Here is a 72,089-nt window from a genome sequence, read left to right on the forward strand (position 1 = left end):
AAGAAATGGGAGATGTGATTCTCTCTGGCTGTAGAAGTTCTCCTACCAGATCCTGAGGCCAAACTGTTCATGTGCCATTGCCCCCAGATCCCATTCTGGACATTGTCCTCCTGGTTTGGCTATTCCATGGGTAGTATTTGAGACAGAAAACTCCAGACATATGCAAACCTGCATTTAATTCCTGCTCTTAGAATTATTTGCTGCACGACTCTAGGCAACTCATCTAACTTCTTTAATTCTTGGGTTCCTTGCCTATAAAATCAGCAAATTAGTACTAACACCAAGCTCAGAGGGTGGTTTCTAAAGATTAAACAGATGTAAGGTACTGAGTGGGGTGCCCAGGTAACATTCAGCACTTAATACTGACCCCATCATTGTTATTTATTTATTTATTTTGAGACAGAGCCTTATTCTGTTGCCCGGGCTAGAGTGCCGTGGTGTCAGCCTAGATCACAGCAACCTCAGACTCCTGGGCTCAAGCAATCCTTCTGCCTCAGCCTCCCGAGTAGCTGGGACTACAGGCATGCATATATATTTTTAGTTGTCCATCTAATTTCTTTCTATTTTTAGTAGAGATGGAGTCTTGCTCTTGTTCGGGCTGGTCTTGAACTCCTGAGCTCAAACGATCCTCCCGCCTCGGCCTCCCAGAGTGCTAGGATTACAGGCGTGAGCCACCGCTCTCAGCCCATTGTTTTTTTCTTTACCTGTTCTGGGAACTTCTGTCTCTGTGCCCTGCAGACAGGCTTCTGTGGCTGCTGACTTGAATGTTACCAAATCCCCAGCAGGACCTGGGGTTGTCTCCATTCTCGAATCAGTTATTTAGGGCAGGAGGTTGGTCCCAAAGTATTTTTCTACCTGCTGCCTCTGTGCTTGGAGATATGGCCCCACAGCTCAAGCAGATCTGGGATGTCTTTGGTTTTCAGATGTCTACTTTTCCTGTAGGAGACTTCTTCATTTATGTCCTTCAAAATATTCGTGCTGTAATCATGAGGGTCTATATTTCTCTGCCCTCCCTTCTATCCTCGCCAGTTTTCTGGGAGTGCAGAGGCAGACAGCTGCAAAGGAGAGGCATCCAAAGTTGGAGAGACTTTGTGCCAGGCTGACATCCATAGCCAAGAAAGGGCAAATGCAGTCCTGTGGGTGGGACACAAGGCAGGAGTCCTCCAACAGTGGAGCAGTTAGAATCGTGCAAGTGTACGTGTGTGCATTTGTGTGTGCGCACATGTAGTAGAGTCCTAGTGCAGGTGGGGGGAAAGGTCGACTGGTGTGGAACAAAACTTCAACAGCAACCAAGAATCCAGTTCCCAGAAAGAGGGAGGAAAAGGGTGAGGCAGGCTGTCTGGATTTTGCAGAGGCTAAGGCCTGGGCTCAGACACGGGCTCAGACACAGGGGGGAATGGAGAAATGGAGTGATGACAAGGACCTGGACAAGGACTGGGGAGGCTGTAACTTTTATGGGACACATTTTTCCTTAGCACTCTTGGAATAACATAGCAGCAGCAACAGTCATCATTTACTGAGACTGCTACGTGCCAGACCCTGAGGCAAGTATTTGCCATACACCACATCCTGCCCTTCTTATGACAATATTGGGAAGCAGGGATGGAGCCAAGACCTGGCTGATTCAAATCCTGCACATCCAGCTCCTCCTGGGAGGGTGCTGGGCTCCTGCAGCAAGACTGGGCTGGGTCTGCGGGACTGGCCCCAGAGCCAGGTGTGGCTGGGCCCCAGGCAGAAGGGGAGGATGTCCTGATGGAAACATGCAGAATAAACCTGGTGTCCACTAAGGTGTAACTGAGATTTAGACAAGATCTTATAACTTATTCCTGAGGTGACTTGGGAATTTCAACACTCGCAGACACTATCCAAAACCACTTATGTCTTTTGACAATTTCCTTGAGCAGGATTTGAGTGTGGATACTGGCTACCAATTTTGAGCACATAGCTTGGCATCGAGACTTCCTGTGCCTTCCTCTCAGGAGCCTTGTAGGCAAGTGTGATGCAGAAACTGAGGACTGAGTTACTGAGCACTGGAGCTGCACCCTGTTGGCCACAGGGCACCCAATCAGGCTCCCAGGAAGGGGGTGTGTGCCCTGAGAAAAAGAAATGGCTAGATGAGGATGCAGCTGGGGTTCCTGGTCACTCTACCCACTCCTCACTCTCCCTGCCCACCCCCAGGAGCCAGTCAGCACTTTCTTAAAGTCCTCTTCACTTGGGTCCTTAGGTGATCAGAAAATATTACCCACCCTACATAGCAAGCTTGGCTGAAAGAATGCCACACTGTATCTGAGTGTTTTCAATTCACCATCTGAGCAGAAAACTCTAACTCTAAAGAAAACCAGAGTCTCAACACCCACATTCAGGACAAGTGTCTTTGGGTTTCAGGACTCTGTAGGAGCAGTGAGTGTGGAGGTGAAGACCAAGCATTTGGTTAGGAACTCCCTCTTCTTTTTTCTCTTCTTGAGCAGCGTTCTGATAGATTTTGGGTTATGATGTTCAAAATTGCTTTATCTACATTTTGATTTTGTTTGTGAGTAGTGGTTTCTGGAAATTTGAGCCACCTTATCCCCTGACAAACTTTTGTTAGATCATCATGGATGTAGACACCAACGCAGAGAAATTATGTTGGAAGAATGTTCTAGGTAACTAGCCCCTATGCAAACCAAATAATCTTTTCAAAGCATTCTTAAACCTGAAATGCACATACACAAAAGGATTTGGTAAACATACATTTGGAGAGGACATGAATCCTCATGTGTATCCAGAAATAGATGCTTCATTCATTTTTTCCCATTTGAAATGTGTTTACTGAAGATTTCCTCTGAAGTGAACATAATAGATAGTACACATGATACATAAGTCAAGTATTCAGTATGTTAGAAGGTTATAAATGCCATGAGAATAAATCAAGCAGGGTAAGGAGGATTGGGAGTGCAGGGTTAGTTGGTCAACGGTAGGGGGACAATGGGCTCACTATGAAGGTGACAAGACTGGATGGGTGTGAGGGAGCCACACGGATGCCTGGAGGAAGAGAAGCGAAGATGGAGCAGACAGGTCCGAGCTCCGGGTGTTCAAGGAATAGAAAGGACAGAAGTGCACGTGCTGTGGAGTGAGGGTCGGGGGCACAGAAGGGTGAGAATCAGGATGGAGGGGCCAGACCCCAGAGGGTCTTCTTGTCCATTACAAGCAATTTGGCTTTCACTGGGTAAAAAGGGAGGTTTGAAGCGAGGAGTAACGTGAAAGTATCACCCTGGCTTCTGCTGTGAAAGTCGATTACAGGGGGCAAGGGGAAGACCAAGGACTGCTGTGTGAGGCTAGCGCAGTCAGTAATCCAGGCAAAAGATGGGGGTGGCCTGCACCGGCAGAGGTGGCCTTGAGAAGTGGTTGCATGGTTGAGTTCCGGCTATGTTTGGAAAGTAGATTCACTGGGACTCGCGGATGAATTGGAGTGATGTGCTAGAGAAAGAGGTGTTAGGCATGCCTCCAAGGATTTTGATCTGTGCAGCTGAAAAAAGATGGAGTTGCCATCAACCAAGTTGAGAAGTATTGTTGGAAGAGAAGATTTTGGTAGGAAGAACAGGTTAATTTTGAGATGTCTGGAATTCAGACAAGTGGAGGTGTCCAGTAGGCAGGTGGGTATCTGAGTCCAAACTTCAAGGGGAAAAGTCTGGATGGCAGGTTTAACCATGAGAGTGTAATCAGCACAGAGGTGGTATTTAAAACCGGCAAACTGGATGACATCATGTGGGAAGTGAGTGTGGACAAAGAAGAGAAGAGGTTCAATGACCGAACCTTGTGGTGGTGGGGAGAAGAGCAACTGCAAAGGAGTAGCCAGTGAGGTGCTGAAGAAAGATGCAGGAGAAGTTGCTCCACTGTGACAGAGGCTGCCTGGGGCTCAGGGTGAGGTGAAGACTGGGGACTGACAGTTATGTAGTAACGTGGAGGTAATTGGTGACATTGACCACAGCATAATGCCATATTCTTAACGAATTTTGTCAACAAAATTGAAATGTAAAGAAACAAGTCGTGCAATGTTCTGAAAATGGGTTCTAAAAGGTTATTTGCAAAACAAACAACCAAACAAACAAAACAAAGCAAGCAAACAAAGAAAAACAAGAAAATGAAACAAAGAAAGAGAAGATTCTTAGACAAAATAGAAATAAGTGAATATATTCAGGAAACTTAGCAAGTTATATCTTCTTAATGATTAGACATATCAGCAGATTAAAAGCTTCAGATGTATTTTGGGAATAGAACTCACTGCAATTTGTTTGGCTGTATGCTTCTTAATTTTTTTTTTTTTTAGCTGAGGAGGTAATTAAAATCTCCTGAGGTTACTGTCCATAGAGTGCACTTTGGAAACAAAGATGCTATGTAATCACGAATGCATCTCCTTCCCCTTTGCTGGTGATGGGTGTCCAACTGCCTCAGCTAGTTGTGATTCAAATATTTCTATTAACAAATATGCTTTGGTAGAACAACTTTTTTGTACAAATATGGTCAATGAGAAGAATTGTTATACAATATAGTCATGGAAAAAAATGGTTAAAAAGGGAAGAAAGGCCCAACAAAATGAAAGTGAAGAAGACTTGTCAAACTATTAGCCTTCACATTGAAATGCATTTGATGAGGGGATAAAATGGCACATATATGTATGGATTTATGGGTTAAGTTTTTCAAACAATTGACAAATATTTATTAACCACCTAAGTGTAAGCTAGTGCACTAAGGCGCTTGCTAGGTGCTCACAGTGATTCAGCAGACGATAAGGCAGGATTTCTGCCCTTGCAGAGCTTCTGGCTTTCACTTGGTGCCTTTCTTTTTTATTCTTTTTTCTTTCTTCTCTTTTTTTTTTTTAAAAAAAAAAACAAAAACTTTTCTCTCTCTGTGTTATCTTTCTTTTAATTAACTGTAAGAGGCAAGTTCCTCAAAGCAAAAGTATCTTATAAAATGTCAGTGAGTTGGGTTTTATCCAGCATTATTATTTATTTATTTTTTTTGCCCCATGGGGAAAAAATGCAACAGTGTGCCTACGGCAATGTCTTACTGCACTGCTTTGGTGAGTGTTAACTTCAGTGTCATCTTTAAGGTGGAACAGACAGTGTAGCTGGCCCTGATTGTAACCTCAGGGTGGCTTCATGCTAGATTCTCATACCTCTACAGTGCTATACATAGAGAGACCCAAATTTATTAATGTCTTTTAGGGAAGGATGAACACCTCTCCTCTGGGATGTTTTACAGTGAAAATCAGAAGTTGCTTTATTGTACCTTCACAACCTAGGTACTTCCACTTTTTTGAAGATCTCATCCAGTCCCGTGGGTTTAATTTCATTTCTATATTGACCTTTCTCAAATTTATATTTCTAGCTCAATGTACCTCCTGAATTTCAGAAGCAAATATCTATCCCGCTTATGACTTTACACTTCTAGTAGTATGTCTAATAGACATGCCAAGCTGAGTATGTCCAAAACTAATCTAGTCTCACTCTAAAACCTGCTGTCTTCCCATCTTAGTAAATAGCAACCTGTTTGTCCAGTTGCTCAGGCCAAAAACCTTGAAGTTCTTTTTTGACTGCTCTCATATCCTATCCATCAAGAAATCCTGCTAGCTCTACCCTCAAAACATATCATCAATCCAGCCATGTCTCACCATCTACACTTCCCCACCCTGGTCCAAGCCACCATCTCACTCACCTGGATAATCACAGTAGCCTCCTAACTCATTCCATCCTTCATCCCTTGCATTCCTTAAGTGGTATTTCCAGTTCCCAGAATGCTCTAAAGCCATGCCAAGTTAGAGGTCATGTCGTTCCACAGCTTGAGAGCCTCCAATAGTTTCCACCACCCTAAGTAAAAGCCAAAGTGCTCAGGACGACTCAGGCGATCTGGTCTCTAGACCTTGCCAACGTGCTCTCACTTCTCCGCCATTTCTCTCCCTCCTTGGGCCACATGGCCTCCCCTCAAACACACTGGACATGCTTCCATGGTGGGGCATCCACACTGCCTGCCTCTTTTACCTGGGCTGTGCTTCTGCCGGTTTATTAAGTGTCACCTTCCTAGTTGGCCTCCCCAGGTTATCCAGCATAGAATTGCACTCATCCAACTCTCCTGAGTTCTCCCTCCTGCTTTATTTTTCTCCATAAATGTGTCATTTTCTAAAATATTTCATAAATATTCTTTATTTGCATATGTTGCTTCTTGTCCTTCTCCAGGACATAAATTTCGTAAGGGTGGGTGTTTGTTGTTTCCCTTTGTTCTGGTTGGTGCATTGCTGTGTCCTCAATATCAGAAACAGTAATTGGCACCCAAGAGACCTTCATTTGTTGCCTGGGTTCAGCATTCAGCTCTTGCAAGCCCAGCTGATGTAGTTAGTGTGTACAACCATACTAGATGTTAGGACACTGAAATCCTCATTACTGATGAATCAACAGCCACTGCTGCAGGCCCTCCCAATACTTTCTGGTCAGAGTAATTACTTTATGCATCTACACTTAATGTTGCAAACATGAGTTAACTGGAACAAGCACAGTGGTGATGAGAGATCCCCAATCTCTCTCTCAAAACAATGAAATCACTGAGGAATCATAAATCCACCTCTCTTTGCATCTTCCAAGCAAAGAAAATCACAGAAAGCACAAGTGAGCCTATTTCACAGAAATATCAGCAATATATAGCAAATAAGTATCTATGCTTTTCAATGAGTAAAAGATTGAGATGATGGAGATTAAGAGGCAAATTAAATCACTCTTAAGTGCTCAAACTAAAAAATTATTATGTGGTCCACCATAGTTACATTAAAACAGTCTGAGGTCAAACAACTCTAGTCTGATTAGTCTAGTCATTGATATAGGCTGCACTGGTCAGAGTTCTACCAAGAAACAGAACCAAGAAGAGATTATCTATCTATCTATCTACCTATCTACCCATCTATCTACCTAAGGAGAGATTTATTTTAAGGAATTGATTCATGCAATTGTGGGGGCTTGCAATCTGAAATTTGTAAAGCAAGCTGGTAGACTGGAAATTCAGGTAAGAGTTGGTGTTGCAGTCTTCAGTCTGAATTTCACAAGGCAGCAGGTTGAAAATTCAGGCAGAATTTCTATGCTGCAGTTTTGAGACAGAATCCCTTCTTTCTGGGGAAACCTCAGTCTTTGTTCATGAAGCCTTCAACTGATCGGATGAGACTCACCCACATTACAGAGCATTGTTCTTCAGGCTGATCAGTGACTATGTGTTGCCCCCGTTAAATATTTTAAAAATGATCTTTGCTTTTGGTCAAGAAACTGGAAGTAAGCCTGGCCAATTGCCTTTAATCTGAAGTGGAGAAATGGAAATAAATTTAGAAGGGAAATTTATCCAAAAGTTTTGCAGGAAAAATGATAGTCCCCAGAATTATTTACAGGACAATTTGTTCTTAGAATAATTTTTGAAAAAGAATCAACAATTTACTCTGCATATCATTTGATATGAGAGCCTTGATGATAAAATATTGGCAAGGACTCTAGTGGAAATTTATCACAGTATGACAGATCCCAGAAATGAATATGGGTCTCTTGACTTCAGTACAGTGCCTCTCCTATTACATTAAGTGGAAGACTTTCTATTCTTTTCTTTTACTCTCCTTTTTATTGAGAAATAACTAATATTCAATTAAAAACACCAACTTTTTTTTTTTGAGACAGAGTCTCACTCTGTTGCCTGGTCTAGAGTGAGTGCCGTGACGTCAGCCTAGCTCACAGTAACCTCAAACTCCTGGGCTTAAGCGATCCTACTACCTCAGCCTCCCGAGTAGCTGGGACTACAAGCATGCGCCACCATGCCCGGCTCATTTTCCTATATATATTTTTAGCTGTCCATATGATTTCTTTCTATTTTTAGTAGAGACGGGGTCTTGTTCTTGCTCAGGCTGGTCTCGAACTCCTGAGCTCAAACAATCCTCCCGCCTCGGCCTCCCAGAGTGCTAGGATTACAGGCGTGAGCCACCGTGCCTGGCCAAAAGCACCGATCTTAAATGCTCAGTCAAATGAGATTTGACAATTATATCCACCAAGTACTAACCACCCCAAACAGTACAGAAAGCACTTCTTTCCAGAAAGTTGCCCCATCCCTTTCGAAATTTCCACATACTTCTGGTTTCTAGCACGATAGATTATGATTTGCCTATTGTTAAGCTTCATATAAGTGTAATATGTAAAATATGTATTCTTCCATGTTTGGTTTCTTTTGTTTAGAAAAATTTGGGGGGAGCAGGGCTTTATTATTTTTATTTTGAAACAAACTCAAAGTCACAGAACATGCTGTTTTTGAGATTCATCTGTTGTTATATCAGTAGTTCCTTCCTTGTTAGTGCTGAGTAGTTTGCATTCAAAAATAAAGATCCATTCTCCTGTTGATAGACATTTGGATTACTTTCAGTTTTTGGTATTATGAATATGGCATTTATAAACATTGTGTTATAAGTGTTTTATGGACTTGTGTTTTTAATTCTCTTGGGTAAATATTAAGAGTGAATTATTGAGTCATATGGTGGATGTTATTTAATGTTTTGTTTTGTTTATTATCTTACTGCTAGGTAATTTAATACCCTAAAATACACACTTTTTAAAGTATAAATTTCAATAAGTTTTGACAGATGTATACTCTATTGTCTTAATTCTTTTTGTGTTGCTATAAAGGAATACCTGAGGGCTGTATAATTTATTAAAAAGGCTTATTCAGCTCAGGTTTCTGATGGCTAGAAAATTCAAGATTGAAAATCTGCATCTGGTGAGGGCCCCAGGTGGCTTCCACTTATGGCAGGAGGTGAAGCAGAGCCAGCATGTGCAGAGATCACATGGCGAGAGAGAAAGCAGGAGATGGTGGAGGAGGTGACAGGTTCTTTTTAACAATCAGCTCTTACAGGAACAAATAGAGTGAGAACTCGCTCACCCTCAGTAGACGACATTAATCTATTCATGAGAAATCTTCCTCTAAGACCCAAACACTCCCCTTAACGCCCATTTCCAAATTGATCAAATTTCAACATGAGGTTTGGAGGGTATAAACATCCAAATTATAGCATGTATGAAAATATCATCTCAATTAAGATATCGGTCTATAAATTTCTCTCATACTCCCTATGGTTAATTGACACTCCTCATCTTGCATCCCAGGTAATCACTATTAGCTTTGCAGTTTTAGAACATTGTATAAATGGGATCACATAGTATGTACTCTTTTAAATCTAGCTTCTTTCATTTAGTATGTTTCTGAGATTCGTTTGTATTTTGTGAATCAGAAGTTCATTCTTTTTTATTGGTGAGTAATGTTCCTTTGTATGAATATAGAACAGTTTAGCCATTTACATGTTGATGGATGTTGTTGTTGTTTCCAGTATTTGGCTATTACGAATCAAACTGCTGTGAACATTTGTATACAAGTCTTTTTCCAGCATAATTTTTTATTTCTTTTAGAAAAATCTCTAGGAGAAGAATTTCTGGGTCATATGATCAGTGTTTAATCAGAAATTGCCAAACTATTTTCCAAAGTTATTGCATCACTTTACAATGTTATCAGCAATGTATGAGAGTTCTCGTTGCGACTCATCCTAGCCAACATTTGGTATTGTCAGTGTTTTTAATATTAGCTATGAAGTAGAATCTCATTGTGGTTTTAATTGTTTACATCTCTCTAATGGATAATATTTTTGAGCATCTTTTTCATGTGTTTGTTGGCCATTGTTATTTTTCTTTTGTGAATTCTCAGTTCAAGTCTTTTCCTCAGTTTTTAATTGGGCTATTTTGTCTTTTTTCATATCATCTTGTCAGAATTATTTATGAATTATAGACACAAGTCTTTCATCTGATTTACAGATTGTGAGTATTTTTCCTGAGTCTGTGGTTTGGCTTATTTAAATTTTAATGATGTCTTTTAAAGAAGGAAAGTTCTTGATTTTAATAAAGTGCAAGCTATGTTTTATTTTTCTTCCATGATTTATGATTTTGTATCCATTTCAAAAATATTTTTCCTACTTCAAGTTGAAAATTTTCTACTATGTAATATGATTCATTTTTATCTTTGAATATAATGTGAGATAGAGATTTTTTCGTACAAATAGCCAATTTTTCCATTATCATGTGTTGAAAACACTATGTTTTTGCCATAGACTTATGTTGGTGCTTTTATTAAACACCAGCTTACTGTATATATTTGAGTCTATTTCTGGACTCTCTCTTCTAATTGTTTGATTGATATGTCTGTCTTTACATTGATATCATACTATTTTCATTGTTGTAGCTTTATATTAAGTCTTAAGGTCGAGTTGTGTAAGTTCTTCAGCTTTGTTCTTGTTCTTTAACCATGTTTTGGATATGATCGGTACTTTAACTTTCCATGTGAATTTTAGAATTCCCATAAAACTGTAGAAGCTGATTCTGATGCTGGGAAAATAAGACCACGCTGACCTCAAGACAAAGGAAGACGTAGATGATCTAAATAAAGAATGACAAATGACAATCATAGCAATAGATTCCAGAACTAGTATATGGGAATTTATACAATGGTCTAAATAGTAGTCTTGAATGACTCTTAGTTATGGTTCAGTCATTTCACATATGCAAACACTTAAGACTGTGGCTGTTTTTCACATGGCTGCCCCTCCTGTTCCTCTCTCTCCTGTCTGTCCTCAGTCCACAGATTTCCTTCTGGCTTGCTCTCTACTCACTTTCAGGAGTTCCCATGGGACCTTCCAGTAGTGACTTGGGTCTCACCTTAAATTATGAGATAAAAGAAAAAAGAGATTCAAAGGAAAGAAGTAAGAGCATAGTAGAATATAACACTGCTCTTGTTCAAATCTATATATAAAAGCTTTATTTTTCAGACCCCAAACCCAACCCCCTAGCTAGTGGTACTGGCTCATTCTACAAGCATTTCTGAGCACCTTCTTTGTTCTGGGCACTGTTCCAGGCACATGAGCTATATCAGTGGACAAAATCAACAAAAATATCTTGCCTCATGGAGCCCATTTTCTATTGGTGGAAAATAGAAATAAACAATAAGCATCATGCACAGATAGAAAATTGGACAGTGATGAATGCCTTAGAAAAAGGTTAGTTCAGGATAAGGAGATAGAGAACGAGAGAGGAGACATTGCAATTTGAACTTGATTGGTCAGGGACTCAAACAAATATTTGGACACCAATGTCCCTAACAACATTTTTCAAAATAGTCAAAAGCTAGAAGCAATCCAAATGTCCATAATGTGATGAATGGATAAACAAAATGTGTATACACACAGTGGAATATTATTCAATCATTATAAGAAATGAAGTGCTGACAAATGCTACAACATGAATGAAACTTGGAAACATTATGTTAAGTGAAATAATCCAATCACAAAAGGGCACTTACTGTGTGATTCCATATGTGTGAATTGTTCAGAATAGGCAGATACATAGAGACAGAAAACAGATTAGTGGTTGCCAGGGCCTGGGAAGAGGGAGGAAAAGGGTGTGACTGCTAATGAGTACAGGGTTATATTTGGGGATGATGAAAATGTTTTGGATCTAGGTAGAGGTAGTGGTTGTACCACACTGTGAATGTACTCAATGCCAGTGAACTGTGCACATTAAAATTGTTAATGTTGCATGAAATTCACCTCAATTTTTAAAAATCAGGAGAAAAAGAAAAGAAAATTGAGAAGTCAGGCTAAGTCTCATTGCAAAGGTACAATCTAAGCACTGACTTGGGGGTGTTGCTTAAACTGGGAGACGTAGAAAGACACTGGAGGGTCCCCTTGAGCTGACCTAGGTTCTAACAGAATCTCTGAAGCGAGATCAGGAATAGACTGAAGAACAGTACAGGTAGAAATAGGGGCAGCAAATTAGAAGCCATTGTTAAAGTCCAGGTAAAAGGCGATGGTGGCTCAGATGAGGGTGGTAGCTGCTAAGGGGGAAGAAGTAGTTGCAGGTAGGATGTCATTTGAAGGTGAAACTCATAGGTGGTCCCGATGGATTGCAGCTCAGATTGTGGGCAAGAGAAGAACCCATCAAACATGGGGAATCTTGATCTGAGCCAACACTCAGGATGGAGTTGCTGTCATTGAGATAAGAAGACAATGGAAGACTCTGGCTCTTCTTGGGGGTCGGGGAGGTAGAGCTGCAAGAGATTAGGAGCTCCATTCTGGAAATAAGAAGTCTTGGTTAGTTCTAGTGGCCATTGAATATATACCAGATTCTTCTGTTTTTTGGAGGGGAGAATTGCATGAGGCAGGAAGGAGTTTGGAAGGAAGGAATGGAGGCTTGAGCAGCCCTAGAGTTTGGAGTGTGGCAAAGAAGGGATCCCAGAGACAAGCACTTTTTCCAAGGTGACACAGTTGATGGCGCTGGGTGAGCCCGGTGCACTCTGGATGCCCAGGCCAGACCATCCAGTGCCATGCACGGTCTCCATCCATAGCAGGCCCTACAGACATTTTCATCAAGAAAACAAAACAAAACAAAACAAAACAAAAAACAAGAAAAATGACACTTAGGATGCTCTCTAAAGGAAATGAGGGAAAAAATTCTACCTCCCTGCTTATTGTGAGAATTAGTGAATGAAAGCCTGACTCACTGAAATTCACACAAGTTTAATGTGATGAAAATTTCCTGGCTTTTCACATGGGTTTACAGTAAGACCAGGCCATTCACAGCCAGCTCTGGAGTTTATTAAGATATTTATATCTTGCATTTAGCTGTGACATTGACCAAGTCCAAGTTAGGAAATATTTGAGTGCCACATTTCTTATGCAAGCAGCTAGCTGTTTAGCTGTTATTCTTGAAATAGAAGTTTTGTGTTTGTTGTTGTTTGCCTGTTTGTTTTAGTGGTAATGTCAGAGAAGTAGATTATAAATAAGCACATGTAAGATTTCAACACTGTAATCCAAAATCAAGGAAAAATGGTTAAATTAGGTTGGATGATATTAGATGAATTTGAATGAAGAGTAGGTATGACAAGTCTTAAAAACAAGGTGTTTGCCAAAGAAACCAGCAGATACTGGAAGAGTTCTGATTAACTTGGCAGAAGTTCATAGTTGATTAAAATTTCTTGCTTTATTTATTTATTGGAAGCCATTGCCTTTTTGCAGTTTATCTTAAGTTGCTATAAACTACTGTATTCTATGGTGGATGTGTCAGAATAGTTAGAAGACAAAATGATTTAGTTCTTTTTAAAGAAGAAATTAGACTAGCTTATTTTAGTAACCCAGTCCCAATTATAAAAAGAATAGCTTTACCATTAAAATTTCTATTTTTTAGTTGACATTAAGAAAAAAAAAAGCTTGGTTTTGAGGTTCAACAAGTCTGGTTTCAAACTCAGCCACAACTGGGTGAGCTTGGTTTAAATTAGTTAAGCAGTCTTAGTCTTGGGTTTTTATTTTTATCTGTAAAATTTGAGTGATGTTGATAAGTACTACACAGTATTATACTTTGAGCAAAAGGACTTAGTTGTTGAATGAATGACTTTATTAAATGCTTCTGCAAAATTTCATGATTATGATGTTAAAATTTTGACTGAAACTTTAATTTTAAGACTAAGAAACCAATGCACATGTAGCCTAGTTTAAGGAATAAATGTCCAAACTTTTTGTTTGTTTGTTTGTTTGTTTGTTTGTTTGTTTTTTATTTCAGCTCATCATGGGGGTACATAAGTTCAGGTCATATACATTGTCCATGTCCCGCCCATCCCCCCGAGTCAGAGTCCCAAGCGCGTGCGTCCGTTCTCATTCTCCAGACAGTGTGCCTGGCACTCATCATGTAGTCATACCTCCATCCCCTCCCCCCCCACCTCCCCGGGTCTGCACCTTCAAGCATGACCATTCCCCAGAGGGTGTGCAACGCACTCGTCATGTAGGCATACACCCATCCCCTCCCCCCAGCCCCCATCCCAGTCTGATATCCAATTGGTATCCTTCCCTGATGTACATTTAGGTGATGATCAGGGAAACCAGTTTTCTGGTGAGTACATGTGATGCTTGTTTTTGTTTGTTTGTTTGTTTTTTTGTTGTTTTTTTTTTTTTGAGACAGAGTCTCACTCTGTTACCTGGGCTAGAGTGCTGTGGCGTCAGTCTAGCTCACAGCAACCTCAAACTCCTGGGCTTAAGCGATCCTACTGCCTCAGCCTCCCGAGTAGCTGGGACTACAGGCATGCGCCACCACGCCTGGCTAATTTTTTCTATATATATTTTAGCTGTCCATATAATTTCTTTCTATTTTTAGTAGAGACGGGGTCTCATTCTTGCTCAGGCTGGTCTCGAACTCCTGAGCTCAAACAATCCGCCCACCTCGGCCTCCCAGAGGGCTAGGATTACAGGCGTGAGCCACCACGCCCGGCCTGTTTGTTTGTTTTTAACACAGGGTCTCTCTCTGTTGCCCAGGCTAGCATGCAGTGACATCATCATAGCTCACTGCAACCTCAAACTCCTGGGCTCAAGTGATCCTCCTGCCTCAGCGTCCCAAGTGGCTGGGACTGCAGGCACATAGCACCACAACCAGCTATTTTTTTTTTTTTTTTGAAGAATAGATAAGAAGAGGACGAACTTTATTCTGCAGGGCCAGACTCACCAAAGTGATAATATAGTTATAACAGCACAGTGGGAGTCTCAGTAATTTTTCCTTTTAATGGATTCCTATCTCCATTCCCAGCTAATTTTTAATTTTTTTTATAGAGATGGGGTCTCACTGTATTGCCCAGGCTGGTCTCAAACTTCTGCCCTTAAGTGATCTTCCTACCTCTGCCTCCCAGAATGCTGGGATTATAGATGTGAGCCACTGTGCCAGCCGTCCCAAACTTCATAAATGTTTTAAAAAGATCTTTTAGGTTACAAAATATGAAACAATTCCAAGTTTGAATTATTTCATTGAACAAACCCTTATCTGGTGCTTAGCAAACCCCAGGCAGCACTCCAAACTTGCTGGCTCCTAACTCTGAGGTCTCAAGCCCAAACTCATAACATTATCTTGATAATAAGAACTTCCAAAGTAGGTCAAGAGTAACAATGAGCAGACCTCATTCCTCGAATTTATACCAGCATCTCATGGTCAATCCCCCCAGTGGTCAACCCAGCCACTGTGGGGAACACAGATGCTATAATAAACTGGCTCAAAAAAAAAAAAAAAAAGATGTATACAGACCTTCCCTTTCTTAACCTTCCACAAGTGGCAGCAGTATGATTCAGTGGTTAGTCCAGTCTTCATAGCCAGCCTGCTTGGGTTCAAATTCTGGCTCCACCTCTTCATGTTAGGTGACTTGTGCAAATTGCTTAACCTCTCTGTGCCTCAGTGTCTTTGTCTATAAAATGGAAATAATAATAGTAGTGCCCATCTCATTGGGTGATTGTGAGAATGAAGGAATTAATACACATAAGTCGCTTAGAACTGCATCTGGCATACAGGAAGTTCTAGGGAAAGATTAGCCTTTATTATAATATATTAGTGTACTGGTCTGGAGTTAGGCCCTGAATCTTTCTGAGAAGCGATGACTTTTAAAAATAAATTGAGTTTAGGCATAATAAGATCATAACAACTATGCACAGATAAAAATCAAATTTTGCTATTAACATTTGTTTTACTTGGAACCCAAGAGTTGAGGGTAATGGTTTTCTTTGTCATTACCCTTGAGGTAAACTTCTAAGTCACAGCCTCCTTCTATTTCCCTGAACTCATGAGAAAAATTTTCTTTTTTTTTTTTTTCCATTTGAGGGCCCTACTGGGTCTTAAGACTGCAGAGCTGGAACCTATTTGGGAATGAGACTGAATCACATTAGGACTGCAGACTTGCATTTCCAAGCACTTTCTTTGCTTTTGAAACTCTCCACAAAAATGCTGCCAAAACCAACTAGTGTCTGTCAAATGGAGTGTCAAGGAACAGCTGGAAGGGCAGCCTCAAGGCTCCCCCCAGATGTCAAGATCATTTGGAACTAAAAGTATAGTGATATCAGGGACATAAATAGCACAAGTTATTCATCATTCAGGTTGGGAAACTGATGCTAAAACAGGGGGAAATGATTTGATTACTTCTTCTGAAAAGATTATTCAATGTTTTCCTTAGGTCTAAATATTTATTTACCAATGCCAAGAATTTGTAGTACATGACACATCAGCATTTTTTGGACAAGACATGGATTTGCCTAAACATAAAATTTCAGGGTGAGTGGAGTGGCAAATTACAGGATGTCTTTGAGTGGCTTCCCTTTAAAATAAAAGAGAGAATGCATCCTTGTGAGTAGTCGACAGGAAGTAACCTACAGGGCTGGACACTCTTCTTAGCTCCATCGTTCTCTTTGGGTAAGCATCAATTACTTATGTAAAGTTTGGAATAAGAAAAGTATCTATAATTCATGTTTAGAGGAAATGTACTTTCTTGAAATATATTAAGAATTACTGTGGTTCTTCTTAAGCTTATAAATTTCTACATTGGTTCCATCCCCCCCGACTTTTTAAGATAAGAATTAATATAGTAAATGGTTCTTTTGCTGCAAGAAAAAAGAAAAATATTTAGTTATTACAGACCTTCAACTATTCTTGCAAAACCGTTGGTGATTCTTGGGGACATACTGAGGCAGAGACACATTTTTGAGGGTTTGGAGTAAAGTTTAGGGCAATTACCTGACTAATGCTTTAGTTCTCACTTTCCTTTACTTCTTAGTTGCTTTGTGATGACTATTTGCAAGTGCATCTGTTTGTGAATTAGGTATGTGAGCACACTGCCACCAGCCTGTGTGGCTTTATAGTATATTGTGTTTTCTAGAAACTACTGAATTTTGTGCTTTTAATTTTTTTTCAAAAATAAAACCTCATTTTCTTTCTTCTTAATTTAGCTTCTTTCAGGAAATTCCTATGAAACTGGTAAAATATAACTGTGAAATAGCTTGATCACTGTGAGGGTTATATGACCCAAAGATTCAGTAGGAATAAATGCAATGATGCATGTCTGAAACCTGCTGTTATACATATTTGTACTTAATAAACACATGTTGATTGATTAATTATCCTGGGTGGTGTTCAGCAAGTAAAAATCGTGGATGATCGATATTTTATTTCTGGTTTTGTATGATTTATTTCTCAGTAGAGACACTGACTACTCTTCCCAACTGTGAGTCTTAAGGAGCACAATCAATCGCCTAGTGGCAACCTTCAGCATCACGTGTTACTGATTCATTTGGCATAACCTCAGCAATCAGTTATCAACATTTGGCTTTGGATTGATAAACAGAGAATGGGGCTTTGGATCTTGGCAATTCTAACAGTTCTCATACATTTCACAGCAGCTAAGTATAGTAAGTATTGCTTTTCACCTAAAATGTAAATGTTTTAAAATTAAGTAATTCTAAGAATATTTTCCTTGTTTTCAATGGCTTGCTTCCAATTGTTCCAGTTGAATTGTAAACTAGGAAATTCATTACGCTCTCTGTACTCATTCTTCCATCAATAATCAGAAGAAATTATTCATAACAAATATATCATAATTTTAGTTTTACATATTCAGATACATCAGAATTTAACATGGTGCCTGTACACAGGAGGTTGTTGTAGGCATTTGTTGACTGACACATAATTTGTTTTGCTAGACGTGGCTGCTTTACCATGGGAGCACTGAGAGGGATGTAGCTCCAAATTAATTCATTAATCTGTGATACCCAGCAGAACATTTCATAAAATATCTTAATTGTTTACTTATTCTTTCCAAAAGTATCATCATATATTAATATGACCCATTTCTAGAAGGAAATACTAAGAACATAGGAATTACAATCTTTTCATATGGTCATTTCAAGATCTTATTTATATTTTTTATTTGCAGGTCAACTGTCCTGGGGCCTGGAAAATGAGGCTTTAATTGTGAGATGTCCTAAAAAAGAGGCATCCCGTTACCCTGTGGATTGGTATTACTCAAAATCAAACAAAAGTATTTCTGCCCAGGAAAGAAATCGTGTGTTTTCCTCAGGCAAGCATCTTAAGTTTCTGCCAGCCAAAGTGGACGATTCTGGCATTTATACTTGCATCATCAGAAGGTATTGTTCAGAAAGCCACACAATCTTTGGGCCTGTTCCCATTCTTTCATGGCGGATAGTCTGAGCTGCCTTCCCTTTCATTCCTTTCCTAGTCCTTTCTGGAACAGTTGAATTTATAAAGTCATCTTAAGAAAAGAGTACTTCTAGGGATACCTTCCTGTTGGGGTTTAGGTGATTACGAGCTAACTATGTGGATTTGTAATTACAGGAATTAATTTGTAGCCTAATTAGAGAAAGACCTAGCTTTCCTAGTGACCAAGGGAACTGTGATCAGTTGCTCACTTTTGGCTGGAATTAAGAACAAACCAGCACAAAACCCAGTAACCTGGATGTTTGGCATCATGGAAGCCTCTGGTGGGTGAAAAGGGCAGTTGCCAGTGTCTTAAAACTTAATTAAGCTGCAGAGGGTTACATGAGATTGCTTACTCTGTATGTAAATTGCTAAATGTTTTGATTTTGTACTCATATTTGGCACAAAATATCAGATGAATTCCATCAAAAAGCAGGATGTGTTATTTAAGTGCCTGGATTCTGAGGCTAGACAAGTGTCAGTTTCAAATTCATGCTTTGCCACTAGTTAGCTGTGTGATGCTGGCAAATCCTTCTCCACCTCTCAGTTTCCTTATCTATAAAATACATATGCTGTAGTAATATAATTCACCTCAAAGTAGTATTGTGGCCGGGCATGGTGGCTCATGCCTGTAGTCCCCAATTACTCGGGAGGCTGAGGCAGGAGGATCACTTGAGACCAGGAGTTCGGGGCTGCAGTGAGCTATGATCACACCATTGCATTCCAGCCTAGGCAACAAAGTGAGACCCTATTAAAAAAAAAATGTGAGAATAAAACGAGGTAATGTATGAAAAGGGCTCAACATCATGACTGGTGCATAGTAAACTCTCATTAAATACTAATTACCTTTATTACACTGGAATCATGGCATTACAGCAGATACAGTGATGTAATACATGAAGAAATAGTAAAGGAGTCATTCTTAGGGCTACTGTGGCGGTTATATTTTATCTTAAGGGTAACAAAAAAGAATTTGAAACTCTATGTTTTAATGATTATTTTTAAATAAAAAATAGCCACTATATATCAATTGTTTTAAGAAAAACAGCAATACCAAGTAAAGGCAAGAGTTGGGTTAAGTTATTGTACAATGTTAAGTGACTCTTTAATTGTCTGACTTATTTTCATAGTCCCACCTTCAATAAGACTGGATACACGAATGTTACCATATACAAAAAACAACCAAATTGCAACATTCCAGATTATTTGATGTATTCCACAGTATCTGGATCAGAAAAAAATTCCAAAATATATTGTCCTACAATTGACCTCTATAACTGGACTGCACCTCTTGAGTGGTTTAAGGTAAAAGGAAACGTGTGTTTTGGGAGCGGGGAGATAGATGAAAATTACACAATTAGAAGCAAGGGAAGAATTACAGAAAAGGGAATGGATTTTCTTATTTCAGAATTGTCAAGCTCTTCAAGGATCAAGGTACAAGGCACACAGGTCATTTTTGGTCATTGACAACGTAATGAGTGAGGATGCAGGTGATTACACGTGTAAATTTACACACAATGAAAATGGTATTAGTTACAGTGTGTCAGCAACCAGATCATTCACAGTTCAAGGTAAGCTACTGGCTGTAACAAAATAAAATACTTGGAAAAAAAAAGGTGGGAAAAATTGGGCCCTTCTGGTTGAGTTTTGCCCTTCATACTCCTCCTTGTACTTCCTTCTGCTCCACCTTCCCTTGAATATTCTCTCCTATAATGCAGAGATTTTCTGAATGCACTATTTATTGAGACATAAGAAATTTGAGGGGGAAATTACACTCCTAATCCAAAACCACATCTATTCTTCCTTTTTTGATTTAATTTTCCAAAGACAAAGCGATTTGGATGCTAACATAATTTACTTTTTTTGAATGGCAATACAACTCTTTGGAGAGCAAGAACAACTTTCCTTTTCCCAATTTGGTCTCAGAGATTCTGTAAATAAAAGAAAAAAGAATTCAATCTTTAATATAATGCACTGGATTAGAAGTTTAACGAGAAACTTTACGATGGGGTACAATGGTGTACATAAATATTGTTGAGTGGTTTTCAATCCTGGTTTACAACTCTTCCCATGTCATCAACGACCAAGTAGGTCGCTTCATTCTAAAAATTTTTTTTCAAATTTATTTTAAATTTTATAAAGGCTTGTTTAGGGGAAAGACTTCACAATCATAGCTTAGGAAATCTACAAAGAGTTGGGTTCTCCTTAGCACAGCTTGATCTATAGTTGTATATATAAAATAGCACCTTTACGTTTAGAAGTTCTTTTATGGCAAAGCAATATTGGAGAAAAATTTTTGTTTGGAGTTTTTCAATGCTTCCTTGCTGTAAAATAACCATCACCCGATCACATTCCTATTAGTGCCTGTCACTATTTAACATCAACCCTTGCAGTGGTCCTTAATCACTGTCCTGGGAGCAATGAGCAGTTAAGGGTAGAGGATTGCAGCAGTGCTCCAAAAAACACTCCCTTCTCTGATTCTAGGCTCAGTGGCCACAGGAATTAGAATTCCCTAAGAGAAAGGGGCGTCTTCACTGAGGATGGGCCACAATGGTGCAGAACTTTGAGAAGAACTGTGGACTCATGCGTTTATCATTTTCATGGGTCTTTTGAAATCTTCTTCCCTGTAGTTTTATGCTTATTCTGTAGAATTGTGGATTTCTAATAGTTACTAGGTCATGCAATTGATGTAATGGCTTGGACCAGCAATTGTTTTAGTGATATAGAAGAGAATAGAAAGTACGTAGTAAGAAAATTTTACTTAAATGGTTTTTGTGTCATTTGTGTGTATGTTTCCATGGGTTATTGTCAGAAGAATTGGAGCAGCATTGCTATGAAATAGGATAGAATTATGAATATATAAGCTTTATATTGATGACCATCCAATGCTTTCCTAATATTTATATTCTTTTTTGTCTTTAAGATGAACAAGGGTTTTCTTTGTTTCCAGAAATTATAGCTCCTCCACACAATGAAACAAAGGAAGTAGAAATCGGTAAGAAACCTTTAAGAATGGTATACATATTTCCTGAAAAAATCCTTCCTTCTGACCCCTGGTCTGAATTTCTTTAGCAGGGGTCAGGCAATTACTGTAGGGAACCTTGAGGATCAAGTGAGGGGATACCTGTGGAAGCAACTTCCCCAGGCACTAGCTAGTGCTAGAAACCCTGGGCACAGCAACGTGCAACGTTTACATTTGTATTGCACTTGATAATTCATGGCGCTTCCCTGTGTGCATCTCATTTTAGCCTCCCTTCTATCCAGGAGGTGGGATGGACAGCTGGGGGGGCTCTTTCTGGAGGACAGTAGCAGGGCTGGGTAAAACATATTTAACTCCAAAGGTAGCTTATGAGAGATGAAGAGAATCGGTAGGAGGAGAAAGGTGTGGAAGAGAGCAGTCAAAATACCTCCAATTTTGAGTAAAGGGCAATCCTCCATTACAATGTGGGGTTAGTGACACTCGAGTCATTTCCCAGAGTTAGTTTCCCCTGCGGGTGAGAGGTGGTGGGAGCTGAGCTTCAAACCAAACTGAGTGAAATGAAGATAGAGGGAGAGAGGTAGAGGCCAAGGGAGGGCACAGAAAGATGAAGGTGCCAGAAATCAGGGAGGGAAATCATTGCAGGGCACGTACCAAGTGTTCGATGAACTTTTTGCACATTAAATGAAATTAAATACTACTTGCAGAATTTAATTTTATTGGTGAATTTACTTCCCATCTAGGAAAAACAGTGAGCATAACTTGCTCTGCTTGCTTCGGGAGAGGTGCTCAGTTCTTGGCTCTTGTCCTTTGGCATGTTAATGGAAGCAAAGTTAAGGACTTTGGTGAAGCAAGAATTGAAGAGGAGGAAGGGCAAAACCAAAGGTATTTGTGTATTGAAATTAAAACGTCCCCCTCCCACACAATTTGTACTTGCAAAGTAAGCATTAAAAATAACAAGTTGCTCTCTTAGTTACAGGAGTGAGATGACTTGTCTGACCAAGGTTTTAAGGATAGCTGATGTGAAGGAAGAGGACTTGTCACTGAAGTATGACTGTCTGGCCCTGAATTTGCATGGCGTGAGAAGGCACACTATAACACTAAGTAGGAAAAATCCAAGTAAGGAGTGTCCCTGAGGCTTTGTCACCTGAGTTTGCTGTGTCAACTCTAAGCTGAAATCACTTTCTTAGAGAACAGTGTGTTGGAGTTTGGTTCTAGGGGATCCGTGAAGACAATGGGAATGGCCTATCTCATGAAATGAGCGTCCCCTCTTCAGGACACGGACTACCTGCAATCTGGTCTTCTCAAAATGTTTCTGTATGCTGAGAAGCTTCTCCACTGCTTCCCTTCCTCCTGTTCCTCTCCCTCCTCATCCTCATCAGTTCCTCTTGCAAACTCAGCTGCTTCTTTGGTCACCTTTCTCTTTTCTAACTTCTTGAGCTCCATCTTTCTCACTGTCTTTGAAAGAAAACACACCAACAGTAAACTGTGAACATGTCCTTTTATGCTCTTTTATATCTTTTATAACCTGTTATAAATATGTTCCCTTTTATACTTTTTTTGGTCATAATGAACACACGTTTGGTTAGTGAGGATGGCAAAATGAACAATTACTGACATTTCAGTAAGAAAATCTTAGATACCACTTTATAAGACATGCATTATCATTGTTAAAGTTTATAAAGTATTAAATTTAGGTCAAACTCATGGAAAAATCTGCTAGCACAGTCCATTTCTTTATTGCTTCTGTTTTTTAACATGCAATTCAGGTACCACCTTTTCAGGGGAGCTTTCCTTGACTACCAGTTTGGGGTACACACATCTTCCATGTACTCCTCTAGCATCCTGTCGCTATTGTTGCACTGGTCATTGTCTTACTGAAATCTGTTCGATGATCTGCTTAACACAATCGTAAGCTCTGTGAGGGCAGGGGTGACATCTTGCCCACCTTTGTATCCTCAATCTGTAGTGCAGTGCCTAACACCTAGCAAGTGCTCAATAAATATTTGTTGAGTGAATAAATGAATGCACAACAAAGTTATCAATAAAAAAACATTGTTTGTACATTTCTACTTTTCTAGCCATAAGGCTTAACTATACAACAAAACACTATTTTGTATTTATGCTTGGTAAACTGAATAACTTTCCCCATAAATTGGAAAGCTAAATTATTTATAGCTTCCCTGTAGTTTTATCTGAATCTAGCATGCTTTTGGTGACATCATTATAATTTGATGCAATAAAATTTGACACTATGAAACTGACTAATCTTTAATGGATTAACTTTAGATACTATATATAATCTTTTAAAATGCAACATTCTCTTTTATGGAAAATGGGTGGCATCACAAACAACGAAAGCAGGGTGAAGACAGTGATCCCTCCCAGGTGCAGGCAACAAGGGGTTATGCTGTCTACAGAGGTTTCAAAACAGTAATAGAGCTATCCACAAGTCATTGTGCTTTTTATTGTCACAATACCCAATGTTCAATAATGTCAGTGATGAACTACTCCCACAGGGGCAGACCAATCCTTCTACCGACTCCCTTGGTATGTCTGTGAATTCAAGGTTGTCTTGGAAAATAGCTTTACATGCATTTCATTCCTGAGAACCTATCAATTTTGTCACTTTGTTCTTTGCATGTCCAGACAAAGACATCCCGTTTGTTATAGGAAGTATTTGATGCTGTACAAAAGGAAGGAGAGAAAAATATATTTTTACACTCGTCACTCCTTAGTGGCTGTATAGCTACGTGGAAATTATTTGATGTGCTTATCAAATAGCCAAAGAGAGTGTTAAACTCTGAGTTCATCAGATACGGGGGGTATGGCCCAGATTCACTTGAATAAACACACAGGACACAAAAAGATGAGAAAGGATCAGGGGTGCAGGAAAGCAAGTCACCATTATGACATGGTCATGGTAGGTCTCTGCCTGTGACGGTGCAAGGGATTTTTTTGGTTTTAATTTTGACTTGAACCTTCAATGTGTAAGTTTTTACAAAATAAATAGAATCATGACTCATATAGATGATTTGAAGGGCTGTCATGTTCTGTAGGCCATCAGGATTCTGCCAGTAATAACTGTGCTCCCCCATGCTGGCTGTGCACCCTGTTGAGGAGTTATGTGAGGGCCATGCTTGGGACAGTGGTGGGCACAGTAGACCCATCTATCCATTCTCCCCACTCAAACTGCCCTTGCCTCCATATCCTCATGCTTTGCTTACGTTATTGCTAATGAATGTTCTCCGGTTATCTGTGTATTTGCATTCTTTTCAAGTTACAGGTATTTGGTGATTTTGTTCCTTTTAGTTTATTTGTATTTCACCTGTTTTTCTTCAGATTGACACAGTTGCACTCTGTTTTGACAACTGTATAAATTAAATGAAAATTGTTGCTACTGCTGTTGAATTGTCATGATAAATTCCTTCACTTCTGAAATGACAGCATTTCTTGATTTTGGAAAACAAGAACTTAAAAAGCTGATGTCTCCATATTATGAAACATTATTAAATAAATGTTTGACATTCATAATAATAACACACATTTATTCATTGTTTTCTATGTACCAGACCCTGTATAATTATTTTACATTTAAGTCTCTCATTTATTTTCTTAATACTCTATGAGGAAGATATTGTTATTATCATTTAATTTTATAGACATGAAAACAAAGGCAAAATAAGTTGAGCAACTTGCCAAATACTATAGTTATAGAGCCAAGATTCAAATGCAGGCAGCATTTTCCTATTTATAAACACCTATAGGAAGTATTTAGTGTTTTCTCATCACACGCAGGAATTACTTACACATTTATAAAATCATCACACTTAGGAAGATACTGAACTTCAACTTCCCTTAATGTCTCAGATCCAGTTCTTTCCTCAAGTTGAAAGCGGCCAGCCGCTGGCACAGTTACTTCACAATAATCCCCACAAGAAGGATGCGTTCCTAGCATGCATCCAGACAGGAGTTTTAGAGAGGGTGAACTGGAAAGGAATCCAGTTGAAATGATTTACTTATAGTTTTTATCATTTAACCTGATGATCATGTAGACTGTAAGATTTGTGCCAATTTTCAGTTTTTTTACCCCCAGCTTCCCCAGATCACCTGGATCATCCTTGATCTCATAGTGCTGGATACCCAGAGAGCTGATAAACTGTTAGAGGTAATGGAGGAACTTACAAATATGAGCCATTTTCTGAGTCAAAACTGGGGGAGTCCATGCATGGAGACTTAGGATGGAAATGAAAAAGAACCATATAACCAAATCTCAATTGGGATTCTTTTCACATTCTTCTTTAAATAGGACTATTTCTAAGATAAAATAGCTAACAATCCTAAAGAGGGAAGTAAACTTAAAATAGACAAAAATACCATGAATGGTCATAGTTCTTAAGTCCAATTTCTACATAATCTGCTACAATCCTTGAAGATGGAAGCCGTGTTGCACACGCATTTTGTGAAGCAAGGAGTGCCTGGATAAAGTTCAGTGATGGCTAAGTAGTGTCCGCCATAAGAGAAATATAGAGCATGTGTAGGACCTAGAACTTAGTAACTGGACTCCTTTTTCAAATATGCTTTAGCAACTTACATGGTTCTTGCTTCTCCTTCCTTTCCTACACCACCAAGCCTCAGATGCAACAAGTCTCTCAGACTTTCTCTTTAGTGCCCCAACACCAGGCTCGCCCATTCATTTCTTACTGCAGTTCAAACCCTCCTCATCTCCCACGCCAAGTACCACCCCCCATTCTACTCTGAGTACCTGCAGTCTCTTCCCACAGAAACAAACCTTCCACCTACCATCAGATTAGTCTTGTGTGAGAACCACCTTCACTATTAACAGCCCACTCACCACCCCTCTTGTGACTCTCACAATAAGGCAGAATGCCTTAGTTAGGGTTTCAAGTCTGGTCTGTACCTAACCCTGACCCACCTTTCTAATCATATCTTCCACTAATTCCCCAAGCTGAGTTAGTCCAGGTCTTCAGAAAACACACACTGTCTCTGTACTTAGGCTCACAGTGTCTCTTTGGCCAGGAGGGCATTTCCTTTGTTGCATCTCTCTGAATCCTACCCTTCTTCAGAGAACTCCTCCTCCTGCAGGAAGGCCCCCTTGTTCAGTCTCGCCTGGAGCGAGCTCTCTTTTTATAAGCCTCTGGTAGCAAAAATCTCACTTGTATCTCCCATCTTAGCTAAGTCTACATGTATCTCTATGTATCTTTGCCCTTAGACTCCTGTATGGTGTGTAGCCCGATGTCTTGTACAGAACAAGGTCTCAACAAATGTTAATTTACTGATTCTTAAAGCAACCATGAAAATTCCAAGTGTATGTCTTTTGAGTGAATTTCTTGTCCTCCCAATGGAGGGCAGCCCCATGTATTTGTTTATTTTATCTTGTTTTAGTAATAATAATGATCATTTTTCTCCTCTCCCTATCTTTTGAACAGTTGATCATCAAAGCACCTACCACATAGTTGCAGGATGTAGTATCTTGCTAATACTAATCAGTGCCTTGGTGATCATCCTAAAAGTGTTCTGGATTGAGGTTATTCTGCTCTGGAGAGATATAGCTAGACCTTATAAAACTAGGAATGGTAAGTGGCAAATTTCAAGTATTTCTTCCAAAGAAAAAGTCCCATAGTGACCACTGGTTACTTGTCTATTAATCTCTTAATAGCTATGCTATTAATACTAAACCCAGATTCCATTTTGCTTGCCAACATATTATCAATGACTTTTCCTTTGAGTTTTCTCAGAGGCTATTCTCCAGTCTGTGCTGTATCTCCTCATGGTCCATAGCTTCATCAGTACAGCTCAAAGTTGTCCCCAGTAGGACTACTCTTCCTGCTGAATCCCCAGTAAAAGAATCTTCCCCAAGCCCAGAAAGGTTGAAATATTTTGGGACATGTGTGTTGGTAAAACTTAATGAAATTAAAGACAGTAACAAAAGTGTTCCTGTTTTCCAGGTGTAAGCAGGTTAGAGAGGTCTATCAGGATGCAGGTGTATTTTACCTGAAACTCTATTCCTTAAAAGTCTTACCTATGCACATAAGTATGCACATGAAAGAAGACAGTTCTGCCTGCTAAATATGAACACCATTACTTCATTTGGAGGTAGACAAACGTTAGATTTTTCATGCAGTTGACTCAACTAGGAGCTAATTGTTTGGCTTGTAGAATTCAGACCCCTTAAAAAAATTCTATTTCCTTGGCACTATTAGCCTTTAATATTTTCACCTCCCCAGGGGAAGCATGGGGCAAACAAAAGATGAAACTGTGGTCAGTCCAGCACAGAAAAATCCCCTATCCATGACCATAAACACTGCCTCATAGATTATTAATCAAGCTGAATGTGATGGTTTTAACTACACTAGACAGGCTCTTGTCCATTTTCTGTCATTCAGTCTGAGACAATAAAAAGTAGGAAGACTCTGGGATGAAGACTATTATTTCCTGATCACATTTTGTGGCAGTGGATTACCATCATTTTTTGATTCTAGAATATTTTGGAGAATGAGATACATTCACCAAAAACCATAAAACTTGGCGAGGAATGTCTACTAAAAGTCCAATGAGAATTTTAGAACCAAGTAATGAAATTGTACTTCTTGCTTTCATTTACAGATGGAAAGATCTATGATGCTTATGTTATCTATCCTCGGAACTACAAACCTAATCCGGAGGGAGCCAGTCCTGTGGAATATTTTGTTCACCAGATTCTGCCTGATGTTCTTGAAAATAAATGTGGATATAACCTCTGCATTTATGGGAGAGATGTGCTACCTGGAGAAGGTAAAGCTATCAGAATACATCAGGGATAGAAATTCATGCTTATCAGAAGGCTAAGAGCTAGGTTGCCTTATTCCTGCATTAGGTAAAAAATTGCATTTACTACTCCAGGCCTTAGGAACAAAGGTTTTTAAATATTTCTCCAGAATGAGGAGACATTTATCCTTCACTCTCCCCACCCCTATCATTGCCCTAGTAATGAGATTTTCACAGTAATGTCGGTGATGTGAAGACAAAGTTAGAGTTCCTTTGCTTTGTGGATTTAGCAGGGCATTGCCACCATTTTGCTCAATCCCCTACTGGGATAACTCTTGACACATCTTATTATAATTCTCTCCATAAGATTTGCAAAGAGGACTTAAAAACTGAAGAATTTTATTCTGATATCCATAAGCATTAGCTAGAATATTTTAAATGACTCAGAGAGTCTTCATGATTTTCCTCATATTTGTGAAACATTTGAAAATTTATAGTCTCACCAGAACAAGTAGAACTTTGGCTTCTGGTTCTTAATATTTTTGGCCAATTTTATGTACTTTTGACAGTTTTATCACAATTCCAAAGATTTCAGTGGTTATTTTTCTTTTCCCTCCATATACTTATGTCCAGTACCTAACGAACCCTCCTTGTAAACTCTTTTCTAATTAGTCAGAGATCAGGAAGGGTTTGAAATGTGAATTGGGCCAGGATAACATGGGCATAAGCCTAATAAAATAAATGTTCAGTTTAACATTTTAAATTGACATTCTTACGGAGAAGAAGGATTCAAATGCCTATAGATTTAAGGTACTCATAACAGTTGAATTTGATCTATCCTGGAATGGCCTAGTAATGGCTCAAGAGACTTGTAAGATGTACAGTTTAGGAGAATGCCATCCATTCTTCTCTCAAAGCTCTCTCTTTCCCCACTTCTCCCACTGGCCACCTCTGCAGGTAGAAATAATGAGTAATGCTCTCAAATGCTCTTTTCATGTTCCAAGTGTGCCCAAGGACCGGCAGGGACTCCAGTTGTTTGTGAGTTCACACTCTGTGCCACATCTGGCCTCAAGCTTCTCATCTTTTCTTTCTCAGTCCATCAGCCTCGTTTTTGGTTGCTCTTCTCCCCAGCCAACCTCAGATGCTAGCTCTCTGATGTTCAAGTTTGTGCTGCCAGCACACTCATTTGGAATGGTTTCCCACCTCCCTCCTTCAGTGTATGTCTTCTGACTTTTCCTCAACTGAAATAAAATAAAACCCAACAAAACAACACCAAACTTCACTCTTCCCTAGAAAAGTTCATGATTGACCAATGTAGTGTGTTTATTCTCATACTAGTCATGTTGCATTTGCCCATCAAATTTACTCTGCAGCCCCACCCCCCTCCACCGCAATTTGGCAGCCCTGAGTAGGTTGATCATCACGTAACCTGTCACTACCTTGCCCTCTGCCATAGGCTGGGTCTGGCCAGTGGGAAGCACAGGTGGGAGGTCAGAGGGTGAGCACATCCCTGCCTCTCCAGATAGGGTTCCCAGGGCAGCAGTGCTCCTCCCTCTTGGAGCACCCCTGTCAGTCAGACTGCCTTCAGCATCTGCACTCTATCAGCCACCACGCTGTAATAATATCTTGAGTTGCTTTATTCTTGTGTTCCCTTAACATGCTTTTACTGCCTGCAGTGAGAACTAAGTGTGTCATGTGTTCTTTCTAAGTCCACCCAGAACTATTAATAAATGGAATCACCAAGGAGTTGATGTTCCATAAACACTGACTTGGAAAGGGCATCCCATCTTCCTTAAGATTTTTCTAGTCTGGTTCAAATCAGCTCCTACAGCAGAGCTTATTGCAGGATGAAGTGGATCCAGGACTTCCCTAGAGACTTTGGTCAGTTCAGAGGGGCAATATCACAGAGGGAAGGACCTGAAGAAGAAGAAAAGAAGATTTTCTGTTTCTTTAAAACTTCCCCAACTCTTTTTGGGAACTGCAGCCTGGCCTTCGTCCCTGAGGCAGGTTAAGTATGTATTTGTTAAAAGAAATAACTTCCAAGTGGTGCCACCCCCCAGGTGGGCAGATGGGGACTTCATAGGCTTTGTCTTTGGCAGAGTTGGCAGAGATGGGATGATTAGAGTAATTAACCACAATAGCCTAGAACTGAGGGGCCCTCCCTTTAAAAGCTCTGTATTTCTGCCTATGTTAAGGAAATTTGGATTTTGAGATGAGAGGGTCTACCATTTTTCTTCCTTTGCTGGCAAAGTAAAATCTCTTTTCTCATCCCTGAAACACTCATCCTTGTCCTTCTAATTCGGTCTCCTGGACAAGTGCCAAGTTTTCAGTAAAAGCAAGGTTTTCCTGAGCTTGTGTCTTTCATATGTGAATTACAATATTAAGTCCTTTTGAAACATGTAAGCAAATAGTCTATTAATAAAAAGATAATACGTAGCTAATGAATCTGAATTTTAAGTCTTTTAGGAAATGATAGGCTAAATGTCTCATGCCCATTGAGCTGGGAGGACTTTGTTTTAGTTAAAACTGATCAATTTGGGAAAAATGGGGGAATTGGGGCCGATATCCTCATGGTGAAAGGGATAAGAAGAACAAAACAGGTTCTCTGTCCCATTACATTTCCACTTTTCTGAATAAGTGTCAGAATCTCACACTGGATTACAACAATAAGAAGTTTTTAAATGCTCAGAACATCTATGATCAAAGCACTAGATTGAAAAAAACAATGATAAGAAATTTTAATCCATTCCTTGTGTGACTAGATGCCGCCACTGCAGTGGAAACCAACATACGAAAGAGCAGGAGGCACATCTTCATCCTGACTCCTCAGAGCACGCACAGCAAGGAGTTCGCCTATGAGCAGGAGATCGCCCTGCACAGCACCCTCATCCAGAATGACTCTAAGGCGATTCTCATTGAAATGGAGGCTCTGAGCGAGCCAGGTGGCCTGCAGGTTGGGGCACTTCAGGATTCCCTCAGGCATCTCATGAAAGTGCAGGGCACCATCAAATGGAGGGAAGACCATGTTGCCGACAAGCGGTCCCTGAATTCCAAATTCTGGAAGCATGTGAGGTACCAAATGCCTGTGCCAAGCAAACTTCCCAGAAGGACTTCTAGTTTGACTTCCCAGGGGCAACAGTGCTTGCTTGGAGGTGATAAGACCTCTGCGTTTATGGATTGCCTAACTTGTCCTAACTGGGGTGTGCACCTGGACCAGACACTGGGAGCTACTGGCAGCTGAGGCATGAGGAGTAGGACTGCCAAGGGTGCTCAGGCCTAGGTTTGGTGTAATAACTTTGCTTCCATTTCTCGGATTCTGGTGGGATGCAAAATGCCCACAAATTTTTCTCAGTCGTCCCCCTACTCAGCACTCCCACTTCTTTCCTTATCCCCCCCTCCATTGTGGGGGAGGATATCTTCACCGTGCTCTTTTTCTCTCTTCATTTTTCTTATTCTCTTTTTCCTCATTCCTTGTCCATAATTTCCATTCTGAACATCAAACTAATTGTAGAATCAGTTTTCATGTCATCTTGAAGAACATTCTGATTCTCCTCAGGTAGAACGTTGGTAGTAACACTTGTTCCCAACATGCCAGAATTTCCTTATTTATTTCTTTGAAGCAGATGCTCAGTCTTATCTTCTCAATATTGACCATTTTGTTGGAAAACCTCATCCGTTTGCCATTAGGATCAAGTTTTTTTTTCAGTTCTAATGTTCCTTTTGTATATTTTTATTCTTTTTAGAAATATTATTTTCTCACTATAAAAGTGGTGGCATATTATAGAGAAGAGAAAGCAAAAGAAGAAAATAACAAAAGTCATTCATAAGAGTATAATCATATTAAGATTATGTTGGGAAATTTTCTTCTTTTTTAAAAATTTTTTTGTTTTTACACACACCATTTTTATAGCTGAGATTACATGTGTGGAGTTTTCCATTTTTTCCATTTAACATCATAATAAAAATATTTGGTATCTCATTGAAATTGTTTTTAAACATTTAAAAATATTCATAGAGTTCCATCTCATAGTTGTGCTACAGGAATACAACTTAAATATCTATCATTATAAATAATTCTGCAATAACCTTATCAGTATATCTCATATCTCCCAATTATAAAACTCCTTTTTTAAAAAATTTGAGACAACTTTGTTTGTTGTAACATTTCTATGAAATTAGTAGGGCATTTTTGCAAAACTGCTCTGCCCAAATGGAGTGAATGTGCATAGTCAGGGCTGCTTGGGTCGGTTCCCTGAAGGTAGGCACACACTGCTGTGGACCACAGGAATGGATACAGAGCTAAGGCGAGTGTCCGTTCAGGCTAGGAGTCCTGCTGGCACTTCATATTTTGCAATTAGATGAAGATCCTACCCTCAGTGGAGCTGCTTAATAAAGTCTATGATTCGGTATTTAACTGATAAAAAAAATCTGAACTCCAGACTGTTGACAGGGATTATAATCTTGAACTCACTATCACCCAAGACCTTTTGGAATCCTAACAAAAGAGAATCATATTTCTAGAAGGTTGCCTAAAGGATCTGTGGTTACCCATCTTTGTAGGTATGCTATATTCTCAATCTATACTCCCAGATTAGGTTGCCAGATAGAATACAGGACACCAATTAAAGTTGAATTCAGAGAATGGTATTTCATCTGATGTTGATCTAAAATTCAAATTTAACTGGATGCCTTCTATCTTTATTTGCTAGATCTGGCTATCCTATGTTGTTAGATTATTGTGCTTTTATGTACTACCATTTGGTTTTATTGAATTACTAAAACATTGGCCAGTGAGAAGGTTGCTGTATAACTGACTATTTGATATCATGGAACTTGGAATCAACAAGTCACCCTCTGCGGTGGAGCCATCAGCTGTGGGACAATGAGCAGGTTACTTAACTTCTCCAAAGCTTAGTTTCCTGAGGTAAAATGAATACAATAATGTCAAACATTTTGGATTTCTGAGCTTATCAAATAAAAAAAAGAAGTATTTAGACCAGAGTAAGAATTCAATAAATGGCAACAGTTGTTATTATGAAACCTCATTGTGTTTCTTATAATGTTGTTTATAGTCTGTGACTTTTCTCAATGAGGACCTCTAAAGAATACATTCTCTCCAGTCTGACTCTCAGGAATAGATGTGCCTTTCTGTGCCTTTATTCCTCCCTCCCCACCTAGAATGACAGGTGTGTCTTCCATTTGTGGACACAGGGAATTTTGGAATTGATTTTATTTCCCTCATAGACCCAAATTTTGGATTTTTCTACAGCAAATATATAGAACATCATTACATGAAATTTGTAATGATATCTTTTTGGCTCCATAATATCTTTGTTTCTGATTTGCCCCATATTTCTTATGTTTTAATGTGTTAACTGTCTATACTGTAAGCTCCTTTGCAAGTATTCAACATTTACTTTTTCTGAATGTGTGATGAGTACCTCTTTGGGAGGGGCGGGGAGAGGAAGGGGGGCGATGATAGCTATAAAGCTGAGAAAAGGACACCCCCCCTGCATGCCCTGAGGGGGTTCAGAGCCCATCCTGGAAACATAGGGGGAAGAAGGAAGCATTTCAGAGACCTCAGATGGTGCTGGCTTCCAGGAAATGAATGTCGCTGAGCTTTTTCTCCATTACCCCTTTTCCTAATCTTAACACCACTTCCCAAGTCACCTGAGCTCTCTGGGGCACAGTTTTTGTAACTGAAAAATGGGAGGATGGAGAAGATGAGCTCTAAGATGAGCTCAGCACCAATGGCTCATGATTCAAAGCTGTACACTCATAGTGAGCTCAAGAAGTTGCCCGAAGACCTGGATTCTCACGGCAGCATTACCACTCAACTCTCTCATTTCTTCCTGTGTGTAGCGAGAGTAATAGATGCTTCACCTACCACACAAGGTAGTGTGAATAAAACAAATTAAGCCAAGATTTGTTGGGTGTCTACCACACAATCGTTGTGAAAATGTCTGTGAATTATAAAAACACAAAGAATTATTTTTAATTGAGTCAAGTTTGCCTACAGTAAAATGTGGATCCCCAGTGTTCAGTTGGATGAGTTTTGACAGTTGAACATATCTGTGTAGGTATCACCCAAAACAAGATAAAAATATTTCTATCACCCCAGAAAGTTCCATCATGCCATTTCCCAGTCAATCTCACCCCCAAGGCAAACAATGTTCTAATTTCTATCTCCATGGATTAGTTTTGACAGATCTTGATATTCATACCAATAAAGTCATGCAGCTACTTCTACACAACATAACGTTTTAAAGATTCATCTGTGTTTTGCATTAGTCAGTACTTTGTTTCTTTGTATTGTTGAGTAGTGTTCCATTGTATAGCTAGACAAGTTTGTTTAACCATTTTCCTGTTGATGAATGTAAGGGTTGTTTCCTGAGTATGGCTACTATGATTATGACTCCTATGAACATACTTGTGGACTTATGTTTTTATTTCTTTTGGGTTGATACTTAGGAGTGGTCATAAGGTAGGTAGGTGTATGTTTAACTTTTACAGAAACTGGCAAATTGTTTTTGCAAACTAATTGTACCATTTTACATTCCCACCAGTTACGTATGAGAGTTCTGTGGCTTTGCAGCCTCACCAATGATTGGTATAGTCATGTTTCTTTATATTTTAGTCATTGTAGTTTGTTTTAAATGAGTATCATTGTGGTCTTAATTTGCAGTTCTCTGATAATGATATTAAGCCTTTTCATGCTCTTACCTATTTACATATCTTCAGTAAAGGTAAAATATTTTGCCCTATTTAAATTGTATTTATTTTTATATGGTTGACGTGTAGAAATTATTTACGTATTGCAGATACAAGTTCTTTGCCAGGTATATGCAAGGTAAGAACTTTTCCAGGCTTGCCAATTCATTTTTAAATGATGTCATTGATTAGCAGACATTTTTAATTTTGATGATATCTAATTCATCAATTTGTCTCACCTGACTAGTGCTTTTCATGTCCTAAGAATTTTGTCTGCCTGCCCCAAGGGCATAAAGATAATCTCCTACGTATTTTTATGAAATATTTATGGTTGTAGCTTTTATATTTAGGTCTATAGTCCACTGTGAATTAATATTTATATATAGAATGAGGTAAGGATTAAGATTCTTTTTTTCCTTCTTCCACAGAGATACCCAGCTGTTCCAGTAACATTTGGAAAATACATTTTTTCCCCCATTGAATTGATGTGGTGCTTTGGTCACAAATCAATTGACTACACATGTGTGGGTCTATTAGTCTACTTTCTATTTATACGCTTTTGCAAATATCACACTTTCATGGCTATAATACTCTTGCCTTATTGTAAACCTGAAGTCGGTGTAAGGTGTAAGTCCTCCAATATTGTTCTTCTTGTTCAATATTGTTCTGACAATTCTAGATTGTTTGCATTTCTGTGTAAATTTTACAAAAAGCTTCTCAATTTCTTTGAAAATTTCTCCTGGGTTTTGGATTAGACTGCATTAAATATAGATTCTATAACATACACAGTCTGAAAATATACAGGCTCTATAAACTCTACAGTTTGTGGAGAACAGATACCTTAACAATAATGAGGCTTCCAATCCATAAACATAGTACATGCTTCCATTTTCTTGGATCTTTCATCTCAGCAATATTTTGTAGTTTTCATAACAGATATCTTGTACATCTTCCAAAGAAATTATACTTTCGTATTTGATTTTTTAATGCTATTGTAAATGGCATTTTTAGCAAACTTCATTTTTCAAATTTCCATCATTAATATATAGAATTACAATTGATTTTTTTGGATTCAACTTGTATTCCATTATCTTGCTAATTTCACTTACTGTTTTCAGTAGTTTTTTTCTATGTTTCAAAGAGTGATCTACATATAATTATGCCCTCTGCCAAAATCAGTAGTTTCACTTCTTTCTTTCCAATCTTTATGCCTTCTATTTTCATTTCTTCACTCATTGCAAAGCAATTGTCCCAAACCAAAATAGACATCTTTACCTTGTTACTAATCTTAGGAAAAAGCAAAATGTTTCACTATTAATTAATTATGAAGTTAACCTGTAGGTTTCTTAGAGGTGTTCTTTATCAGATTAAGAAAGATCATTCCTTTCTACTCTCCATTTTCTTTGCGTTATTAATCCAGAAAGGGTGCTGAATTTTGTTAGATGCTTTTTTGGCATGTATCGAGATAATGACATGATTTTTCTATTTATTATATAGTGAATTATTTTGATTGGGCAAAAAGAATAAAAATTACTATCTCATTAAACTGTTTTCCTGTCAGCCATGGGTTTCACTCTTCATTTTTGTTTGAAAACAGTTCTACCATACTACAAAAATTTAGAAATACATATTCTCCTTTGGCCTCTTTTTCTTTTACGCAATTTTAAACCTTAATTCAACAACTCTGCCCTCTTCTTTCATTGCTTCCCAGTAGTGGAACCTCCATCCCTCAAGGGAAGCTGAAAGCCTGGGGCAGACCCGAGGACAGGAGACTACTGGCCCCTCCTCACCTTAGGCTCACCTCGGGAGCGCAGGTGACTTTGGGACTCTCCTTGGCGGATGTCCTTCCTTTCTGCAGCCCTCCCCGCGCCCTCCCCCAGCCCTTCCCCTAAATGCAGGCGTCGCACCTCTGGGGCACCGGTGTTCTGCACCGCGGCGCCCGACGGCCTGAAGGGTGCGTGCGAGTTGCACGGGCGCAGCACCTCCGGGCACTGCAGGTTGCCCGGCCGCCGCCCGGGAGTTCCCGGGGACCAGCTGCTCCCGGTCGCCCCCGGGGGAACTCGCAGGCGGGCGCCCTGGTGGAGGAGCCAGTGCTCCCGCACGCTGCCCTACCCGAGGGCCCCCAGACCTGAACCCCTCAAGACAGGCGGCACCCCGCGATCGGGAGCACCCCTGACCGCGACACTCCCCGGCCGGGAGCAGCGCCCCACCTGCAGCCTTCACCAGCCAGGTTTCACAGCCAGGGGGGCTGCCAGACGCTTTTTCTTTCCTCCCACTTTCTGTTTCTTTTTTCTTTTTGTAACCGTCTCCGGTGGCCTTACCTCTTCAATCACACTCCCCCCCAGCCCCCGCGGAGCCTCTTTCCTTTCAGGTTTCACAGTAATCGGGATCGCTGCTTCTCACCTGCTGTCTCAGCTCGGCCTCCGCGGCGCCACCCGGAGCGAAGGAGGGGCCGGCGTCTCCGCCCCAGCCTCAGGGACGCCCCTCAGGAGGTAAGGATGGGCTCTGGGGCCACCGCACCGCGCCGCACCCTCGCTGCCCCCCGGGGCAAGGGGAAACCCAGCCTCACAGGCAGGGATTCCGAAAACAAGGCCAAGTTGTGTGTGTGTGTGTGTGTGTGTGTGTGTGTGTGTGTGTGTGTGTGTGTGTGTGTGTGTTTGAGAGAGACAGAGTCAGAGAGACAGAAGGAATGAATACTGGCGAGACAGCAGGGTCACCTTTCCCTGACAGTATAGTTTTAGGGGAACCTTCTCAGTTCCTTGCTGGAGACTGAGAACAGCTAGAATAAAGGATGACAATAGTTCACGTTTCTTGAGTGCTCACTGTGTGCCTGGCACTGTGTAGAAAACTTTTAGAGGTATTATTTTCACTTAATCCGCCTGGTGGCCCAATTAGTCCTCCTAGTGGCCCAGTGAAGTAGGAACTGTTTTTATATTATGTTTGATGAAAGCAGGGGGTGGGGCAAGCAGAGAGTTTCTGTCATTTATCCAAGAGCATCTAGCTATTAAGTAATAGATGCCAGATTCACACCTAACATTTCCTGATTTCAAAACCTTTGTCTTTAATCCCATGTGCCTCTAGAAGTTAAAAGTGTCCAGCAGGTTGCATTACGGTTATCAGACAAAGTAATGACTGGGCAATCCCAGTCAGATATGGAGATCCAAGATTCTTGTATTAATGTCTTCTAAATCCCTAGCTCCATTCTTGAGATCTCCACAAACATCCTTTCTGTGCCATGCCCAGTGCTAGGATCTGGGGTACACCTCTCAGGTAGGGGGCCTTGGATGGGCTGGGAGGGATAAATTTGGGGACTCGGGTTTGCACAGGTTGCTGGGACAGGCTGTCCCCTTCTCCTCCCCACCCTCCAGTAGAAATACACATACACAGGCTGAGAACAACTACTCCCGGGCAACACAGAATGGAAGGCAGGCTCCCTGCCCGCAGGGACCTCACCAGCTTGCAGGGGCTAGTCCAGGAGTGAGGGACATGCCCGTCGTGTGGGCTTGGACAAGAGCACACCCTGTTGGGGGCAGTAGCATGTGGAGAGCTTCCTTGAGAAGGGCCACCCTTGAGCTGAGTAGCAAGGACCGTAGGAACCTGGCGCTGGGAGAAGTGGGGAGGGTGGTCCAAGTGCAGAGTAGCACAGGCATAGGCGGAGTGGGGAGCATAAGGATAATAATAGACACTTGTGTGACAAGGACCATGAGGTGGCATTGATTTTCCTGGCCTTACAGATGAGAAACCAAATTCCACACAAATTCTTTGTTTCTTAGAGTGGAAGAGTATATGTGTGTGTTACATCCAAGATCATTTTTTCCTCTTTGCATTTGTTTGTTTTATCATCTGAGTAAAACACCTATGCTTGGAACACACTGGAGAAAGAATTACATTTGAAAAATCCCTGGTGTGATCTGGGTGCAGTAGCACACCCCTGCAGTCCCAACGGCTCAGGAGGCTGAGGCGGGAGGATCCCTTGAGTCCGGGAGCTCAAGACCAGCCTGGGCAACACAACAAAGTGAGACTCTGTCTCTAAAAAACCAAACCAAACCAAACTGGTGTTCTGATTTTCATCAAGGTGGTTTATCTTAGGAGCTACGCGATTCCATGTTTTGCTAATGAGTGGTTTATACTGAGGCAGTCTACGTCTATTTGTGTGTCAGTCAGTGTAACTAGCTATAAGGTGAGGTTGGCCATTTTACTTTCTCGAGTCTCAGGTTCTTCATTAGAAAGAGCTTTGAAGCAGCTCTTTCGCTATGAATTATGGGTTTCTGTGAATTATTTTTTCTAGAGAATGGTCAGTTTCTTCAGAGTGGGGTCTATAAACAAGGGCAGCTGGGCAGAAGCAGGGCCTCAGGAGATGACCGTTTGGGCACTCCGCAAGGGCTTGCGCTGCACTACCTTGGGCGACAGAGAGAGTGGTCAGCTTGGATCTGACCTTCATCCTAGGTCACACAATTTTTGGAAGAAAACCTTTTTTTCATTTAGAGAAAATTTCATGCCGTTGGATAAGTTTGTGACTATTCTTTATGGATGTATATACATATATGCACAAACATTTAATATATATATTTAAGATATATTGAATTTACTTTTATAAGTATACAAATAAGCCTCCTAGATTGGTGGCTCTCTACCCTGGCTGCATGATGGAATCACCTGGGGAGCTCTGAGGGTTCAGGATGCCCAGGCTGTACCCCAGATGGCCGGGTGGAGCCCAGACATCATTATTTGTTTCCAAGCCCTAAGTGAGAGCTAGTGTCCTAGGCTTCACATTAGTTGCTAAAACATACTTTTCAAGATGTCATGATTTAAAAGTCATTAAAGTAGATTATGGAGATGTGCCAGTGGATCAGATGATCACCTATACTCTAAACTGTGTATATTTTGTGGATTTAATTCATTCATCAATTCAGCAAATAATAACCAAGTAGATGTAAAATGAAAATATATAAGTTAGTGATAAGTGCTATGAATAGAAAAATAAAACAAGGTGGGAAAGTAGGGAGAGAGTGGTGTGTGTGTGCCTATGTGTGTGTGTGTTTGCACCTGGGCAAGCAGGCTGTGCTAGACTTTCCAGACAGCCTTCAGGAAGGACCTGCATATTATAACCTGGTATCAACAAACCATAGAGGAAATACAGGACTGTTTAATGACGGAAAAATAATTAGTAGCTGTTTGGGAAAAGCAAGTTTAGTTAGGCCCTATCTTCATGCCAAACAAGACAAGTAATTGTTGGGGGATGAAAAAAGTTAGGTATAAAAAGAAAATAAATAATAACTATGCCATAAAAAATGAAGAAAATACATAAAAGCATCTATTTGACTACTGAGAGGAAAGTAATGTTCTACACTTAAAAGTAATGGAAAAATCACAAAGCAAAATAATGATTGATATGACTGTATCAATATAAAACCTTCCATACGTTAACACAACAAAAGACAGATTAAAAGTAAACTAAAGAACAAATTTGTCAAAACACTAAATATCTGTGAACTGAACAAAAGACATGGTTCATAAACATGGAAATAAAATGGCTAATAACACAGGATTAATATTTGCCTCATTTATACCAAAAGAAATGCAGATTCAAAAAACAAGGAGATACCACTTTTCCAGTTTGACTGCTTAATTAGATTTAAAAATGGAGAATGCTCAATGCTTGCTCAAGACAGTAGATGAAGACTGTCTTGTGCTATCGAGGGAGGAAGTATGAGTTATTGCAACATTTCTGGAATACAGTTTGGCTGTATGCATTTATCATTTAAATACATTTAAAATATATTCTTTGACTCAGTCACTGTACTTCCATATGGTAGCACCAAGAAAATAATAAGAAATGTAGACAAATAATAATAGTTAATATTTAAGTGGTATGTATGATTCACCAGACACTTAGCAATAGTAACTCATGTAACCTTTGCATCAGCTCTCGGAGATAGTATTGTTATCCCATTCTGTGGGTAAAGAAATTGTGGCACAGAGAGGGTAAGTGACTTGCCCAAGGTTGTTCAGCTGGTAAAGGGGAGAATGGAGATTCAAATCCAGCCAGGCTGACATCAGAGCTCATGCTCCCCAAAACTGAGTTATACTTCTTTGCACGTGAAGATGGCTTTGGATTATTTCGTAACATAAAACATCTTATAAATGATAATATATCCATATAAAGCAATATTAGGTGGAAATTAAAATGATGTTAACAACAAGAGTTTTGTAACACAGTAAAGTGTTCATCATATAATATTCCATGGAAGTGTAGTATATGAAATTATTTAAACATCATCTTAATTATTGAGAATATATAGAAAACATGCTAAAGTATTATGCACATTGAAATTATTTTCTTCTTTCAGTCTTTATTTTGTAAATGCCCTACATTGGGTGTAAATTGCTTTGGAAACAAGAAAAATTTTAAAATAGAAAGAAAAGAAGAAAGAAACTTTAAAGTTATGAAAAAGCAAAATAAATTATATCAACAATAAACATAACACTAAAAAATACTGTAAAATTCCTACATGAAAGAAATTGAATATTTATATCCTCCTTCATCTATTTTATTAATACTTGCTAAGGTATCTAAGACATTTCTCAGAATAGCTCTTTTTGTGGAAATGAATTCATTATATAATAAAATCTTAATCTCTTAAATTCACACATAAAACTTAACAAGTATGTTAAAAAATTTTATATGCACACATCCACACACAGAGCTGTGTGAATATCAGCTACTTTTTTGTATACTGGGATCCTAACATGTTTCGTATCAGAATGCTGAATCATCCATAATAAGTTTATCTCTTGGCAGACCTTGAAAATTAAAAAAAAAAAAAAAGGAAGTGTTGCTCTTTACAAAGCTATGTCAGTCTTAACAAGAGGAGTGACACAAAGGAAGTAACACTTTTCATTCTACCCAAAATAAAAGAATAGACAGAGCTAATGATAAAATGTAGTATGTGGGGGCGGCAGGGAGGTTTCAAACCATAGAACTGTTCTAATTTGATTATGAACGGTTGGTACTTTCCATACACACTTATCCCTTTTGTCTTTACATTATTGATTATTATCTCTTGGAAATTCCACCAAATATTTGGTGATGTTATTCATAAGGTTGGATATAAATGGTCTGGCAGCTTAACCTTTAAACTTTATCCTGGATTTGGGTATTAACGGTCCTATTATTAGGATGGGAAGTGAGGGGCAGTTGTTGAGAGGGGAATTATTCTGGGCTGGGAGGAAGACTGCTTAAACATTAGATGACTTCATCACTGAGTAATTCTGGAGGCAGGCTTTCTCATCATCTCCGTGTTGGAAATGGGCAAACAGGCTCTGAGAACTTTCGTAACTTGCCCAAGGCTGCACAGCTTGTCGGGGCTCAAACTGGAATGCCAGCCATGTTTGTGTGTTCCTGAAACCAGACTCTTCCGTCATACTGAGTTCCCTCCTCCCAGTAAACAAGGAACGTGGGTTTACTTACGAAATATTCAGACCCAGTGAAGATCTCCACTGAGGAGAAGCCTTCTTCCATTCTGCTCTCTGAAGTTGTAGAAGGGTGAAGGTTATGTTGTAACAGGATCGAAGTTAATGCAGATCTTAGTTACAGGGGGCACAGTCTATGTAAAGGAGGGGTCTGGAGTGTAGGAAACTGCTACTTTCTTTCTCCAGTTCCCTAAAATAAACACATAGATGTGAGTGCAGGCACACTCACACATACACACACCTACTCTTCAGTGACAAATGAGAGGGAGTGCTTACCATGTGCCAGGCATCGTGCTGGATTTTAGTGATATAGTGATGAACAAAATGGACTTAGTTCCTAGATCTATGACACTTATGCTCTTAAGAAGGAAGGTGGACTTTTAAAAATTCAACACACAAATGAGAATCTAATTACAAATCATGATGAGATTTTGGTATGAAAACACACACACACACACACACACATTCCTACATGTGCAGAATTGCTGTCATATGTTGGCATGTCACAGACTGTTTATTCATAGAATGATAGATTTTCTAGAGATACTGTTGTCCTCAATTTGGGCCTTGGAGACAGGATTTAGCAGACCAGGCCTAAAATTCATCAGGCCCTGTTGTATTAGAAAGATGAGTCATTTAGAACTTCTTCTGGGAGCCAAAACTCGTTGCCTTGAAATTTTATTAATTTTATATGTCTGAAGGTTCTGAGAATTGGTGACTATATTATGGAGTATGAAGATCTCTCTCTTTTTTTTTTAAAGTTTGTGTGCCAGAAGATTTTTTTTAAACCTTCTTCATAAGACAGGTATGCTTGTGTTTGAAAGCTTTGGTTGAGTCTGTCTTCTCTTTCCAGAGAAACCATTTGAATAAAGCAGAATCCTAAACATGAATCGTGGACAATTATCCTTGACACTTTGGACACTTATATTCATAAGCACCTCTGGTAAGTGATTATAAAAATTCACAAACATACTTCATTAATAATCTAGAAGGAATATTAAAGTTTTGCTTTTTTTATGTGGCGTTAGCTACTGAAGATGCTGAATTGATTGAAATGAGTGATTTGAAATTTTATTTTAGAAGGTTGCCAACCATTTGGCATTCCTGGCATAGCGAGTGAAAGATTCATAGGAAAGAGAGCAAGTAAAGGAGACGCATATGGTATTGTTGAAATAGAAAAGATCCAGCGCTCTGAGTTTACGGGGAGAGAGCAGGGTGTAAAAACTTGCATTTTGAAATAATTTATATTTGCCTGAGATGCAAATTTGTTTTGTGCTATCTGAAACCAAGGAGGTAACAGCCATCTTTATCACTGATTTTTAGAAAGTTTTACGCACACTGTCTCCTTCCAGAGAGGAAGCCAAAAATTCATCTCATTAGTTAGGTAATAATAAAGAAAATAAATGGAAAATATCTCATGGAAATTAAAAAAAAAAAGTGGAGTTACAAGGAATACACCCAAAAGATCGATTAGGCAAGGGAACTCCAGTATGCTTCACAGCAGATGTCAAATACCAATTTTAATTTATTAGCAGTGATTGCTTGGAGGTTTGGTTTTCTGGTTTTTGAGTTTTTTTTTTTATTTTTTATTTTTTTTAAAGTCTGAGGCCCCATTCTTTGGAGAAAATTCCATGATTGAGTAGCAAGGTTTTCCTTAGGTTTTATAGGAGAAAGAGGGAGCAAAAATAATACTTTGCCTTGATCTATTATCTAGGAGAGGGAAACACATGGGTCCATGTCCCCTACTTTGAGAATTACTGCTGAAGATATAGCAAATTAAGATTTGATATTTTCAAATAATACAGTTCTAAATCTTGGGGTGTATTTACTTAAGTGGATCAATTTATTGTTGAGATCCATGTAATGCAATACTTCCTAGATGTTAAAGGCATGAGGTAAATCTTCTTTTCTTGATATGGAATGATCTGTCAGAAAGTACTAAGTGAAAAAGCAAGGTGCTGGAAAAGGTGTGTACTGGGTCCCATGTTCTGTGGATATACACTGATAACTTTGCTCCCAGTCATAATGAAAGCATGTTTTAGGCACAGAAACAGTTATACAGCCTGTTGTGTAAGGTTACTGAAGTCTTGGATGTCTGTTCTGTCCTTTTAGGAACTTGGAGAGCACCTCTCATAAATAGTTCACTCTAAGCAGATGTGATAATGTTCTACATGTAGGATTGATTTAACCTAGTTAAAGCTAGGTGACGACATAATAGTCCAAACTCAAGACAATTCTAAACGTATTCCAACGGGTGTGTAGGTTCTTGGCTCTGTGGGGTTCTCATACCCTGTTTGTGGAAGAATGGGAGTGCCTATTCTGGCACTTTGAACTCCACACATTTTAAACTCTACTCATGTCTCCAGTCAAAAACAATTTCTAGCATTATATTAACCACCAAGGCCTCTAATGTTAAACATAAGATTAGATGTACTAGCTGTCTGAGGAGTGTGAACTTTCACTGCCAACCACCCACCCTGGAGAGTATGTAGTTCACATTAGTTTTCTTCATATGGTAACAATCTTCAAAGAAGAATGAGTGCATATATCCACCAAAATACAGTCCTATGTTTATAGAAGCTTTTGTAAGATTAGCCAAAACCTGGAAATAACCCAAATGTCCAATAGATATTTGTCCAATAACCCAAATCCCCAATATTTATTCATTTATGGAATGGATAAATTGTCAAGTAGTAACACAATGGGATAGTACAGAACGATGAGAAAAGAACACATCACTGATACAGGCAGCAACGTGGATGCCTGTCACAGCATCATAATGTACAAAGTAATCCAGACAGAAAAGAGCATATATTGTATGATTTGTGTACTTTATTATATATCTCTAAAACAGGAAAATAAACTAAACATTAATGACTTACCATAGTTATGAATGTCGATTAAAATTGACAGCAACATATACACATGTGTCACACTTTCCATGCTGAGGTATTGAAATGTAAAATAAAGATTGCATAACAACCACCAAACATAAAGCTGATGCTCATTAACTCTGGTGCTATAAGGTAGATTTGACATCAATGTTTTCAAAGAATGCTTCTACCCTTCGAGCCACTTTCCTCTTAATGTTGTGGTTAACAGCATTGAGTTAAAACCAGACTGTTGCTCTGAGAAATAAACCCTAGCTATAGAAAGGGTATTTCATCCAAGTCTTTAGGGAAATATTTCATTCAATGTAAAGATTCTCATTTTTAAAATGCAGTGAAAGTGCACCCTGGAGCCACTGGAGGACAGGATATCAGAAAGGCCCATTAATGCTGACTTTGGGCCAGGGGCGGTGGCTCATGCCTGTAATCCTAGCATTCTGGGAGGCCAAGGTGGGAAGATCACTCGAGGTCAGGAGTTCAAGACCAGTCTGAGCAAGAGCAAGACCCTGTCTCTACTAAAAAATAAAAAGAAATTATCTGGACAACTAAAAATATATAGAAAAAATTAGCCAGGCATAGTGGCGCATGCCTGTAGTCCCAGCTACTTGGGAGGCTGAAGCAGGAGGATTGCTTGAGCCCAGGAGTTTGAGGTTGCTGTGAGCTAGGCTGACACCACGGCACTCTAGCCAGGGTAACAGAGAGGGACTCTGCCTCAAAAAAAAAAAAAAAAAAAAAAATGCTGACTTTGAACTACCAGAAGTACAAAAGGAGGAAGAAGAGCACCTGCCTTGTGTAGATAATAGGAGCAGGTACATTTCGAAAGCCAGAGAATCTGGGTTCATTGAGAAAGAGGGAGAAAGAGAGCCAGCTCAAGGAGGGAAAGTGACAGACACCAAAATTTGGACTGATATTATATTAGGCAATTCTTGATTATCCACATGGAAACCTAGAGCAATTATCCATGCCCTAAGCTACATAAGCACACCTTCCACCATCCTACACCTGCTGGGGAGTGGTTAGGTAGACTGATTGAGCACAAGGTAGCTGAGAACTCTGATGATGCAGATGGAGAACGCCAAAGTCTCTGGGTTTGTTGTTTTCCAAGGAGACTGGGCATGTTTTGGGGTTAAGTGTGGCAACACTGTGACTTCTGTGGCTTTCCTTATGAAGAAATGGTAATGTGTAATTTTGTTTTTCTAAAAGATGACACTACACTTATCTGTCTCCTAGCAATGGTAGGTTAAGTTTGATACTTTCCTTGTTTGGAAGAAGCTGTCAGAGGTTGTGTTTTCATTTATGTTCTGAAAGCACCTCATCTCTGCTTGTGTTGAAAACATTGACCTTAAAGTAAGGGAACCCACAGGAAAGTGACTGAGATTCCTCAGAACTTTCTTACTAACCATGCTTATTCACCTAATGCGTTAGGAGAGAAAAAAATTATCTTTGTCATTTTTTTTTCTTTTATTCGCTTGTCTTTTGAAGAAACTTGTACTTTACGTACCCACATTAGTGCGGTTGAAGGGGAGCCTTTCTATCTGAAATATTGCTTATTTTCACCTGTGTCTGAGAATGAAACAACCACCATCAGATGGTACAGAAGCAATGGATCACACGAACGTGTTGAGCTAAACCCAGGCAGTTCACCCAGAATTACTTCGTGGGATTATGTTTTGGAGTTTTGGCCAGTTGAGTTAGATGACAGGGGATCTTACTTTTTCCAAATGGGGTGAGTACACCTTTTCTTTGCAATTAGAATATATTTCATAGCACTTTTGGCCTTTGTTCAGCAGCTCAAATATGCAGTTATCTGAAAGGTCAGATAATCCATGCATTTTTTTCTCTCTTACACTTCCTATAATATACTTCATTATTGAAAAAAAAAAAATCAATCTCCCCATGTTTATTTTCTTAGTGATCTTACTGATAGGATCTTATCTTAATAGGATTTCCTTTTAAGGAATACTTGCTAATGATAAGCAAAGATTGAAAGAAAGTCAGTTTTAAAACTCAGCTTTTCCTGTTGTCTAGACTCTCTGGTCAAATTAAATCAATGGCTTGGACTTTATAATAATATCAACATGTCGTGGAGTAGGGGGCAGTGTCAGTTTCCTGGGTGGCATTGCGAGGCTAGGGAGGAGGGATGGGATTGATGTCAACCCACCCTAGCCTGGTTTGCAGGGTTTCCCTGGGAGCCAGATGGCAGTGGTAGTGGTGGAGGTATGTGTCTGGCAGCCAATCACAAGCCCACAGCCAGGGGCAGTGAGAGAGGGGACACGGGAAGGGCTTTGCAGTCTGCTTATGACATAGCCCTGGATTCTGCCAGGATCTTAATAATCAAGAGGCATAACTTCTGTGAAATGAAAGCAACCACTGACAGCCTCAACCACTCTTATAGAACTTGGTTCTCTTTATATGCATCTACCTACATAGGTATTTTTACAGAGATTTGAGACTGACCTGCAGGAAATAGCTCAGGGCCAGCTGCATGGTGAAAGTGTGCTGTCAGTGCCTCTAGACTGAGTCCTGATCATTATCAACCATGCTGTTGACAGCAGAGTGAGATATCACAGTGAAACCTTGATATCGCTGCTGTGGTTTTGCACAAAATGAGGTCATCTTTGTTTGTTTTTACACATAGGAGCTCCCAGGAGTCAGAAAGAAATCAAAGAACTCTTTCTTTTAAAAAATTGATAATTTTATGTGACTTTTTGAGGGAGAATTGGGTCACAACTGGCTCTTTTCATGGCAAGCTAAAGAAGAATGAATACTTGCAAGTGGAGTAGAGGGAAAAGAACAACAAGCACACTTCCTCCTACTCCTGATTGAAAGGAGGCATGATTTAAAAGAACAAAGTATTCTGGACAGGGCAGAGACCACCAGTCTTCTGTGACCATCACTTGGAGATGTTAGAGACAGAGGGCACTGGCCATCTTTCTGATACGGAGAGTGGAGAATTCAGCCTGGGTTAGGGAGCAAAAGGGGAATCAACGGGTAGTGGTAGGGTGTCAGATAGGCATGGAGAGACAGGATAGCAGATAGGAGAGGGCAAGAAAACGAGGTGGCTCAGTGTGGCCCTGGTGATGAACCTTAAAGGATGATGGAGACTGATGAGTGTGAGAGTAAAATGATGGTGGGAGAAGCAGCTTTGACAATGGTTTTGACAGCAAACAGGATTGTACATGACAACAGGTTGTTTTGGACACCCAGGAGCACAGAAGATACAAACATCTTCAAATGTAGGATGCTTAGTAAGCAGTCTCCTGTTCATAGCAGACAGACGTGTGCATGTGTGCATGTGTGTGTGTGCATGTGTGCACCCACTCAGGCGAGAAAGACTGTAATTTGGTTTGGGTCTGTCAAAGACCAGACTCTATCCCCGGAATTCTCCCGTTAGAACTGTAATCCTTTAATTTTATAGGAATTAATTGCTAATAATCAAATGCTTCTGGGAACTGATAATTTGTCACATTAAATTTTAAGAAAGAAGTCAACTAATAAGGAAGGGGATACAGGAGAGAGAGTTTTCCATGATGGAGTTGAAGAAATGAAGGTAGAGAGAAAAGCACATGCAGAAACCTAATAATCAGATCCCAGGCTGGGGAGCAGCAAGTTTGGCTGGGTGAGGGGCCTCGGAAGAGAGAGCCAGGGGCTTTTAAAACCCCTTGTGTGCATGGCCAGAAGTGAGCAGCTCCTTTAACTGGGATGGGATGCGCCAGGCCTGTAGCAGGAAAGTGGTGGACACAGCTTTGGGTTTGAGCTCCGTGGTGGCAGGTGCAGGGCTGCTTGTGCTGCTTGTCTCGCATTCCCAGCACAGTGTCCTGTCACAGGGAGGGTGGTCAGTCCGTCAGTATTTGGTGAGTGTTAAGAATCGAGGACTGCAGAGGCAGAAAAAAATATGACCTGACAAGACGGGAATATTCATGTACTCTAGTCCTTGTAAGCAACAGCTCAACGAGATCTGGAAATATCTCTCCACCTCAGTGAGGCTGAAGTTGGGGAAACTTTACAAACACACCTGCAAAGAGGATGCTGCCAATGGGATCTTGAATCCTTTCCAAGGGCCAAGTAGCTCTATTATGTTCCATGGCCACGAACCACTGCCTTTGACTGTGATGACAGCTTTATACCCTCTCCAGGCCTGGCCAATCTTGTATAAATTCATGCCCACAGTGAAGGGGCCAGATTCACGTGGATTGTGAAAGTCTAGTATTGTGCAAAGCACTCCTGGCTTTGGGGCCAAACAGATGTGCATTTGCATCCTGGCCCCATCCTGTAACAGCTGTGTGACCTTGGGCATGTCGTTTAACCTCTCTGAGATTTGGTATTTTCATCTAAACCTAAAGAAAATAGTCATCTCCCTTACACATACGTGGTGCAACACCTGGACCTCAGTGAGTGCTAATCTTGTCTTTTTTCCATCCTATTGTAGACTTGAAGGGGGACTGGAAGAGTCTAAGGTGGGCACAAATTTGTTAGGCACACGGGAAACATTACCAACACATGTCTGCTGTATTTAGTATATGGATCTATATATCATAAATGCAGTGTAAGAGAACATCAGAGCACAAATGTTTTGTCTTTAAAAATTTCTTTCTAAAAATACTGCTAATTTTTTCATTTTTCCAAATTAATTGCTGATCAGAAGGAACAGCCATAACATTTATTCAAACTCACTTTTGTTTGGTAAAGCATTTAAAGTGCTAATACAGTTTTGCTGAGGGCAAAAACTCTAGGCTTCAGGTTACTCAACAGTAAGAGAAAGGGATTGGAATATACTGCCCTGAGAAATATAAAACCTGATACATATACACACACATTCAGAAAAAAATAACAGGAGTTTGTTTATAGGTCTTATGAAACCAAGGCCACCCTCCCATCCTGGGGCTAAGACCTTCTGCACTTGTTTAGTCACCACAGATGATTGAGGTTTTAAGCATTTGCCGTTCTGACGTCCATAATATATGGTCTGCAGTAGGTGTGTGTGTGTGTGTGTGTGTATGTGTGTAGACTGCTCAGGTTTATATCTTTTACCCTCCACCCCTCATCCCATGACAGTTGTTAAATTTCTTGCTGCACTGAACCAAGAGGAGGCAGAACAGGGTTTGGACATCAATGAATCACTCTGTTTATACAAAAATAAGGGGAAAACGTATCGGATTGGTTACTAAAGATAGATGATATTTGCAGTCTTCATAGTAATTACAAAATACTCTTATATCTTTATTCCATAGAAATCACGCTCAGGAATGGAAATTAAACATCATCAGAAGAAATAAACACAGCTGTTTTACCGAAAAACAAGTAACTAGTAAAATTGTGGAAGTTAAAAAGTTTTTGCAGATAACATGTGAAAATAGTTACTATCAAAAACTGATCAGCAGCACATCATTGTATAAGGTAACGCTTTTAAAGTATTTTAACTTAAGACTTGACTGAAAAGATGAAATTCCAAAATGAGGGACTAAAGGCTGTGGACCATTTTGGTCTCGTAACAAATACGCTGTCTGACCCCACACAGCTCAGTCGGCCTGTCTGAGCTGGTGTCCTCTGGGTTGTTGCAAAGCAATGACTCGTGATGTAGCTGCCACGGTAGCTGCCCTGGATTTGTGACCAACAAGTGGTAAGGCTTCCCCTCCCCGTCCTTCCCTCATTTTCCTTCCCTTTCAATACATTAATTTTGGGGGATGCTAGTTTAAGGATTTTCATTTTTCTCCTATCACGTACACCTAACATTTAAAACTCATATATATTTCTTCTGAATATATTAGCTCATTTTATAAAATTGGAAGATGGAAAAACAAAGAATGAAGAAAGCAAAAATCACTCATAATCCCACCAGCCAGAGATGTTGTTTATTTTTTTCCTGTGTAAACATCTATAAGTAGTATATTATAGATGTTTACAAGTATAATATACTACTATACAATATAGTAAAATATACTATACAAGTAGTATATTTTATTACTTGTGTATTTCACTTATCCAATAAAATTTATATTGTGATTATTCTCCAGATCTTTAAATATTCTTCCAAACATGGGATTCCATTTTGCATTGTGCCTGGTTTCATATAACTAATCCCCTTGTGTTTGGACATTTGTGAATCTCCTATTTTGCCATATTATTTAAAGGATAAAATCAATGTCATCTCCATAAATCTTTGGGTGTTTATATGATTTTTGCCTTAAACCAAATCTCTAAATACAGAATTACTAGATCAAAGGCTATGAGCGTATTTATATGGCTTTTGATCCACATGATCAAACTAGCCTCTCCAGGGAGCTATGCCAGATAAAACCCCACACCTGGTAACAAATAAATAAGTGAATAAATAAAAATCCTCTTTGCTCACACCTTCACCCTTCACCATACTGGGAAATAATACTTTAAGAATATTGAAAAATTAGACATGGAAAATTTCTGAAACTCTTAGTGTTTCTTTTTTGTTTGCATTTCTTTTCTTGACAGTAAATTAAATTTTTGTATGTATTTATTGTATCTTACTATTACTTCATTTGTGGATTGCCTGTTTATTTTCTCCATTTTCTTCAGTTATCTTTTACTTGTTGAGTTGTAAGAGCTCTTTTAGACAATGCTATGGAGATTGTATATATACATGTGTCTGTGCATGTATAGGGTGTGTGTACATAAAAATATACACACATTCATGCACATACACAGCACAAATTGTATAATTTCTATAGAAGAACAAATCTGAGTAGTGTGACTCTATCAGGGAAACTTTGGAGAGCTGTGAGAGAGTGGTCTGAACAGAATAACTTGGGAAAATTGAGGCAACTGATGATGATGTCTTTGAAAATGTTGTTTGTACCTTTTGCTCGAATGCTGTTTACTTGTGATTTTTCAAAGAAAGCTCTTATCTGAAATGTTTTCTAAACATCTGAGTCAGTCCTGAGTTGACTAGGCTCTATTTCCTGTCAAACGTACAAATGTTTTACAGTACATGTAAATTTGTGAGGTTTAGGGTACTGGGTTTTAAGAAATTCCAACATACAGACATTTAAATTTAGAAAATAGGTGTACCAAGGATGTTTTTAGCTCAACAGCTGACCACAGGGCTAAGTATGCTAAGCCGTTGACTGGTCATGACCTACCTGAGAGGAGAGGAGCAAGGATGCTAAATCAGTAAACAACTGATTGGAAATGAAAATGAAGAGTCTCTGATTTTTGTATATCTTGGAAAAAAATCAGTTTGGGTTTATAAAAGTTTAACTTGTATATAAACAGTGTACTGACGTGAGGTACACATGTGGGGGCCTTGCAGGCCCATTCTAGGCACTGGGTCTAGCCTCAGTGGCTACCAGCTTCGTGGGAGAAGAGGTTCTCCCTGTTTGGTGTTTGCAGGAACAGTGTCAAATGGTCAGCAACTGCCAATCAGCTCCCATTTTTCCCATCTGGTCCCTGGTTTGCTTCAGAACCTACTTATGGGTGACTGATGGGCTGGACTGAAGAAGGTGGCTTTATTTATTATTATTATTAATTTATGTGACATCCATGGAAATCTGTGTGTGAGAGAGAGAGAGATGTTACAGTGTGCCTATGGATGTGAATATTCTTGCTGCATTCCTGATCAGCCTGATCAGGCTTCTGGTGGAGAACGTCATGCCAGCCTGGCCGTCTGCTGGGTACTCAGTTCTCTTAGCAATTCCGCTCCTACCTACTACCCACCCCCCAGAGGACAAGAGATTGGACTCACAATGTTACAAAATAAGAGTTGCGATCCAGGCAGGGATTTTTGTTGTAGTGTTTCCGCGTGTGCGTGTGCGTGTATGTGTGCATGTATGTGTGTGTAAAAAAGAGGTTAAAGGAAAATGATGAAAGTAGCCCCACAGCCCCCGGGCTCTCTTTCCCTGCATGTATTAATGACAACAATAGTGACAGGGACAGGACTGCATCTCATTGATTCGGTGGAAACTGTGCCAAATCACGGGGACATTTACTCAAGCGTTGCTAGTTTCCATTTTGTTTCCCTTTTTCTCTAAAGATCTTTAACGTTAAAAAATTTGAATGATTGTAATATGAATATGGCTTTTACTTAAAGTATTTCAATTCACTGTCTTAAAAACAGAACTGTGAAAAGCTATCGGAGAACAATGAAAACCCATCTATAAAGAAGAATGCCGTGTTTGAAGATCAGGGCTTTTATTCCTGTGTGTTTTCTGTTCGTCATAATGGAAAGCTATTTAACATCACCAAAACCTTCAATATAACAGTAGTTGAAGGTAAGAGAAATCTTAGAATTGGGGAGAAACAAACATATCTTAGCAAAACAGAATTTTTTCTTTCCTCTAAAGCTGCATAGGAATTGAGAAGCCACTTAGTTGAGGTTGTAGCTACACCACTAGTTCAAATACAAGGGTCAAAATCTTCATTTTGGCACCCATCCACCTGGCTGAAAAAACAGATTTGGAGGGCAGCATATGAAAGTTTATAGGAATAAACCTCACATGAATTGGCTCTTTCTCTTATTTGGAATTTGAGTAAATTGTGGAAGCTTTTGTTGTTACTCTTTCATTTGCACTCAACAAATATTTAATGAGGATGTCTGTATTCAATAAACTGTACTTAGTACTGGGAGGCAAGGGAAGCAAGAGAGTAGGAAACGAAGTGAGTAAAGTACTATTCTCAGGAATTTGGTTATCAGGAGAGGCAATAAACCACACAGAGGTGCCCCAGTGTATGAAACAGCGTCATCTGTGAGGACTTAAGAGTGTGGTGAGAAATTGGAGGCCATCCCTTGACCTTGGTGTTGGAGGGAGAGTGTCCTGAACAGGCTGCAGGACATGCAGGGGAAAGGGCTTTCAGGTGGGAGAACGTAAAGAACACAGGTGGTGGGAGGGGAGGATTCTAATAGTCCGGTTTGTCGTGGACCCTGACTACGTATGATGGGGGAGCAGAAGCCTGGGACCTTAGAGATAATTTAATTAAGCCTCACCCAGTGAAAATATTCTTCATAACGGCACAGCCAATAATTGATCGTCTAGTCCCTTCTTGAGAATTACTGAGGAAATTACCAAATCACCCAGCAGCTTAGTCCAGAGTTTAATATCTGATTGTCGAGAAGTCTTTTTTCCCATTGAGTCCAAGTATGCCTTCTCGTAGCTTCCACCTACAGGTTTGTTTGCCTCCAGTAACTTCACAAATTAAGTCCAGCCCATTCTTAAAATGACAGCCTCTTTGAGTATTTGAAGAGAGGTGGCCTATCCACCCCAGACTTTCTCATCCATAGTCCCGGGAGACTAAACCCGGGCAGATGACTCATTCATTCAACAGAATCCGTGGGCACGCAGTTTACTGCAGCCCCTCTGCTTTGGTAACATTTATCGTCTGTACTCCAGCCATCCACGTATACAGGGATTCACCCATGCATTGCTACTGTGGCAAATTGCCCCAAATTTAGTGTCCTCCCTAAAATCAGAGTTTCGGCAGGATTGCATTACTTTTGGAGGCTCAAGGGGAGAATGTGTTACTTTGCCTTTTCCAGCTTCTAGAGGCCACCAGAACACGGCTTGTGCTCCTTCATCTTCAGAGCCAATTGCGTAGCATCTTCAAATCCTTCTCTCTCTCTCTTTCTCTCCTTTGCTTCCATCATCACATCTCCTTTCTGACTCTGACCTTTCTGTCTCCCTCTCATGGGGACCCTTGTGACAACACTGGCTCACCCAGAAATCCAAGATAATCTCCCCATCTCAAGATCCTTAATTTAATCACATTTGAAAAGCCCCTTTATCCCTCTAACATAATGTATTCCCAGGATCTGGAGACTGGGATGTGGAAAACTCTGGAGGCTCTTATTCTGCCTGCCACAGCCCAAAACCTGATAATCCCATAACTGAATTCTTAACTCCCTAAATTTAAATCTATGTATGATCACCTGCCCTAAATTCTTCAGCTTTACTTTCCTGTGTGTATATTCTTTAATCTCACATCAATCTCTGGTCCTTTGATACGTCAGTACCTACCCCTCTCTCCATGCGTCTTTGCTGTCAGCCCATCAGCCACTCTTTCCCTCCTTCTTCGAGGAAGTGGTATGAATATCCATCATTTCTTTTAGTGAAGTTACTCTGGGCCCGGAATTGTGGCAAGCACTTGAGTTAAATCATCTCATATAATCCTCACAATAGCGCTTTGCGGTTGTGACCTTGGGCGAGTTAAATTACTTATGAGTGTGTGTAAAGTTCAAGGATGGTTCCAGGGCCAGGGGAGCTGTGCTGTTAGGGCCATCTCCCACTGCCTGGTCCCCCGCTCCCCGCCCCCCACTGCTGCACAGCCAATTCTCCATCTCACTGCTCATCTGATGTCCCTTGTCTTCCCGGAGGATGCCGACTGAGTCTTTCAGGATGCCGCTCAAATGTCCCTCCTCCTCTGTGCCTCTGTGGTCTCTTAATTTGTATTTCTGATTGCTGTCAGAATCCAGTTCCATGTGTGTCTCTGTCAGCAACCTGAGAAGTTTCTGGAAAGAAGGATGGAACTGAGTTCTATTCCTCATCTTTGCACCTCGGACACCTGCAGTTGGCACTTGGTACATTGTAGGTGCTTATTACATGCCTGTTGAGTGAATCACAGAGACAGCAACGGTTCCTTCAGTGGTGCCACAAATGACAACCAGCAGCCTAGATTCCTCACCATCTTGGCCATTTTTCTTTGGATTTGATAAATGTAGAACTTGGAGCTGGAGTCAATAGTCAGGAGGTGTTCTGACTTGTGCTGAAGACAGTGGGACTCTGAGTTCCCACCTTCTCTATATTGTGTCTTTATTCCGATTCACCTGCGATCACGGATGTAGATCTCTCAGCTGCCACATGGTGAGCACTGTAGGGGCGGAAAAGTGTGATCCCTTTCCTCACACATCGTAAGGGTCATGGCCAACACTCCCGTAACAAAAGACAGGTTAACAAAAGAAAGGCATAACAAATTTATTTAATCAAAGTTATATGTGGCATGGGAGCCTTCAGAAGTGAAGACCCCAAGACCCAGGGAAAACTGTTTGTTTTTATGCTGAGGTTCTATGAAGCATGGACAGCTGTGTAGACAGGTGATTGGACAAAAGGGTATTAACCATTGGTAATGGACTGAGTGGGGAAACCCAGCAAGGCCTGACTATTCATGTTCTCCTCGGCCTCTCTGTTGTGGGATTCCTTCCTCCCAAGTATAGAGCTGGACCCTCTGGAATGAGGGTCCTTAGCACCTTCTGTCAGACAAGGTAGGGCGAGAATTTTTTTATGGGCAGCGTCTAGACAGAAAAGTGGGGGAAGTTTAGAGTAATATTTCTAGGTTTTTTGGCTTGCTTTGGAGAAAGGGGGTTCTGGTTTCTATGACCCATCTCGGGGAAGAGGAAGTCTGGTTTCTATGACTAGTTTCAGGTGAGAAGAGGGGTGAGAAATGGGAAGGAAGGAGAAGATCAAAGAGATCTGAGTTCTGAGGCTGTTTCTGAGGCCTTCCAACATCGTTTAGTTCGAAGCAACCAGCATGCCAAAGTACCACACTTTGTGGTGTCATTTTCTGAACCTCAGTAGCACCACTGCCTTCAGCTTCTGCTCAGGAATCACAGCCCTGTGGACTTCCCCCACCCCGCATCTCCCATTCTCCTCTTCTCATGCTCTGGCTGGTCTGGTGACATCTCCTCTTCCTGCTGGCACTCTCTGTGCCATTTCGACTCTGTGACGTTAGCTTCACAGGCAGACTAGTCATGCCAGGTTCACTCACTAGGGTGTTGGCTTCTTTCCATTACCTCAAATGGGGCTGTCCCCTTCCCTTTGCACCAGTTGTAGAAACCCAGTGCTGATCTGGGTTTCCAATGATGTAATCTGAAAGTTAGTAGAGAGCACCCTTTACTCAAGGTGTCCTTTACTGACGACGTCCTTCATACCCATCTTTTCCCAGGTCTCCCATGTAAGTTTCTGGGGGGAAAATGGATCCAGAGAAAGTAGTCAGTAGCAGTTTTCCCCATTACACAAAGATCACCTCCTGCCCCTTCGTCTTTGAATCAAGCCCACGTTGCTCCACATTCATAGACCTGAGAGTTAGTTCTTTCTCTGGATACATCTCGGCTCCTCCCGCCTGTCTAGCAGTGTTCCAGGTTGCCCAGACAGCCTGGACCCCAGGGGAACCCCATCCTGACTCTCCACCTGTGGATCCACTGCGCTCATTTTGTTCCCACGTCCTTGACCCCCACTGCCACCGCCACACCTCACCCGGTAGCACTGCACTTTCTGAGAGGGCTCCGGGAGGCAGGGAGGCTGCAGGAGAGCACCTGAGTCACGCTGTAATCCGCACAGCCAGGCACTCTGCTTGCTGAGCGCCCGTAGGCCCCAGGAGGGCTGCTCCGGACATGGCTCGGAAACAGCCCAGAAGCACTGAAGTTGCTAGAACGGAAGAGTCTGGGTCATGAGGAAAGTTATCGGTGCTGATACCAACACCAACGATAACTATGTTTAACACATTAACTGCCACATAAGCTGTATTTAACTCACGCTAGTTTTGGGTGCGGGGCCTCATGAAGCATATAAAGACTCAATTCTGCGAAACAAATTCAATAAGTATGTCATGAGTTACATACAAGTCAACTGGCGTGCAGTGTAAAAATTGATTCTAGCGCCGTTTGAGTTGCACATAACTCATGCACAGGAAACAATAAAAAATAACACATTTTTCGTTAACCCATTGACTGCCATTGAGTTGTATTTAACTGAGGGGTCTGGTGAAGCAAAATCCTGCAGTTGGTTTGTGAAAATCTTACTTGTTGATATTCTTTTTGTTACAATTAATATTGACAATTTAATTCTAAAAAATGTGGATTGCGTGGATAACTTACGCACAGAAAACAATAAAAATGATAAATTAGAAAGGATCATTTTGTTTTAATCAAACACCGTGGCCCCAGGGAAAAATTGTTTTCTTTCTAGAGTGACAGTCAATATGTCAAATCTACTTCCACAGTTGCTTTCGGATGTTGTGCGGTATCAGCTGCCTTAGGCTATACCTAGCATTTAGTAATAGTAGAAGGCTGCAGGGAGATGATTTCCTTCCTAAGCATCGCTAGATGTGCAGTACTCCTGGTTGGGGTCGGAAGTCACTCGGGAACAGAAGTAGAACGAGGCCCACAGCCCAGCACACCAGCAGGGCCAGGGCCGGGTGAGTCAGGTGAGACATCCGCAGTGCAGTACTGAAGGGACACTCCTCTGGACGTCCTGCCAGGGAAGTTGGTGCCGGAGAGTGAGGGCTTGTCTTGTCTCACCCCTGGCCCTGCACCCTGTAAATCTATCAGTGAGGAGCTGAGGAAGACAGAGGGAAGGAATCAGCCAGGACAGAATGCACTTCCCAGCGACTTTGCATCTTCTCATCCTGTAGTTTGGTCGTCTCAGGGGTCTGTCAGGGGTCCCCCTAGGGGAAAGTCTTCCTCTGCCTTTAGTTGGGGTGAGCAGAAGCCGCAGATTTGAACTGAGAGAAAACCAGATTCAAGGTGCTTTCAACAGTTCTGTGAGTGTGGAGTTGACAGGAAGCGAAGCAACCAACATATGAGCTGCGACCTTTAGTTAATGAAAATCTGACCCAAGTAACTACAAAGCGTGACTATTTGAATCTTCGTTGTATCGAATGAGCATATTATAACAGATATTTGTCCTAGAGAAGCTCAAGACAACACTAATGCATTTTTCTTTTCTTTTTTTCATTTTTAGATCACAGTAATATAGTTCCAGCTGTTCTTGGACCAAAGCTTACCCACGTTGAAGTGGAATTAGGTATATTTTGACATACATATATTCTGCGTTTATGAATGGGGGCATAATTAAGTCTTCTGAGGGTAAATATGATTCATTATTGAAGGACATCAGGTACACAACACATTGCATATTTAGTGAAGAACATTACAAAACTAAAACAAAAGCATGTCATTGTTTGAATGTTTTCACCTTTAAACTGATTAAAAGGAACAGTCTGTTAGAGAGGCAGTGGAACTGCCTGTGGTTTGTAAACTAGAGCTTTTGTCGCTCTGTGTGTGGCTTTTCTCTATTGTCATTTCTAAATATGGAAATTCAGTGAGAACACTCTGGAGAGATGATTCTATATTTTGTGGTTTGAATATTTGATTAATGATTCACTTTGAATCAATGGACTGAATTGACCGTACATTTAGGATTTGTCTAGGTAGGCCTTATGAATCAGTATGTCCAATGGAATGACTTCTTTCACAAGGGAAAGGAAGAATTTCGTGTGCTAAATATGCTAAACCAGGTCTTGTGCTGGGTGTTTGAAATATATTACTGAATTAAATCCTCTAAGCAACTCTAAGAGTTGTTTATCCCCATTTTATAGATTGAATAACTGAAGCGTAGAAAGGCTAAGTAATTTGTCTAAAGTTAAATAGTTGAAAAGTGGAAGAGCTGAGTTTCAAGGCTGTGTCGATTGCTTCTAAAGTCCACACTCTACAACCACAGCTGGAGTCACAGTTGTTTCTGTGACTGCATATGCCCAGGGCAGCTCGAGTATGATGCCATTTGCACTTGTGGTTTGCCTGCTGCATATTTTTGTTGAGTTTTGCTTTTATCTTTATTATTTCTTTTCTTCTACTCATTGGGGTTGAATTGGCACCTTTTTTGTCTAGTTTCTTGACATGGAATGTTAGAGAATTAATTTTAATTATCCACTCTTGGAGTATGTGCATTGTAAATTCTAAATTTCCCTCTGAGCACTACTTTAGCTGTTTTCAGTAAGTATTGGCATGCCATATTTGCACACTATTCTGTTCAAATCATTTTTTAAAATTTCCCTTGTGATTTCTTGTTTCACCTATGGATTACTTGTGTTTCTTATATTCCAAAGATGTGGAGGATTTCCTAGCTATTTTCTGTTATTAGTGTCCAGTTTAATTTCATTATGGTCTAAGATTATACACTGTGTCATTTCAACATTTTGAAATTTTGTAGTAACTTGCTTAAGGCCCAGAATATGGTATATCTTGATGAATATTCCAAGTGCATTTGAAATGCAGGTGTATTCTGCAGGTTTTGGTTTTATCATTCTTTAAATGTAACTTAGGTAAAGTTGGTTAATGGTATTGTTCAAATCATTTATATCCCTACTAATCTTCTGTGTGCTTGCTCTGCCTGTTGCTGAGAGAAATATGTCAATTATCTCCAACTATTATGGTCAATTTGTGTATCTCTCTTTTAGGTCTTCCAATATTTGCTTTATGTATACTGGGGCTATCTTACGTGCTCATACCAATTTGTGCCTATTGAATTGACACTTTTATCATTATGAAATGTCTCTTTGTCTATCATAATACTTCCTTTCTCAGTGCCTATACTTTCTAATATGAAATAGTCACACCACTTTTCTTTTCTTTTGTTTGGGATTGGCAGGTTTTTTCTTTCTTTACATCTTTTCACTCTTAACATTTCTTTGTCTTTATACCTAAAGTGTGTCTCACATAAACTGCGCATTTTTAGATCTTTTTTGAAATGCAGCCAGTATAGTTTTTATTCCCTCTATAGTTAATAGATTACTGATATAGTTGGTTATATCATATATACATGACATACCAAATAATATTCATTTGACTTTTTTTAGTAGATTATACTTCTTGGTTTAAAATGTCCCTCTTTTTATCCACTTAGTCATCATTTCCTCTATTTTCTTTCACATAGTTATTCGAAGTCTTTATCTGCTAAATCCAGCATGAGGATCATCTACGTTTTTCTATAGATTATTGTTCACATTTTCTGCCTCTTTGCATATCTGTTAATTTTTTACTGTTGCTGATGTTTGTGTATCAAACAACCAAAGTGAATGATGTTTGTGTTCCTTTTTTTCCTATGAGTGTTTGCTCTTCTGTTGGGCACGTAGTGTGAGGGGCTGAGTGTCTCAGTTCACTCCGAATTGAGCTGGGGTGGCTAGGATGCAGGTCTGTGAGATCTAACCTGCCTTTCATCTCTGATAGCTGGGGCAGGGGGCGAGGGTGAGTACTGTAGTCATGTGTTTGTCACAGGCCTTTTCTGCTAATGGGACTTGGTCTCCCAAGCACCACAGACTGCAGGTGATGCCATCCAGCCTTTGCAGCCTCCCATGCTGCTCAAGCCTTTAGCAATAATCCTCCAAGCCTGTGCACGTGTCAGGAGCTTCCTGGATTCTCTTGTCTCCGAGACTCCTGTTTATTTCAAATCAAAGCAAATTCCTCCATGGAATTAAATGGCTGGCTATCTCAGCTCATGCTGGAAGGGATCTTTCCTGACTACACTTTTAGTTCAACTCTTTCTCTTTATTTTCCATGCACTTTGATGTCTTTAATGTCTAGTTAATTTAATTTAATTTTTTGGTGATTTATCCATTTTGTTTATCTAGAAAGTGCAGTATGTTGAACTGAAACTACCTACTAAATTGTATACTGAAAAGAAAGTTCACTGGTCACCCTAAGTTTTAATAATTGATTTAAAAACAAACATTTAAAGAGAAGCCAATTCACATTTTAGTGATGACTTGTAATTACTACCTAATTCTTCTGTTTTATAATTTTTTTTAATTTAAAAACAAGGCATATCTACTTTCTTTCTGGGATGTGACACTACATTTTGTATTAGGTTAACATACACTGATTATATTAATTTGAAACCTTTGGAAAATCTGAGTTCTTAAAATCCAAACTTTGGTTGTCAACTTTTACCTAGGAAAAGATGTACAGCTCAACTGCTCTGCTTTGCTGAACAAAAATGATGTGGTTTATTGGATCTTTGAGACAGAAAATGGATCAGATCCTAATGTACATGAAGAGAACAAAAGTAGAAACTGGTATGTATATATGATACATGACATGTATCATGTATATGTGATGTAAGAATTATATCATATATACATGATATAAAAAACATTGGATTCCTGAGTGGCTGATGTGGTGTTTGGGAGTAGTTTAAATTATAATTATAATTTACATATTTTATAATTACAATTGTCATACTTTAGGTTAATGGATTATACAGAAATTTATTTCCAAGATCTGAATTAGAAAAAGAATGTCCATGAGAAGGTCATTGAGGGTATTTAGCATCACTTTACAAAAGCAGCTTTAGGGCCTGGTGTGTGTGCCTGTGGTCCCAGCTACTCAAGAGGCTAAGGTGGGAGGATCACTTGAGCCCAGGAGTTTGAGTCCACCCTGGGCAACATAGAGAGATCCAGTCTTTAAAAAAAATTAAAATAAATAAATAAGTATATTAAAGGTAGCTTTTGATCAGTAAGGATCTGGTGGTGATGGAGATTTTTACCTAGCTTCTTATAAAAGAGCAGTTACCTGGGCCATGGTCTTTGCATTTTGAAAAATGTAAGTGCATTACTTTTACTAATGTGCCATAGAAGTTCCAAATGACATGCGTATTGATCCTTAAATAGCCTACATTCTTCCAACAAGGAATGGCCAGATTTATTAAAACAAAACATACTCCCAATATGGTCATTTAAACTTTTCTGAATGGCTTTAGGTCATACTGTGATTATTAATTATTATCCTGATACACTACTCAGGGTCTAGTCGGTGGTGATCCTAAAGTGTCTATCATCTTAGCTGCCCTTGTTCTTTTTACACTTGTTTTTGGTATATTCTTCGTCATTATGTTGGCAGCTCTCAATTCTTGCTAACACTTGTCTGTAAGCTCTTTACACAGCAAGGTCTGGCTCCTTGCCCCAAAATAGGTACGTGGTTGGTGCCCAGTAAATGTTGAATTTGGCTGAATGGTGTGGCTGTCCTGCCAGCATATCCTATCCCCAGCCACAGACCTCCATTGGAGGTTGGCATTTCTCCCAGCTAATGGCCTCTTTCTAATCTTCAGAGGAATAGAAGACCAACTCATCAAACCTCTCAGGAATGAGGATACACTGAGAGAGCAGGCAGGGAGGTCTTTCTTTATAGTTGGATGCATACCACCCACTTTTTATGTCATCTGTTTTGACTTCTCAGTGGCCTTTTGTGTCTTCTGGTTTTCATTGGTTTTAGATGGTTGCTATTTTCGGATGGGTGACTTCTGTACAGAATGGTTGTAAAATGTACTTAGCTGGAGGCTGCAGTAAGGTCCACATCCCTGGCACTGGAGACGCTCGTTGCTAGGCATTCAGGCATGCGGGGGCCACGCCTGGCTGTGCTGACGTGCAGCCCCTCCGAGCCTGTCACTGGCGGGGGAAGTAGATGTCATGAGTGTTTGCTTCACACAACCACAAGACAGCTTGAATCCTTTGAGGAAGAGGAAGAGAGCTTACTGCCAGTGGTTGTCGCAAGGCATTAACTGATATTTCTCCTATGCTTGGGGATGTCTGAGAATAGTGTTGTTTTTTTTTTAAGATTTAACAAAATAAAAATAATCTCTGAAATTGAATGGACAAACTTGATATGAATCTGTATCTGTGCTAAACAACTCACAGCCTTGTCACAATTAGTGGCGACCTTTCTGTGGGAAGAACAAGCAGTAGGGAGGGGAGAAAGTAATTGAGATAGAGAATATTTTCTTATGTTTTCAACTTAGCATCCTTTCTCCCCGAATTTTAGTTCTAGGTAGTGACAATGCCGTCCCCAGCTTGCCTCCAGAGGGCTGTTTCCACCAGTCCTGGTGCTCCACAAAGGAGCAGGAGGATTATTGCAGTCTACCTTTAAAAGCATCCACCGGATACAGCCTCTTGGTATATTATTAAAAAACAACAATAATAACAACAACAAAAAAGTACCCACCAGAAAGGGAAGGTACAACATGGTCAACAGGGTGGCTGCCTTCGGGTATTTTAAACATATGAATTCCCCTCTCATAAGTAATGTTGCTGATGAACAAAGCCTATCGCTAAATTATTTTACTTTCTTATAGGACTTCAGAAGGCAAATTTTATTCTTCAAAAATATTGAGAATTGAGAATATTAGTGAAAATAACCTCAATTTTTTATATAATTGCACCGTGGCTGGCGATGGAGGCACAGACACCAAAAGCTTCATCTTGGTGAAAAAAGGTTTGAAAGTTTTATTTTTGGAAGTTTGTGGAAACTTAGCATGTGGCTGCTGAGGGACTCATGGAAGACCATCACTTCCTCACGTTCCACACCAGAACCCAGCTCCTTAGGGGTGACATGATTCATCTCATGTCACAGGCTTTCAGTGGCGGGACTGGTGCTCAGTCCCTGCTGGGAATCTCTGTGTCATGATTCCAAGCAGAGAATGAAAACACAAAGTTTGCTCTTGCATTGATATTCCAATCCCATGTAGAAATCAGGGGGCCAGAGCAGGCAGGTGGGTGAAGCTTAGGGACATGAACTTTGGGGACTGAGGCCGTGGGGAGGCAATCAGGGCAAACCCCGTATACCCAGTGCTTCCACCCAGAGCACCTGGAGGGAAATTTGCAGATCAGTGTAGGGTGAGCTTGCACTGTGGGTTCTTAAAGTTTTTCAGTGTCCACCTGATAGAGTCACCCACCTCCGTCTTCTACCAAAATTGCACAGCCCAGGGCCAGTGGCTCAGTAGCTACTCAGAAATGGCTGAGATACAGAGAGACAGAGAGAGATACACACAGTGACAGAGAGAAACCAAGACACAGAGATAGAGAGGCAGAGTCACAGAAATACAAAGACAGAGAGAGGCACACAGACACACACAAACGCACAGAGAGAGCCTCATATACACGCACACAGATGACTGTGCCTTGGCTTTGTTGAGAAACGGAAGGAGTGGGGCAGAGAGAGCCTAATGCCAGAGGCCTCCCTTGACAGTTCTGCTGCCCTGGTGCCCTCTGGCAGCTCACCTAGTACACACAGAGCCATCCTCCACCATGTGCCATTATAGCCAACATTCAGTACAGGCTTTGTGCTAGTCTCTTCCCATGAGTTCATCTAATCTTAACAACAAACTTTTATAGGTGAAGAAACTCACCCAGAGTCACAGCAGGTAAAGGTATTGACATTCAGACCTGATTAGAGTCTGTGCTCTTAACTTCTACAGGAATTGTCACAGGTGTCCCCCAAACCCTGTGTGAATGCCTATGCTATTGTGTATGCACGTGTGAGGGTGAGGCTTTCAAATGTGTTATTTTCATTGGAACCACTGCCTTGCCTGAGTTTCTTGGTGACTGGTTGCCAACAGCCACCTCTGCCCTCTTAGAGCAGTGCAGGACTGTCCTATCCCTGCCCTAGAAGGTTCTGTCCTTGTCATTTCTCCTGGTGTGCTCACAAATGTAGGCTGGGGAACAGGGTCACACAACCCACCATCACCCCTGGAGGAACTGGGTGCCAGTGTGCACATGTGTGTTTGTGTATATGTGTGGCATAGTCATGACTATGTCGACCTTTCAGAGATACAGGAACCCAGGGCCTGGGTCTGTTCAGAGTTCACTTATTAAACAACCTTAGTTGCTTACTTGCATCCTAATTTTACTGGAAAGATAATCCCTAAAAATTGTGCTATTTAAGATGCCAAAGGTTTTAAGCATGTTTTCACTCTTTGACCTAGAAATCCTCCCACCATTGGAATCTATTCTAAGAAAATAATCAGAAATACAGATAAATGTATATGCATTTGTTCATTGCAGTTTTATGTATACTTATGAAAAATTGCAATCAAGAAAAATATTGGGATATGAATTATAATTTTAATGACCTACTGACATGCTCATATTATAATATTCAGAAATAAAGAGTGACTGCCATGTGATTTCAGTTAAGTGTAAACATTCAGGGACAAAAAGAAAACTCAGAAGGAAATATACTGTCATGTTCACATGGCTATCACCATATTGTGGGATGGTTGTTAAAAATTACTTTATTCTTTATATTCCTCTGTATTATCTTATATTGTCCATAATGAGAGTAAACTGAATCAATCTGGGAAATCCAATTTTAAGGGCCCTTAATTATAAAAGGGCACTTTTATACATAAAATTTGCTAAAATTCTGAGAGCTGTACGCCAGGCACTACACTAACTACTTTATGTATAGTATCTCATTTAATCTTTCTCAAAGCAGTGACCCTACAAGTGAAGCAGGAACTATTATTATCTTCATTTTACAGATGATGACACTGAGGTTTAGGGATATCCATAACTTTTTCTAGAATACAAAATAACTGATGGAGCCAGACTCCAAACCCACACAAGCTCAGTCCAGAGTTCTCTCTCTCTCAAAACTATGCATCTCTATTTATGTTCTCAACCTGCTAGCTGAGACTTAGGTTTGAGTCCCTCTGTATTTCAGCCTAGCATCTTATCACCCCAGAAATCTGATTTCCACAGGTGCAGACAGAATACGTTATTGTACAGTGTTTTCAGTTTAGGTCTCTGAATATCCTTGTATACATTTTTATTCTTTAAAAATTTGAGTAGAAAGATCGCTACTCCAGACCAAAGGCAGGGAAGTGGAGTAACTCATTGGAACATGTCACCACTTGTGGACAACTAGATTAGTGTTAAAGGTCAAAACTGACAACCACAGTGTGATGACAGAGGCTGTTTACGTTTCTCTGATTATTTTTTTTTCTTTTTTCTCTTTCTTTTCTAGCAGACATAGCTGATATCCCAGGCCACGTCTTCACCAGAGGAATGATCATAGCTGCTTTGATCCTGGTGGCAGTAGTGTGCCTCGTGGTTGTGGGTGTCATTTATAGAGTTGACTTGGTTTTATTTTATAGACATTTAATGAGAAGAGATGAAACATTAACAGGTAACAATTACCATAATGCTGGGATTTCTTATCTTATGCTCTCATTAAAAAACCAAATAAGGAACCATTAATCTCCATCTTACTTTGATTATATTGTTGACTTAATCTGTGGGAGAAGTTTTCCATGGGGAAAAATTGTTCTGCATATACCATCCGTTATGAATGTTGTTTGTGCCACCTTTTCTTGTGCTTATGTATATGGTGCCAAAAATTGTAGTTGTTTCATGTATGTATGTCATAGCCTCCTAAATGCCCTGTGAGATGCCTGAGCCCAGGAACTGTATATCTGGATGCCACTGTACACACACCACCTAGGTACCTTGTGTAGGACATACATTCAATAAAGTTGGCTTAATTGAATTGAATTGTATTATGGCTCATCATTTTAACTTGGCAAAGGAGACTGCATAATGTACCTGTAAGAACCCTGAGATAGACACCAAATGACCTAGGTTCTAGTCTCCTATATCGACTGGGTTTTATCTACTACCATGTCTACCTGGTGATGCTATGCCTCAGTTTCCCTATACTTAAAAGTGATTAGAAGTCTTCAAGTTTCGAGGTGATTACTGAATTTAGGGAAAATCAATCTAATCCATTGCACTTGCTTTTGTTTTTGTATGTGTGTTTGTGTGTATGTGTGTAGGAAAAAAACTTTCAAAACCCAAAATATCTAAGAACTTGTACAGTAGGAAGACCCCGTCCCAGCTTGGTTCATGTCTGTGATTCCTATTCTCCCCCCTCATTGATAGCATATCTGACTATAAATATACTTATTCCACTCTTCCTTTTTAAAAAAACAAATGTTGGCTTATTATGCACACTCTTTTCAACTTTTCTTTACTGTACCTTAGATACAGTTCCATATTACTTTATAAAGAAGTCCCTCATTTTTTAGTGTTGCACAGTATTTTATTTGTGTGGAAATACCACTGTTTATTTAGTTTCCTTTTGATGGACATTCAGGTGTTTTCAATCTTTTGTTATTACAAAAATGCTGGGATGGATAGCTTTATACCATCATTATTTCATGTGTGTGCAGTATATCTGAAGGAAAAATTCACCCAAGTGGAATTTCTGGAAATACCAAGGGCAGATGAGCTGTTATTTTGATAGATACTGCCAATTTGCCTTCCCCTACTGCTGTATTATATACCACCTTCAAAGGAGGAGAGTAAATATTTTCCCACAGCCTTACCCACAACCTTCTGGATTTTTGCCAGTTTGATAGGTAAAATGTCTATTCTTCCATTGGGCTGATGGCTTTTCTTTTCGTTCTTTCTTTTTTTTTTTTTTCTTATTTATTTCAAGGAGCTATTTACATTTTAGGGAGGTTAGCCTATAATATGAAATGCAAATATTCTTAGGTTGTATTTGTCTTTTGACTTTGGTTATAATAGTGTGCTATGCAGAAGACTTTTTAAAATGTACTGAAATGTCTTTTCTTTTATAGTCATAAGTACAAAGACTTCCTAACCTCAATTTGTAAAGAAATTCTTATGTTAGTTCCTTTGAGATTTTTATAGAAACATTTTTTACATTTACAACTTGTAACTTAACAATATAAAATCTGCAAAGTTAATAAATTGAGCTTTGGGCTTGTGTGGGTGTGCGATTTTGCTATGGAGAGAGATGCTGCAACAACCGGGAAGTCTGTATTTGATATTCTCCGAATAGTGTCTGCTTGCATAGACCAGTATTTGTCATCAAATGGACATTGACTAATTTCTGTCTTTCTGATTTTCAACTAAGATTTTTTTTCTCTTAAGCTGTGTTTGACCTGATTTACAACTGATTTTTTCAATTTGCACTCCTTAGCTCTCAATATGGTAGTGCACAGAGACATTTAGAGATGTGCTCTAAATCATTTCTACTCAAAGTGTAGTCCATGAACAGATAAAGTCTATGAAAAGGGCAGAAATGGAGACATAAGTACAAAAATACAAACTTTTATAGCAATTTAATATTGCTGCAATATCCGAGAGTACGTTTAGTATTGATTTATGAAGGATTGGAAATGAAACTAATCAATTAAAAACAGCAAATTTAAATTAAAACATGGTCATTCACGACACAGAGTTTGAGAAGCATTGGTCTAGCTGATTCCTTATAATCCCACATATTCATTCATGTGATGGTTTCCTTTATACACAACCAAGCAACAAAACAAACAAACAAAAAATTACCACTAGCTTTCAAATTCCTTATATTGAGCACTTTGTTCTGTCAATTCTCAAAGCCACTAAACATCTTGTTACCTGGATTTAAAATAAAATTGTGACATAAATTAGCAAATTTATATTTTAAAAAGAGAATTGCTTAAAATAAGAAATTTGAAAGCAATTAATAGTTGAAAAACTAATTTTTCATGGGTAAGAGCAAAGCTATATTATACATAATATAAACATATTTGATGGAATCGTCTTCCAGGTTTATTGCAATCTGTTACATCCTAATTATAAGACAAAAAGTGTACCTTTTTTCTTGGTGCCTGTTTGCATCACTGACGAAATGACAATGCCAGTGGAAACACTACCCCTTACTTAACTAGCAAATAGCTATATTTCACAGTAATTTAAAAGTATTTGGGGGACTTATTTTCTGATTAAACTAATAACTGGATTTATTTTTACAAACTTTTTCTACTTTTGATATTTATGTAATTCTGCAATTTTACCAAGATTTCTTATCTTCCATATGCATGCAATTCTGCAAAGCAATTGCTTTAGATCAACAATACGTTCTGACTGGAACGCTGAGTCAGAGTGCTGTAGGTATCAATAGAACTGAAGAAGCCTTTGCCAGAAAGAGAAAGCGGTGTTTGGTTAGCCTGACCACTGTTGAGGAGGTTGGGTTGGGCTGTTAAGCACAAACGAAGTGGCACCACAAAGGGCATGGACCTAGAATGGTTTCATCCTATTACGTGACAATAAAGAATCCAATAATATTAGCCTTTAACTCGGTAGCAATTTCATTAATCCCGATAAATACCCAAGCATCAATCTGACTCCTCTGTCATCTAACCAACTGTCATGGGATAAAGACAGACCATTCCCCTATCACTTCCTTTCTTCCTCTACTGATTCCAATCAGCATGAGTTGTATTTTTCAGGATCCGACTCAAAATTTTCTTCGTTTAGAAAGCATGTCCATGGAGATTACTCCTTCTTCTCTGGCCAGGTTATTTTGTTTGTTTCGTTTGTGTTACCCTGTTTTCCTTCTGCGAATGTGTTGTTTGTAACTTTTCTCAAGTTGGTGTACGTGTCTGCTTTGCCTTTTTCAAATAGATTGGATGAAGCTAAAAGAGAGAATTGTATAATTTTTTAGTTACCTAGTTAGGAGAATGGTCTTTGTCATTTAGGTAACTCATTTCCTCCAGAATTTGTTCCCTTAGCCATGGGAATATTGTTTCATTATCAGAAAATTAAACAGGACCAAATGTTATAATCCTTTCAATGGATCAGAAGTTTTCCTTTTGACATCAAATATCTTACAGTATTTTAAATATCGCAGTATGTGTTCCTACAGCATATTGTTTCAATCACCTTTGTTGTTTCTTCCCACTCTCCAGTGTCAACACTCGGCTTTGTTTCTATCTTCCCTTCCTAGGGAGTCATTGTGAGGGTAGAAATTAGGACGGTGTTATGATTAAGTGACGACGATGTGAATAAACCAAAGTGAGATTTGATTTCCACTCCTGGAATGAGGGCGTATTTGGGCTCTTTGGCCTGTCTTTAAATCCCTTTAGTGCCCTGATCTGTAGTATTTATTTCTCTCTATCCCTCTATGGTGTCGAGCAGTGTGTGTCTTAAAACAGGTGCTTAAAAAAAATTTGGCTAATTGGTTGCTTGGTTAGTATATGAGGTTTAAATACAAACAACACTATATTTCATTTTTCTTTTTCAATGATTCTATACTCATTATTTATGATGTTCACTCAGGTTTGCACTTAAATAAACTTTTGTTTACACATTAATGAAAAGAGTCAAACTTATCTCCTAGATGGAAAAACATATGATGCTTTTGTGTCTTACCTAAAAGACTGTCGCCCTGAAAATGGAGAGGAGTACACCTTTGCTGTGGAGATCCTGCCCCGGGTGTTGGAGAAGCATTTTGGGTATAAGTTATGCATATTCGAAAGGGACGTAATGCCTGGAGGAGGTAAGAAGGGAATGCCAGACAGAAAAATATTTGAGATATTTTCTTTTTGAAAAAATTAATCACTAGCCCTAGAGACAGCTTATCCCATTTTCCTTACAAACAAATGAACAAGGTCCTTTAAACCAGGTAAGTCTACATAATCAATTGTGAGAGAACAGTGTGCTTCCCATCGTCTCTTCCCTTGGGCTCTATGCTTTCCACTTCATGATTCTCTGAAACTCTGGGGAAAGGGACTGGGAGTTTCATTTTCAGATCCAGGTCTGGTGTTGGTGCTATCGTGAGGCATTCATCTAAGCAATGACCCACAGTGAGAATATTTGTACTGCAGAACCCACTCCTAATATAAGCCATGTTTGGACTATAAACACAGGTTAATTCTTACCAGGAAATGCTCATTCTTTATTGCGTTGATATTGGTAAGAAAATTAGAGTAGAAAATTGGAGAGTTGGAAAGGGATAAATGAGGAAATTGGTGATTCCTATCAGATCATAGTTATGGAATTCAATGTTTTTCATTAATATATGAATACAAATGACCACAGCACAAATATTGAAGCACATTACAGTTAAAATAAAAATAGTAACATTTCCATGCTTTCTCTGTTTTTCCCAAAGTCTTCCAGAGCATTTGAAATCTGGTGTCAAATTATTTTGAATACTGATGTTAATAAAAATCACAGATGTCATTGTTAGCATCATTCGCTCATTCATCCGATATTCATTGAGTGCCATCCCTGTGGCAAGTTCTGAGCTAAGTGTTGACGTTACAGCAGTGAATAAGAAGGAGTTGCATTCTTTCCTCCTGTATTACAAATTAGAAAGGGAAAATGTGACTAACTAGAAAGACAAAATATACTACTTATATACTAAAATATACGAAACAACTTCTCAAAAGGAATAATGTGGTGAATTGTCAGGTGCATATACCACTGTGGTATTTTTGTGTGGCAATTCTTTGTATCTAAGAAGGCATATGATATTTAGGAAGCATTTATTCTTGCCTTTGCATCAATTTTACTACATCTCCATTATCTTCTAGGAGTTGTTTTGAAAATAGATTTCTTCTTAGTTATTAAATAAAAGTAAAAAATGTTTGTATGTGCAATTGTAATTAGGTTTGGTTGAAACCTCTGTTTGAGAAGGGTCAGAGGTCTAGAACAGGGGTTGGCAAACTACCACCCATGGGTCAAAATCCCATCCGCCACCCCTATTGAAATGCAGCCACAAACATTTGCTGTATGTATATTGAGCTACAACAACAGAGTTGAGTATTTGTGACAAAGTGTGACCTGGAAAGCCTAAAATATTTACTATCTGGCCGT

The 72,089-nt window shown here is 39.7% G+C and overlaps 2 protein-coding genes across 2 annotated transcripts in view; both read left to right on the forward strand.

The window, feature by feature from the left end:
- The first annotated feature begins 16,104 nt into the window (after positions 1-16,104).
- IL1RL1 (interleukin 1 receptor like 1) lies at positions 16,105-31,689 on the forward strand. Its single transcript, XM_045550321.1, has 11 exons — positions 16,105-16,298; positions 17,080-17,290; positions 17,815-18,025; positions 19,226-19,400; positions 19,504-19,666; positions 21,019-21,090; positions 21,816-21,957; positions 22,046-22,191; positions 26,523-26,669; positions 27,700-27,867; positions 30,603-31,689. The coding sequence occupies exons 2-11, from the start codon at positions 17,230-17,232 to the stop codon at positions 31,079-31,081; spliced, it is 1,764 nt and encodes a 587-aa protein (XP_045406277.1). The 5' UTR covers positions 16,105-16,298; positions 17,080-17,229; the 3' UTR covers positions 31,082-31,689.
- Positions 31,690-36,486: 4,797 nt separating this feature from the next.
- The window catches only part of IL18R1 (interleukin 18 receptor 1), a 38,211-nt gene continuing 2,608 nt past the window's right edge, over positions 36,487-72,089 (forward strand). The window contains exons 1-10 of the mRNA XM_045550322.1: positions 36,487-37,043; positions 42,878-42,967; positions 46,395-46,638; positions 50,144-50,309; positions 53,002-53,155; positions 58,613-58,675; positions 61,601-61,721; positions 63,773-63,912; positions 66,445-66,606; positions 70,609-70,767. Of these exons, the coding sequence (XP_045406278.1) occupies positions 42,910-42,967; positions 46,395-46,638; positions 50,144-50,309; positions 53,002-53,155; positions 58,613-58,675; positions 61,601-61,721; positions 63,773-63,912; positions 66,445-66,606; positions 70,609-70,767 (1,267 nt within the window). The 5' untranslated portion in view covers positions 36,487-37,043; positions 42,878-42,909. The remainder of the gene's footprint in view (positions 37,044-42,877; positions 42,968-46,394; positions 46,639-50,143; positions 50,310-53,001; positions 53,156-58,612; positions 58,676-61,600; positions 61,722-63,772; positions 63,913-66,444; positions 66,607-70,608; positions 70,768-72,089) is intronic.

Source organism: Lemur catta, chromosome 4, assembly GCF_020740605.2.
Source record: "Lemur catta isolate mLemCat1 chromosome 4, mLemCat1.pri, whole genome shotgun sequence".
In the NCBI taxonomy this organism is placed as follows: Eukaryota; Metazoa; Chordata; class Mammalia; order Primates; family Lemuridae; genus Lemur; species Lemur catta.

Excerpts from the sequence above, each read along its gene's own strand:
- IL1RL1 (XM_045550321.1), top strand. The coding sequence starts at position 17,230 with ATGGGGCTTTGGATCTTGGCAATTCTAACAGTTCTCATACATTTCACA. Across the intron at positions 19,667-21,018 it reads CAGATCATTCACAGTTCAAG|ATGAACAAGGGTTTTCTTTG; the intron begins GTAAGCTACTGG and ends TTTGTCTTTAAG. Across the intron at positions 26,670-27,699 it reads ACCTTATAAAACTAGGAATG|ATGGAAAGATCTATGATGCT; the intron begins GTAAGTGGCAAA and ends TTTCATTTACAG.